The sequence below is a fragment of the Topomyia yanbarensis genome, chromosome 3 (genome assembly GCF_030247195.1).
Source record: "Topomyia yanbarensis strain Yona2022 chromosome 3, ASM3024719v1, whole genome shotgun sequence".
NCBI classification, from domain to species: Eukaryota; Metazoa; Arthropoda; class Insecta; order Diptera; family Culicidae; genus Topomyia; species Topomyia yanbarensis.
The window spans coordinates 127,660,342-127,732,430 of record NC_080672.1 but is presented as its reverse complement, the minus strand read 5'-3'; the positions used below and the strand labels follow the sequence as shown (position 1 = coordinate 127,732,430).

Genomic DNA, 72,089 nt, shown 5'->3' with positions numbered 1-72,089 from the left:
TTTTACGCGGTTCTTTTTTGCGCGGTATTTTTTTACGCGCTTTTTTTTTACGCGGATTTTGAAATTTATGCGGTTTTCATTTACGCGGATTTTGAAATTTACGCGGTTTTCATTTACGCGGTTTTTGAAATTTACGCGGTTTTCATTTACGCGGTTTTTGAAATTTACGCGGTTTTCATTTACGCGGATTTTGGAATTTACGCGGTATCCATCAATGATTACGCGGATTCTTAAATTTAAGTGGTCTTCATTTACGCGGATTTTGAAATTTACGCGGTTTTCATTTACGCGGATTTTGAAATTTACGCGGTTTTCATTTACGCGGATTTTGAAATTTACGCGGTTTTCATTTACGCGGTTTTCAATTACGCGGCTCGTATCCCCCGCGTAAAAAAAAACCTGAGTGTATAGTTATTTTGGTTTACCTCAAGGATCTTGTTTGAGTCCCTTTTTATATAATATTTACACTAGTGATAAAACCAGAACTATACCCAACGGATGCATATTTTATCGATTTGCTGATGATAAGGTACTTTCAGTTGTAGGAAAAGATAGGTCCCTCATTCAACATTTTATGTAGACCGCGTTGAATAGATTAGAGAAATGGTCTCTTGATAATGGATTTACTTTTTTGGTTTCTGAAACTCAATATGTTATTTTTTCCCGCAAACGTACCATTTCAAATTTCCATCTATATCTCTATGTTGAGGAAATCATGCTGGTTTATGAATATAAATTTTTAGGTATTTGGTTTGATAGTAAACTTACCTGGAAAACACATATTGATTACCTTCTTAAAACTTGTAATAAGAGAATTAATTTCATGAGAGGCATCACTCCTTCTGATTTGATAATACTTTATAAATCCACTATTTTATCAGTTTTAGAATATGGTTGTTACACTTTTGGTTCAGCTGCAAACTCACATCTTCTAAAGTTAGAGAGAATTCAAATTCGATGTATAAGAATATGTCTAGGTTTAATGCAATCTACACATATTAAATCACTTGAGGTTATTTCTACTATTCTTCCTCTGAAACTTGGATTTCTTGAACTAAATTGTAGGTTTTAACTCAATGTTTATCTACTGCTCATCCCCTAATTTCTATTCTTAGGGGTAATCCATAAATGACGTAGCATTATATGGGGGAGGGGGGAATTTTGTATTTTGTGATGATGTGTGACGACAGGGGGGTAGGGGGTCATGTCATGCTACGTAGCTTAGAATAGAATTTTTAAAAAAATTTACGGTGACAAGGGGGGGCATGGTTACCGTCAAGCTACGTAATTACCAGGGGAGAGAGGTTTGTGACGAAATGCTACGATGGGGGAGGGGGTGTTAAAAATCACTCAAAAAATGCTACGTCATTTATGGATGATCCCTTAATACCTTATGTGAAATCAATCCTACTAGAAGAATTCGAATGCCTTTCATATCGTGTATCACAGAAGGAATAGTTGAATCTCCATCCTATTTTTATTATTCATTTGACATAAATATTTATTGTACAAAACCAATAATAGACACATCTTTGGTAACACAACTTTACAATATTCCTTCAATTAATCATTCTCAATTTGCTGAAACATTTTTAAATCAGAAAATTAGTAATATAAACGAAAAAATATTTATTTCACAGATTGATCAAAGCTTGATAAAAAATCGGGATTTGGAATTTATAATTCGCATATCAATTATTTTTTTCGTTTACGCTCTCCATGTTCAATTTTTATTGCAGAAATAACAGCTTTATATTTTACATGTTAAGTTATTAAACAATTAGTGCCACAATCTTATTTCATTTGTTCTGATAGTCTTAGTTCTTTATTAGCTCTTTATTCTATAAATTTCAATAACAAAACACATCACTTTATATAAATGATTAGAGATCTTATTAACAAAATGAATTCAAAAGGTTTCGCAATAATATTTATTTAGGTTTATCACATTGTGAAATATATGGGAATGAACCAGCAGATAGGTTGGCTAAAATTGGAGCATCAAGAGGTTTTTTTTATGATCGTAGATTTCACGGTAACGAATACTTTCCTTTAATTCGTCATAAAATTTATATACTTTGGCAACATGCATGGGATACTAGTGAGTTGGGACGTATGTGTCATAATATTTTACCAAAAGTTAAAAGTAAACATTGGTTTTATAGATTAAATATTGGAAGATTATTTATTCAAACATTTTCTCGTATAATATCAAATCACTATTCAAGTAGAAGTAGAATGTTTAGAGTCCTATGAAGATATTGATCATATCATTTTACATTGCCCTCAATTTTCTGAAATAAGAGACTGAATCTTTTGTCTGCCCTTTCTTCTGTAGGAAAACCAATCATTCATTCTGTTAGAGATGTACTAAGTAATAGAGATTTTGTTGTCCTTAAAATCATCTTCGAATTTCTAATCAGATCCAATCTTAAACTTTGGTACTTCAACAATGTAATATATTTTCAGGTATTTGAATACGACAACTCATTTATCAAGACAACAACGCTGACATCCCTTGAACTTTATATACATGTGGATAATGAAGCTTAGCTCTGTTATGGTTTTATTTAACCGAGTGAGCTAAATTAGTTTGAGAATTTATTGTATTTATATATTTTGAAAAGAAAAGTAGGTTTTTATGCCTTTTGAAAAGATATTACAAAAGCAAATTTCACTCAAAGGGTTTTTTCCCTACTACTTAAAAAAATTCCAAGTTATAAATAAATAAATAAACTATCATACATATTCGTGGGGCCACTATTTTGAAACATTAATTTTGAGAACTGAATTATTCTTTGTTCTTTGTAGAAAGGAGATATACCGTGTATCGTTTGTTTGTCATTCTCAAAACAAAAATCGTTAGAATGGAAAAATCATGATCAAAGCAACAAATAAAAGGGAAAAGTGAAGGTAAGTCTTTTGGAAAGCTTGAGGCTTCTATTTTATGGAAAGCTTTTTGTTTGGGTGAAACCACAGATATTTTCGAAACGCTAACCACTTTTATGCGAAATGAGCGTACGGGGCTAATCGGACCCCCTATTCCGTCAACCACCGTTCAACGGCGTGCGACTGCGCACATCATTGCAGACGTCACAGCAAAGAAAATACATGGGTCGCTAATCGACAGCTCTGACATACCAGATTAAGTTTTTGTAAAGCAATTCATTTTTTTTTGCTTCTTAAGGAGTGTCTCTTATATATATTTTATAGGTAAACATAATTCCATTGCAAAAAATTAAAGAAAAATGACGGTATGAACTGCCCCGTAGGGAGGTCCGAATTACCCTTACATTGTAAAAGGATGGAAAAACGTAGACGTTTGCAAATTTTCGCCTAGCGCTGGTATTGAGTGGTGCAAATGAACCTATTTATGGCACCAAAATGTATCTGAGGATTCAAACTAACAATTAGGACATTTGACCGGTAACTTTTTTCACATCTATCTACCTAAAAGGGCGATTTGCTTAAGTAATGCAACTGAAAACGTCAAACGAACAAAGTACCGATTTAGTCAATGCAGATTTTCATTCATCTCCAATTGCAATTGCACGAGGCGAACGTGGAGCAACAAATCAAACGCATCAAAGTAGGCCCTGGAACAATATAAGCGATAATAATTGTTATTTTAGAGGGGACTCGAGGCTATTAAGACCGTGGGGTAATTTGAAATCCATCGATTTCTTAGAAAATCGCGACTTTCTGACTGTCGTACATATTCGTGGAATCGCTATCCTAAAACATTTATTTTGACATGGATCAAATTCTTGGAATTTTTCAGAAAAGAGATACAACATGTTTCCTTTTTTGCCATCCTCAAAATTAAAAATTATACCAAGAAAAAAAGAGAAACAGCGAAGGATTGTCCGACCTCCGAATTTCTAAAGTCCCTCCCAGTCTGGTTTCCGTGTTAATCACAGTGCCGGTACAGCTCTTATGAAAGGACACGAGGATATTGCTAAAACAGCGCTTCTCAACCTTTTTCGTACCACGGACCCCTTAGAAATCAACCTGGGTTGCTGCGGAACCCCACTGATAAACATCGATTTTGTATGCTATCAATGTTTTTTTAACAAGACTTAAAATTTTAATATGCATTTGGAAAATATATTTTTCTTCGTGGACCCCGGCAACGACTTCGTGGCCCCCTTAGGGGTCCGCGGACCCCAGATTGAGAATCACTGTGCTAAAACAATAGATAAAAGAGGAATTGCTATTATTTTATTAAAAGATTTTGCAAAAGCTTGTGACCGAGAGGCTCGCACTTTTGAAAAAAAAAATGGTTTCATCTTTTCAATTTTCCAGTATGGCTGTCAGCCTAATACAATCTTACTAGTCTGAACGTAAACAAGGAGTCTGCTGTAATGGAACCATATCATCCTTTCATCGTTTCGGGTCCGGTGTTCCTCAAGGATCTTACCCTCTATACTAAAACATTGCTCGATTCATTTGTTTGCCGACGTTGTTCAAATTTATGTCCAATCATTGTTATGCACGTTTCTGGGAGTTAGTATAACAATCAAAGCAATCCAAGTGGGTTTTGACTCTTTGGTTTTCACTCCTGGTTTTGGCTCCTCCTGCCCACTCCGGTTTATGATTCTTGTTCTGTCGCCGCTTATGGACCGAATTTAATTTCAAACTTTGCTAACAGGTCTTCAAAATTTGTATGTTTAATTTCTCAATCATCCTAGCAGAAGGTACAGGGTGCGCCAGCTGGATGTATCCTTTTACAACATTGAACAATTCCGCCATTTTTTAGCCGTTTTCATAAGTAAACAAGTTTTTTTAGGATATTTTATGCCATTTATTATAAACCAGGTTTATTATTCAACGTCGATTAAATAACCACCCCCATTTGATACACAAAAGCAGTTCTTTTGCGGGCATTTTGCATGACATTGGACAGCATTTCGGGCTTAATCGCAGCAATTTCAGCTCATATATTAGCTTTGAGTTCGTCAAGGTACTTAAGATTGCTAGAATACAGTTTACTTTTCAAGTAACCCCACAGAAAAAAGTCTGACACCGTATCCGGAGAACGAGGAGGCCATTCCAAATCACCATTTTATGAGACAACGCGTCCTGGGAATTTGCTCTGCAAGAACTTGATTGCGGTGTGGCAAGGTGTCCCGTCCTGTTGAAAATAGAAGTTTTTCAGACCTTTTTTTCTGCATTTGTGGACAGACAAAGTGCGCTAAAATCCAACGGTAACGTGCGTTGTTGATGGTCAGGCCCGTGCGCAGAAAATTCTCAAGGGAGGGGTTTTGATTTTTTTCGATCCTTATATAAGGAAGGTATAGAAACTTTGAAAGGTTTTATCGAGTTCCGGACGGCTGAGTTTTTTGTCGGCTTGGTTCAACAAACTGGTACAATATCTGTTCTTAAGAAGGAATCTGCAAATATAAATTCGTAAATATAATGAAATTCATCGTGCAATGCACAAGTTCATTCGTCGTTTTCTGCAACGAAATAATACGTGCATTGTAAATAATAGGTTTCGTTCATTTCATGAATTGAAGAATGGTCGCTTGGTGAACCAAAGTTTTCGTAAATTTTACATATTTGGTTTACATTACCTCGTTGATAACATTATTTTTCGTGAATGAAACGAAATGATGCGTTTATTTTAATAAACGGTTGTGTATATTACGAACGATTCCGCAAGAATTCATTTTGTTCATCTTAGAGAAGTTTTCGTATTTAATAGCATATTATTTTGACATTGCTCCGGCGGAATATGGAACGAGCTCAGCTTCTTTGTGAATCATCCCGGAAGAGAGAAAAACTTAAACTTATTCATACAAAACCAACGAACAATTCGTGATGGCTCAACTGATCCGTCCGAATCCGTACTGTTACGGGTTCTGGACCAAGTGTAAGCGAAATAAGTTCAGAAAATCTTTCAAAATCCGGCGGACATGAATACGGTGATTAAAAGCCAGTACGAGTCGGTCGTGATGATCAACAATTACTGACATATAGCAACAAGGACCCCATATTCTACCTCTATTAAAGCTCTTTTGACGTTGATGGTTTGACGAATGGCTTTCGAAAATATTATAATGACTTTCGTATATAGCAGCACAAATAAAAGTTTTTCAATAGAACTACGAATGATTCATCATATGTACGAAAATGAATCGTATATTTTATGAAAATTGTCTGTACGAAACTAATTCGTACCGATTTACGAATATATTCTATCACTGTACTGTGGTGGTTTGTAGTAAATCTACAGACTAAATCTAAACCTCTTTTTCATCCCAATCATCACCCTTCCTAAGAAACGTGTCAACAGAAAGACGAACTACAAATATCCCTGGTGGAATTACGAGCTTCGTCGTCTACGCAACATTATCCGAAAACAACGCAAGCTGTACTTTCGTCACAAGACCGACGAAAACAAAGCTGTTCTTCGCCGAACCGAACTTTACTACGAAACAGCCTGGAATAGAGCATTCGGCGAGTATATAAATCCTGTCCAAAGTAATCTTTGAAACAACCCCTCGACGTTCTGGAAGTTTGTGAAAAGCAGCAAACGCGCTGGTGGCATTCCCGTAAATGTTTATCTTGGAGATGCCAATGCGCAATCCACACCCGAGTCCGTAGTCCTTTTTGCAGTACATTTTCGTAGGGTATTCATCAACCCAGCTATCTCTCCGTCACAAGAGTAGGTATATAGTCACATTACCATCATACCGTATCAGTCTCCCTTGCTTGAATATGACTGAAGCAGACGTGTTGAAAGATTTATTCAGTGTCGACTCATCGAAACGACCAGGCCCGGATTGTTTGCCTCCGATATTCATAATTGGATGTGCACGATCACTGTCATTGCCGGTTAGCATTATTTTTAACCGCTCAATCACTGAAAACGTCTTCCCGAGTGCATGGAAACAAGCGGCTATAATTTCGATTCACAAGGCTGGGGACATTCATAATATTGAGAATTACAGAGGAATCTCACTTTTGAACTGTTTTACTAAAGTCCTTGAAAAATTTATTTACAATGAGATGTACGCTGCTGCTTCTCACATTATTAGAACACAGCATTGCTCTTCTGAAACTGCAAAGACTAGGATTTCCTCCGCGGTTAACTGGATGGTTGTAATCATATCTGTCTAGTCTTAGTACTTTCGTTGGAATTGGTTCAACACGTTCTAGCTTGCTCGATGTGCCAACCGGAGTCCCCCAAGGAAGTCACCTGGTGCCGCTAATTTTTATTTTATTCAAAAACGACACTTGCACTCGTATCAAACCTAGTTACCGACGTTAGAGTTCCGCCGCACATTCTTGCAAAGAAAGTTTAGATTCGATATGTTGTGTAATAATATTTACTGCCCAGATATTCTTGCACGGATTAATGTGTTTGTACCTCCTCGCACTATAAGGAACCGTCCTCTTTTGTGGATTCTTAGACATCGTCCTGTTTATGGTCAAAACAATCCTGTGGATAGATGCTGCTACAAATTCAACGAAACTTCACATCTGTTTGATTTTAATGTCACCAAATATAGTTATAAGTTGGCTATTATGAATTTTTAATTAATTTAGATAGTATGTTCTATTTTTTATAATTTGTTCCGAAGATCGGAACAAATGAATATAAAATATAATATCGAAAGTTGTCGAGATGTGAACCGATCCAGCGATGCCGACCAACTTGACTTACATCCTTGCACAGCCACCCTCGCAGGGATTCTTCAAATAATTGTTTCTAGAATGACCGAACCAAAATGGCATTGTGTGTCAAATCGGCTCGCAGTTTAAAATTTTCATTTATGATCATGAAGTTCATAAATTTTCGAAGCTCTCATGGGAGGGGTTTGAACCCCTAAAACCCTCCCCTTGCGCACGGGCCTGTCGATGGTCTCTCCCTCTTTGAAAAAATAAGGACCGATGATTGCTTTGGAGCACACTCCGGCCAAAACAGTTACTTTCTGGCCGTGCAATGGTGTTTGATGTATTGCTTGTGGCACTAAAAGCTGGATTCTAACCGCACTGCGCACTTACTATTCTTCCATTAAATTCTTCTCATAGACTGGTTAATTCAACTGGTCTGTCTATGAAAATACCATCTCTATCACTTGAAATATATGTGTTTTGACAGCTCGCAGTTTTCAGTAGCAGTTCGATCACTCGCACTTTGAAAGTGCGGAGTCCAGGTTGGTGGGAAGTGCGCAATATAACGTGTGGGTTCTGTGTCCCCCAAATTCGACAATTTTGTTTATCTACTCCGCCGGAAAGGGTAAAGTGAGCCTGCCAAATTTTTTTTACGATAAGCACGAACAGTTTTCACTATTGAACGATCGTTTTCAATGTAAAGCGCTACGATTTCAGCGCGTTCTTTTGGTGTAAATCGACTTATAGCTAAAATGGCACTAAATGACCTTCGAGGTCTATCGAAAAGAAGCTTTCGCCATGAACTGTACCAAGGATCTGTTTTGCTTTTGTGCTTGATAAAATGAAAATTGAAAATCTAAATTGAGCTCGGTATTTTAAACTGTATGCTGCAATTATAATCTAGCAACCTGTTTTCACTCTTTGGCGGTTTTCACTCCTCAGGAGCCAAAAAAACCATGAGTGATGAAATCATGGATTTTGATGATTCGTCAAACTATGGTTTTTTCAACGCATGCTGTTTGGAATGATTTTTGAAACACTGCAAATTTCACATCATCTGGACAATTCTAGACCCCCACCCACTTCGCTTGAAATTTTTGAAATTTATGCTATGGGAAAATATAGAAATGAAATATATTAAATGCTATAACTTTTGAAAGAGCAGTCAGAAAATTACAATTCACACATCTTTTTAAAGGAAAGAACCTTAGTATTTGAATAGAGATTTTTCTGTTTCTCGAAAAAGAAAGAGGGGTACTGGGTCATTTTGTCTTCAAAATCTCCCATTTTTTAAATTTTTTTTTGCGCCTTGATGCACATCATACATATGTTGCAGTTTTTCTAATGTGAAAAAATCTCAGAAATCGAACGGACCCTTTTTGATCTTTGTCTGAATACGAGAAGTTGGGGTTATAGGGCCATTTGCATTCATATTAAATTTTATCATTTATCTCTATTATTCTTCAATTGATTTTCATAAAATGTAACTTGTTGAACGTGGAAAATTCTTAGAAATAAAATAAAAATAGATTCGTTTGCAGTAAAATTCAGAAACATTAAATTTTTTGACATTAACTCTACAAATTACATTTTTTTTCATTAGATGTCTTAATACCCATACTTCCCCTGTTGTTCCAGGAATGAAACTTTTCTCATGTTATTCCAAAGCGTATTTTACGCTAAAAGTAGTAAATTAAATAATAATTTTGTTGTTAAATAGAGTTAATATGTGCGATTTAATGATAAAAATGTGAAATCGCGACTACATGACAGATAATTTTATGTTTCTGAATGTTACTGGTAACGAATCTATTTTTATTTTGTTCCTTAGGATTTTACACGTTCAACAAGGTATAGTTTATTAAAATTGAGTGAAGAATAATAGAGATATATGCACGAGAAAATGATAAAATTTAATATGAATGCAAATGGCCCTATAACCCCAACTTCTCGTATTCGGACAAAGACCAAAAAGGGTCCGTTCGATTTCTGAGATTTTTTCACATCGGAAAAACTGCAAAATATGTATGATTTGCATCAAGGAGCAAAAAATTTTAAAAATTGGGATATTTTCTATCAATGTTGCCGTAGTTTTCAACTACCTATTAGTACCTTTAATTCGAACAGTAAGATTCTCAATTCCAAGCTAATTTTTCAAACTGCTTTTACTAGTTGTAGAACTAAGAATTCTATAAATACCAGTTAAAATATTGACAATCAACCGATGTTCATGGTATGTCTCGAATGGAAACCCGACTCGCAGCTTCTTATTTTTTCTCGCCTCCGTAAAAAAAATTTAAAATAAAATGTGGAATTCCAATTTCCATCTTCCTGTAATTGCAACTCGCATCCATTGCTCATCAGAACTGGTATAAATTTCAATCGATTGGTGTAAGAAATTTTGCAGGTCATTGCATTGAATACAAAGCTATTTGTCGATTAAATTTAATTTCTGTATTTCTACAAATTATTGGAATTTATTGTGACTATTTAACATTTCGTACTATCAGAAATTGTAACTGGTATCAATTGTAATCTATTTTTGTATACAAATATATAAGTCGTCCCAATAATCTCAAAGTTTGTTTTCCAATAGACCTTTCTTGTCAAAAAAAATTTTATGCTGAAATGCTTCATTTTTCATTCCCGAATCGATTCTGCATATTGCCACGGTGATTTGAAGTCTCTAACTATTGAAAAAATCGAAAATCATTCGAGCTGCCCATTTCACTCCGTATTCTCAGATCCTACTTTGCCTTGTTTCCCCAAAAATTTACACCATTTGGATGAATTTCGGGTGGGGAATATAAAATATACACTGAGAAACAAAAATATGCAGAGTTAGCATACTTTCTATTCCCGTCTCTTTTCTTCTGTTGTGATTTTTATGTATTTTCTAGCATAAACTTCTAGCATGCATTCAATGAATGGATAGACAGAATTTGTCAAACGCAAAAAAATTACGGCAGAAGAAAAGTATGCTATCGATGATTATATAAAGTTCTCCGTGTACGCATGAATTGTTTACTCAAATCTTTTGCGAAACATTTGTTTTGACTTGAATGAACCTCCTTCGCGAGCAGAGCAAAACAAAATGTCGCTAACTGTCGCACTCTGTAGGTGAGACCATTTGTTTATAAAGTATTACTCCGGCATTGACGGGAAACGGGAACTGTTTCGCAAACAACAAATATGCCCCGGTCAATGCCGCAACGGATGTGCCTCCAGTAGGTAAGAATGAAAATCCCACGAAAAATGATTAGCACGAACGTAGTTGCAGCCATAACGTACGCCAGCCTGCTGTTTCTGATCGTTTTCTTCTATCTGCAAATACGGATGGCCGACATACAAAGAATCGTACACAATGCTCTTTGCACTACAGCTCTCGGCTACGTAGTAGCTGATAGTCTTTACCTACGCTTCACGCATTGATGTTCAACAAATGTTAAATCCATCACATACGGATTTGTGACAGATAGACCGAAACTTGATGCTGGTGTTTACGCAGAATTTGACCACAGGTTCAGACTCCGACATAGATGGTAAGATATATTTTGATGAAATTTGTATAAGTTGATAAGTTTCATTTAGATTTTAGGTGAACACTACTTACAATGTAAATGGGTAGCGGTTTCAAGAAATCTGCCGCTGTCGATGGAAGCAGTTGCTCAACATCTGGTGGGAGCTGCAGGAACCAGAACTGTACCATACAGAAATATTCATGAGACCCATGCACGCTCATTATCTTTATCAACACAATAGTCTGGTGGCAACGACGGATGACATGATCACTGCTGTCGTTTCCATTGCCTGGTTTTGGCAACTGCAAGCATTTAATGTCGTTTTAGCCTGAAGCGGAATTTGTATATATTCTAACCCCAACTGTTGTCAAAATGGTCTCAGTTTTGAGGTCAATCAAAAACGACTTAAATATATATATTTACAGTCCCGTAAACGATGCTTGCATAAAACACTAGCTTATACCCATCGCGCGTTGCTGCGACTTCCAACGAAATAGAAGCAAAACACAATTTGTTCCGAAGCGCCATCTAGCGGGCAGAAAATCCTCTACCAATAGCACACAAACACTCTCCCTAACGAATGTCTACTATGTATAAATTTTTACGGCAATCGGTTGAGTGTATATATATATATATATATATATATATATATATATATATATATATATATATATATATATATATATATATATATATATATATATATATATATATATATATATATATATATATATATATATATATATATATATATATATATATATATATATATATATATATATATATATATATATATATATATATATATATATATATATATATATATATAAAATTAATACGTAATTCTCGAACAGCTTTTAGTCGATCGTATTAGGCTTGTACTTCAAAAAAACTTACCTGTTCAATACACTTGCTTTTAAAAATAGCGCCAGTATTATTTATTGTGGTAAAATAAAATTAGGTGCAAGAGCATATGCATACACTGCTGGATAACGTCATATGCGAGCATTCAAACATGTCCGACGCAAACACCGTGCCGGACAAATGCTCGCATATGACGAATACTAGTGTCCGTTCATGGTACTATTTTTTTTTATTTCAATTATAGAGGTTTTAACCTTAAGGTCATTCGCCTCTTCGGGTTAGAAAAATCTCTTATGAAAAATTTCTAACCCTATGTGCGGGGTCGGGACTCGAACCCAGGTGCGCTGCGTACAAGGCAATCGATTTACCAATACGCTACGCCCACCCCCTTCATGGTACTAAACCGTCATCGCATCGGAAAGGTGTGGATTATGCTTTATACATTCTCCACAGTGGTTATAATGCATGCAGATAAATAAGAATAATTCCACAAGGACTATTGTTTCATTAGTTTGACATTCACCGCTCCGAGACATAGGTATACATGGATAAACCGTGACAAATCACTCGACCAGTAAATTCATGAAGACAGTAGGGATTTGCTCCCTCTAAAGCATATCTTGTGCAGGTTTTAATAGTTGTATGGGACAAAAGCCCAAATCGTGTCACATGAACAATATTGGTTTGTGATTCTGTATGAAGATGAACCAGAAGTGCACGCGACTGTTTTGTTCGCTCGCCTGTACAATTATCAGATTGTAACTGATGAGGTAATTTTGTTCGATCCGCATGATTGAATTATCCACAGGGTAACTAGGGTTGTCTTCTGAGAACTATTGTTCTTTAAGCATTTCATTAAGCTACTTTCGATTGACGGCTGGTGGAGAGGATTGTACAACAATCTGTACTGGTTATTCCTAATCAATTAAGTTCAACTCATTCGGCAAACTCCTCATTCCTCGCTCAAAATATCACGCAAAATTTTTAATATTTGTTGTTTATTATTTTGTTTATTTTCCTCATTCGTATTTGTTCTGATTTGCCACAACTACTAAGGACCACTAGCATACCGTGATATGAACGAGCATTTTTATTTTGCAGTAATAAAATTCAATACTGGAGAAAAATTTCATAATTACGTTTTCGTTTTTTCTTGGTGCTACACCGGTGTAGTGCAAAGAAAGAGATAGACTGATTACACCCAAGTTTGAATGAGTGTAGCACCGACTACACCGGTGTAGTGCACTGTCAAAAACGAAAATGCCATTAGTCAACGCATGGGTTGCATCATCAGCACCCAATGAAGCGGTAAAATGATCCTAGCCAGCCGTGAGTGCACTGCTCAGATGATCCGTCCGTTCAGTTGGCGAATTCTGCGAAGTGTCCTCTAATAGGTTTAGCGTATCAAACGGATACTCCGCCAGATCCGGCTGCACTGCCGCTACCGAAGGGGTCAACCCTGGCTTTTGTTTCGTGGCATCACCGTGGGGAAGATCTGTGATTGGGCGGTAAAATTTATTGAACGTTACAATTCATGGAAATACTATTGTGTGCCCCATATGGTATATACCCAACGTTCATTATACAATATAGAGTACACCCGATAAAACTTACCATTTTGTAAAAAAAATTCTTGCCAATCTGATACTCCATTCGTTTGGCTGTCTCAAGAATATCATATACGACGTTTGGAAACGTTTTCCCTTGTATGCATTACCGGCATAGTACTAACTTTCTTAGCATTTGCGCATTCTTATTTCTGGGCAAGAAAATCAATTGCTGTACATTGTTGTTTGCTGTTATCCACTCACAGATTTATCAAGCTTGGTGAGTATACTGTCCAAAAATCTTGCAGCAAAAAGGTTTCAAGTCTTGATTAGGCAGCATGTACTAGACACAAATCTGTCGATGTGTATTCACTGTAGTTAAAGTTCTACAGATTTGCTAACAATCTCAATAAATCTCCACCAGCTTACTGTCAGCAGCTCACGATCGCGTTTTAAGACATTACCACTCGGAACTATTTTTTCCTTTCCTCGGTTCAATATAATTCTGAACTGGTTAACTTTCGTGTTCCAGTTCTTATCTCCAACAATGCACCGCTGTCCAAAACATCCAGTTCAGGTACAAAAGATTGATGATGTTCGGTAGAATCCGTTGGCGGATTACATTCACATACCTAGTCTGAAAATCAGAGATGCCAGGTACTGTTTTCAAATGTCTGCAGTAATAATTTTAAAAGTCTGGGAAGAACAAAAAATGTGAGGAAAGCTAGTGTAACCAAAAGCCTTTATATTCAAAAATCTGCAAATATCTGCAACCAAACTAAAAAATCTGCAAATATCTGCAACCAAACGGAAAAATCTGCAAATATCTGCGCCATCGAAAAAATCTGCAGCTTAAATTAAAAGTCTGCGAATTTGCAGACTTGTCTGCAAATCTGGCATCTCTGCTGAAAATCTCAGCCCGGGGACAACTTGACAGATAGTGCTTGTTTCATATATGTACCACTAATTTGATGGTGGCGCTAGTATGCCTTCTCCGTATGGGTACCACGAACAACGAAACGAAATAGTTTCAAGAGAAAAGCGTGTTTCGTTACGTGTGTTATGAACGCAGTCAATGCAGCAAGAACAACATTTAGAAAAAGCGTATTCCAAAATGTGGATAAAGAAAACAATTATTAGAGAATAAATTTATCCCTAACTGGAAACTGTCAGCAAGGTACATAAATCTTATTATAAATTTAACTGGAAGTCGTTGTTTTTTGGTATTATTGTTGTGTGAAGTGTGTAATCGGTAAATCATTTGTGCTTTTTGCCCGAGAAATATGAATGAAAATCATTTTGGCCAATGAAAGTAAATCACCAAGCCTAACAATTCGTGAACATATGACATCTTGTTTCAAATTAATTAAGAACGTCAAGAATTCTAGAATGTTGTTTGGGAATATAAACGAAATATGTAGGATTTTCTACACAGTTAGCAAAATTTGTGCGCTTTTACCAGAATTCTGGCAGCAAACTGGTAGTGCTCGGTTTTAGCAAGAATGCTGCCAGGAATATACAATTATGTTCGACTCTTGCCAGAGTTTTGTTCGACTTTTGCAATAATTTTGTCCAAAAGATTTTGCGATGGTTTTGGTACGGATACCTTCAGAATTCATTTCGCATATTACTCAGCTCCAGCCCGACAGAAAACTAATTGAACGGCGTCTACCGGAGGATTTCATGTTGGTTCGATTCTGAAGATTTTCGGAAATTTCAATAGAAGTGGAAGTGGCTCTTGTATTTCTGAAAATCGATTTTTTTTTATCTTGGATTATTTAGATCCAAAATGGAATCAATGTTTCTGTTAAGGTATGGACAGTTTCTAATTTGAACAGCGAAATAAATTTGGTGATAGAAATGCTTAATTTGTTCTTTTTTTACAGATATAGAAAATAATAGATGGGATGCGCCTTTTTTAAATTTTGTTCCATTCGAGCCGCCATGACATCACCAAATCACCACAAAGTTTGCTTATGAGTTCAATATATGGGAGCTGTCAAATTGTCCCCGGGCTGGAAAATCTGAACTCGGCAAAGCTGGTCCAATCTTGAAACAACTTTAAATTTGGCACCGGATTTGACAGCGTAATGTTGATGAAAATTGTTTGTGACAATAAGGTTTTAGGACATCATAGCATAACCTCATAAAACGAGCTGGATGACAATTCTCGGCGGTTTGTTTACATGGGAGCTACGTGAGTTCTAATGCAGAAGATAAACCACCGAGAAATGTCAAACATGAAAGTTCATCATCGTGCCGTCATCTCAATGTTTACGGTCACTCATGAACCTGCACCGATATTGAGTTCTACAAGATGACGACATGAATGAACTCATGATGAATGAAGTTCATGTTTGACAATTCTCGGTGGTTTGTTTACTTCGCCAGTTGCGTGAGTTCGAGTGCAACGGGTGCTCATCTGTTTCATTCGCGCTCACGTAACTCCCATTGTCGCCGACGCAAAATCACAAACAGCTGTTCGCAGCGAGCACAAAAAAAACCGTTCGGCAGAATCAAAACAAACCACCGCAACATAGAACAGTTCGTTCTGACCTAAAGAGGCAGAAGGAAAATCAAATTACATTCAAGTGCGCCCAACGATGAGTCAATGCGCGCTCACGCAAGGGTCATATATGCTTCATCGGCATTTTCGGTGCCACTGCCGGTCACAGCGCATTCGAAGACGATAATTATATCGATATTTGACTTCGCGCGGTGGCTTGGATAATAAAACATTTGTGCAGAGTTGACAACAATATTCATTGTTAACATTCTGTACCAAAACAAATCTAAATGAAATCGATTCAAAAATCGATTATTTGTAAATAGCTAGCTTAGGAAAGTAGGTATATAAACCAAAAAATTGTATAATAAAATCAAGTTGAAATCGAGCAGTCGAAAGTACCACTTCACTCAGTCGAAAATCCTTTACTTCGTGTCCAGACCCTGGAGTTCTTCGTTGGTTTTCCACCTTGTTAAATCCAAAGTCAAATTACTTCCTTGTTTGTAACGCAAGCGGGGAAGCAAATTGTCTTACGACCAGAATTAGTATTGGTTTGTTACGCAGAACGATACTAACTGGACGAGGAATTCCCGGCTTATTAAGCTATAGCGTGTGGTATTTGTAACGCAGGTGCCACAAACTATACTTAGTCTAGAATTAGAAGTGGCTTGTACCGCAGGACGCTTCTAACTAGACCCAGCACCCCCTTCTGCGGCGAAAGATCGTTCGGCGGAACGATATATGGTGGCTCCAGAGAGGATTTATCCTCACAATTCTCGCCACAGAAGGCACGAAGTAAAGAAAAACTACTAAGTCCTACACTGACCAAGCTACGGTAGTGGAAAAAGGCATAAAACATTAAGCGAACACCTACAAACTGTGGTGGAAAAACGCTAGAAACACAGCGTGTCCGTAGCTTATAACGGACAGTAATACGCATTGCAATACGCGTCACTTACAAAATCGCTAATAAGGCGTATCCGTAGCCAATAGCGGATTCGGTGAAAACAAACAGTGCTTGAATAAGATATCACAATATATATCACACCGTGCGATATATCACTAGTGAACCTAAAACAAGCCGAAAGAGAAAGCGGATCTAAAGGATGGCATCTGGAGGATACGCGCACAACCCGAATGGGAATTGCCGCCTGTGCAAGGATAAGGACAGCGCGGACGAATGGATGGTCGAGTGCTCAAAGTGTTGGAACTGGTTCCACATGACCTGCACCAAACTTGAGAAAAGACCCTCCACTAAGGACCTCTGGCACTGCCCAAAGTGCAAAGAGGAAATAATGGAGCTCCAGCAACTAAGAAAGGAGCTGGAGGATCAAAAGAAGAAGACTACCAGGAGTGTGTCCAAGGAACGCGGACCAGCAGACACTGTAGAGTTGCTAAGACGCCAATTTGAGGCACAAATGGAAAGCCAAAAATTGCGTGATGAGGCATTTCAAAAAGCCATGATTGAGATGGCAACCAAAATGCACCAAGTAAAAATGGACCCCGAAGCGGGACAACAAATGGCTCCGACAATCAAATTGCCGGATGAAATTACAAACTTACTGAGGAGGCAAACAGCAACACCCCTCCCAGTTTTCAATGGAAATTACAAGGATTGGCCAAATTTCAAACGGCTTTACGAACAAAGCAAACGAGAAGGTCAATTCAGCGATACCGACAATATAAACAGACTTATGGCAAGTCTAGGCAAGGCAGCAAAGGTACACGTAAGTGCCTTGCTGATGGATCCAGGAAACGAGAAACATGTAGTAGAAACTCTGGATAGTATTTACGGACAACCGTTGGCTATATACAACGAACTATGGAAGGATTTGGCAAAGTTACGGAACCCACGCATGGAATACCCTCAAAGCATGGTGGACTTCGTAGTGACTCTCGGAAATTTGGTGTCCAACATGTCCATGATACAGTGCGAGGATTATTTAACTAATCCGTTGCAGATGGCTGAACTTGTTTGCCGCTTACCACTGAACTTAAGAGAACAATGGGCGGACAAGGAAGCAGAAGCAATGATTCCGCAAGAAGGACGACCACGGCAAAAACTCACACTAAAGGAATTACACGAGTTTTTGAAACCGCAACAGCAAAGGGCAACACTTCTTATTGCACAAAAGGTGTGTCAATCTGAGAAGGAAAACCCGAAAAATGAGCGCCAATCAAGAGTCAATATGCACGCTGAAACAACATCCAGATCCCAAGCCAAATGTTCCTGTTGTAGTCAACAACACTGGATAGTAGCATGCCCGGTCTTTAAAAAGATGAGTGTGGAAAAAAGACGAGAACTGGCACTAGAGAAACGCATGTGCTTTAACTGTTTACGCCAAGGATACTCCTTTAGAAACTGTCAAATGAGGCCAAACTGCAGAACAGAAGGATGTACAGCACATCATCACACATTTCTTCACGTCAGACCAAAAACAAATGATGAAAAAAGAGCCTCCCAAAAGGAGGAAACAAAACAAAAAATCAAGGAACCTTCAGGACATTCAAAAGACAACAAGAAGAACCAAGATAAGAAGGAAGTGAAAGAAATAGATGCGCAAGCTCCAACATCGTCCACCTCGAAGGAACAAGAAGATGAAGCTGTACGCACTAACATACACGCTACCAAAAGAAATAAGGTCTACTACCAAATACTGCCGGTTACACTTTATGCGCAAGGAAGACAATTAGAAACCTTCGCATTTTTGGATCACGGCTCATCGAACAGTCTAATTCTCGACGACTTGGCCAAAGATTTAGGTTTGCAAGGGCCAGTATCACCATTATGCATAAAATGGACAAATGACTCCGTACACGAAGATAACGAAAGCCAAAGCGTATGTTTCAAAATATCAGGCGACAACAAAATTCGATACCAAATGGAAAGTGTACGTACAGTAAAAAAATTATCCTTACCACGACAGACGCTTGACTACAAGGATCTTCATGAAAACTACAACCATCTTAAAAACCTTCCTATTCAAGGATACGAGAATGCTGAGCCGACATTACTTATTGGACTTGATCATCCCCGACTATTAACAGCAACAAAACAGAGAGCAAGCAAAGTCGGTCCAGTTGCCGCTAAAACACCAATAGGATGGGTCATTTACGGAAGGACCAACTCCCGACATCAAGGAGAAATATATTCCTGTGTAGTAGAGGAGCAAGACTCACTACGAGAAGAAATGAGGAAATACTTCTCAACGGAAGAGTTTGGCGTTAAGGTTAGCACCACTAACCAACAGAGCGAGGAGGATAGACGAGCTGAAAAATTGATAAAAGAAACAATGAAGTATGACGGGAGTCAATACGAAATTGGCCTTTTATGGAAACAAGCCAGGCCCATAATGCCAAAATCAGAAAGCTTCAAGGGAGCATTAAAGAGGTTAGAATACACTGAAACTAAGATGAGGAAAAACCCTGAGTTTGCCCAATGGTACACGGATAAAATTAAGGAATACGTTGAAAAGGGATACGCACGAAAATTAACAGCAAACGAGATAACACTAACAACCGATAAAACATACTATTTGCCTCATTTCGCTGTCGTAAATCCTAATAAAACACCTTTAAAACCGCGACTTGTATTTGACGCAGCTGCCAAGGTACAAGGATTATCGCTCAACACTGAATTACTCTCTGGTCCCGATAACTTGACATCGCTCTTTGGAATTTTACTGAGATTCCGAGAAGGAAAGTGCGCAGTAGCAGGAGACATCCAAGAGATGTTCTCACAAATTAAAATACGCAAAGAGGATCAGGAGGCTCAACGATTCTTATGGAGGGACGGTAAGGCTTCAAATACCATGGGACACTACGTAATGCAGGTAATGACGTTTGGAGCAACCTGCTCACCTGCATGTGCCCAAGCAGTAAAGAATGCAAACGCAGAGAACTACCGAGATTGCGATCCGGTGGCAGCGAACGCCATTATAAAACAACACTATGTTGACGATTATCTGGACAGTTTCTCGACAGCGGAGGAAGCCAGTGCAGTCACGTTCGGAGTTATAAAAATTCATGAAGCTGCACACTTCACACTAAGAAACATCATTTCAAACGATGCCGAAATGCTGGACGTTCTACCTGAACGCAACGTCGCGAGACAATCCACCCAAAAGGAATTTATTGAAAAAACTGCAACATCAGAGAAAGTCCTCGGAGTATACTGGGACACGACCCAAGACACAATTGGGTATAGAATAGCAGACTTCAAGTCCAACGCCATACCGACCAAAAGAGAAGTCCTCTCAACAACTGCCAGAATCTTCGACCCTCTTGGATTAATAGCGCATATTACGATTGGAGGTAAATTACTAATGCAACAAGCCTGGAAAGAAGGTATAGACTGGGATGAGAAAATATCTACGAAATTAATGGAAGATTGGACGATTTGGACAAATAGACTATCCACAATATCACATCTGAGAATTTCTAGGTGTTTCTCTCCCAACATACCGGACGCAAAATCATTGGAATTGCATATCTTTGTTGATGCATCAGAATCAGCGTTTGCCGCGGCAGCATATATACGAGCAGAAACCTTACACGGATACGGCGTAAGCCTAATAGCAGCAAAAACGAGAGTTGCACCAAATAAAGCCATGTCAATTCCAAGGCTAGAACTTCAAGCCGCGGTGTTAGGCACACGATTGAAAACAACCGTTTTAAAGGAACTTCGATTGAATATTACAAACGTAACCATGTGGACAGATAGCACCACTGTACTCTCCTGGATACGAAGTGACCATCGCAGGTATAAAACATTTGTAGCCAACCGAGTAAGCGAAATACTCGACGACACAACGATCTCCCAATGGAGGTGGGTACCATCAGGAATGAATCCGGCAGACGAAGCAACACGGAACATCCAACCTACGGAATCTATATGGTATACAGGAGCGACGTACCTAAATACAAAAGTGGAATCATGGCCAAAGGAGAAAGGTGCAGTCATTGAAACTTCAGAAGAAAAAAGGGTTTGCAGCGTTCAAGAAATACAACCTGCGAACATTATTATGCACACAACTTGGTGCTCGGATTGGGGACGACTAAAGAAGGTAGTTTGTTACTGGCTCAAATACATGGAAAAATTGAGGACGAAAGTATCAAACTCCAGATATGATGAGACAATTACTTCTGATCATTATAAGCGAGCAGAAATCCTATTGTTACAACAAGCACAGCAAGAAGCTTTTCCATCCGAGCTAGTGGCTCTGATCAACGGCGAAGGTATTTACCAGAACAGCTCTGTAGCAGATCACGAGCTTGCATTAGATGAAAACCGTCTCATCCGAATCAGCGGACGAATACAAAACATGACTCCAGTACTATTACCAAACAAGGGACATATAACGAATTTGATCATAAAACAATACCACGAGAAATTTCTACACCGTGAAACGGAAGCAGTTATAGCTCAAATACGACAGCATTTCTGGATAATCAAGATTAGGGCGGCAGTAAAAAGAGTGAATGCAAGATGTCAACTCTGCAGAAACAAGAAGGCAAGCCCTCACCCTCCAAAAATGGGCACATTGCCAAGCTGCCGCACCACTCCAAATTTAAAACCATTTACACACACCGGTATAGACTTCTTTGGACCAATGGAAGTTACTGTAGGAAGAAGATGTGAAAAACGCTGGGGTGCACTCTTCACCTGTATGGCTACTCGAGCTATACACCTGGAACTAGCAGACGACTTAAGTACAGACGCGCTTCTCATCTGCATAAAAAACTTACAAAACAGGCGCGGCAAGGTCTGTGAAATGTACAGCGATAACGGCACCAATATGGTTGGCGCAAGTAATCAGATGAAGGAATTATAAATCAGAACAGCGATCGAAGGAATAAAATGGAATTTTATTCCACCATCAGCTCCACACTTTGGAGGAGCATGGGAACGTATGATACAAGAGGTTAAAAAATTACTAAACGAAAAGCTATGGCCAGTATCAAAACCCAAGGAGAGCGTACTTAGGAATGCTCTAATCGAGATAGAGCATCTCCTGAACAGTCGCCCGTTGACACATATACCATTAAGCTCCAACGATGATGAACCTCTGACACCAAATCATTTTTTGATTGGATGCGCAGGAGGAACGTATCCTTCACTCGACGACACGTCGCGAGCCGAGGCAACAAGAGAACACTGGAAAAAGGCTCAAATGGCAACTACTAAATTTTGGGATCGGTGGAGTACAGAATACCTTCCTAAACTGAACAAACGAGAAAAAATGGAAACAGAACACAGAACCACTCCAGCCTGATGATGTCGTTGTTTTTCCAGACGAACAACGGAAAGGGAAGTTTCATAAAGGAATTATAACCGAAGTAAGGAAGGCGCAGGATGGCCAAACAAGGTCTGCGGTCGTTCGCACTGAAACCTCTAAATTAGTTAGGCCAACTGTAAAATTGGCCAAATTAAACGTAAAGGCAGATACGGTATTCACCGGTCACATACAGGAAATATCACCAAAACGAAAAGACGTCTTCCCGCAAAATAGTAGCTCAAATGCAAAGGCAAATATGACAGATTGGGGTAAGCGACAAAAAATCGACATAGAGCTAGTAAAACAACTAGCAGAAAAGCACAAAGCCGCTCATCCAACCAAACCGAAAAAGAAAACTATTCGAGCTAGGCCAAACATGTGGGCAAAAATGCTCGTCACTACAGCAGCAGTACTATCTTTAAATACAACGTCCAGTATGACCATCAAACCCGTACCAAATGCGGGACTTTTATACAATCACGATACTCTGCAATAAGGAATTGAATTTCACCTCATACAACATAGCGGTTGTAAAATTAGATCCTGGTTGTGAAATACGAACCAAGCACAGCGTAACGTACGCTAGCATCGGCGGAACTTCAAAGCAACAAAAAATATACTTCAAACGCCACGATCAAATACCTCAATGGAAAAACGACAATTTCAATGCGTCAGAAGACACTTGGGAAACAACAGAACTTGATCCGATAGCTGCAACCCATTCATCCTATCACAACGATCCTGAAACAAAGGCGATAAATCATCATGTTCCGGTCATAGTAGCAGCGGTATCATCAGTACTTGTTGTGGCCACGATAATCAGCGCCCTTTACTATAAGAAAGGCAGTCGACGTTACACCATTAGAACATCGAGCAGACCAACTCCACTTCCAAGACGACCACCGAGAATAATTCCACGAACAACAGCTGCAAATAGTGTTACACAAATTTAAAGCAAGTGCATTAATAACTTAAACAAATATTAAAAATAACTTAAAAGATAGGAACGTTATCATTTATCAAATATTAAACTAGGCTCCAAAAACATAAATCATTAGTAGGTAACAAAAGTAAATATTATATGAACCTTTATAATCAGATAGGCATCGAAAATCTCGACAAGCAAGATGACCATCGGCGCGTCGGCTAGTTTTTCGTAAGGTCTATGGGATAGACTTACGGGGGGCAATATGTCGCCGACGCAAAATCACAAACAGCTGTTCGCAGCGAGCACAAAAAAAACCGTTCGGCAGAATCAAAACAAACCACCGCAACATAGAACAGTTCGTTCTGACCTAAAGAGGCAGAAGGAAAATCAAATTACATTCAAGTGCGCCCAACGATGAGTCAATGCGCGCTCACGCAAGGGTCATATATGCTTCATCGGCATTTTCGGTGCCACTGCCGGTCACAGCGCATTCGAAGACGATAATTATATCGATATTTGACTTCGCGCGGTGGCTTGGATAATAAAACATTTGTGCAGAGTTGACAACAATATTCATTGTTAACATTCTGTACCAAAACAAATCTAAATGAAATCGATTCAAAAATCGATTATTTGTAAATAGCTAGCTTAGGAAAGTAGGTATATAAACCAAAAAATTGTATAATAAAATCAAGTTGAAATCGAGCAGTCGAAAGTACCACTTCACTCAGTCGAAAATCCTTTACTTCGTGTCCAGACCCTGGAGTTCTTCGTTGGTTTTCCACCTTGTTAAATCCAAAGTCAAATTACTTCCTTGTTTGTAACGCAAGCGGGGAAGCAAATTGTCTTACGACCAGAATTAGTATTGGTTTGTTACGCAGAACGATACTAACTGGACGAGGAATTCCCGGCTTATTAAGCTATAGCGTGTGGTATTTGTAACGCAGGTGCCACAAACTATACTTAGTCTAGAATTAGAAGTGGCTTGTACCGCAGGACGCTTCTAACTAGACCCAGCACCCCCTTCTGCGGCGAAAGATCGTTCGGCGGAACGATACCCATGTAAACAAACCACCGATAATTGTCAAATGAAGTTCATCCGGCTCATTTTTTTGGGTTATGTCGGTTGGTGTAAAACCTAATTAACCACTTCATTAACAGTGTTGTCAAAAATTCAAAAAAAAAATATGAAGAAACAGTGCTGCCGAAACGAATATTTCGACTCTCACCATTCTTGATTGGTGAAAAAAATATTCAACATTCTTGCATTTTGAGAATTTTAAAAAATCGTGGAAAAATCAGGAAGGATCCTAAAATTCTAATTTAAACGGCGATGTTCTTAGAAATGTGAAATATACAGGTTAAAAATATAAAAAATCAGGGTTCGGTCTGACGAGAAAGGTCTATTAAGCAAAATTTCTGTATTTTTACGTAATTTCGTAGTAATTGTTAAGAATATAAAATTATGATAACGTTGTAGCTGGTATCAATCGTAATTGATTTGTTTGTGAAAATATGTTTCACTTTGAATTAAGTTATTTGCTAAACAAGTAAAATTTATGTACTTCTACGAAGTTGCTAATTGTTCAGGAGAATTCGATTCTTCTAGAAATAATAACTTAACAACCTTTTTGTGAGGAAAATGATATGAAAGTTTGAATTTACGTACATGCATAAAGGAATGATTTTATCACGTCAAACTTATAGTATTTTGGTAATACATTTTTCAGTGAAATAAACAAGCATAAGTTTATAAAAATATATTGATAATTGGCGGAATTATGGCTATTTCCCCGGAACTCTTTGTTATTTAATAGGTTTGCGGTGACCACGATTGAAGCCCAATAGATCAATTAAAATCCAAAAATTCAGAAAATTTCATTAGTGTATGAGAATTCCTCGTACCTTAACGATTGATTGATTAAATAATCACTTTTTCCTGCTTTCGGGAACGTTTTTCCTAAAAAAATCGCAGATTTAAGCTCTAAAAATTGTATTAAAAAATTCTCATTTACAATACAAAAAAAAATAAAAATCTTAAACTATAAAAAATGCTTAAATAATCGAATTAATGTCGTCTTATAATCGGAATGATTAAGTAAAGTATCACACATTCTAATTCTTGTGCCCTTATGCACAAGATTGCAAATTATTAAGCGTTACCTCTTTAATTCAAAGCACAATTATAGCAACCACATCGGTTGAATGATTTTGTTATACTCCAGCTCATTGTAGCTTCGGTTCAAAATAAAATAAAAATATCGAGCAAAAATATGAGATTTGCATTGTGTTATAATCTTCCGGTAGGAATTCTCGTCTATGTAGGATTAACTTGAACCAACTTTTCAAAGCTAGTATACTGAGTTACAAAGAAATAAGTTGTTTAGTTTACAGTCTCACCGCGTCAATTGATAATAACCGATATGGAACGAACAAGCTGTATGGCCGCCCGCGAAGCTAATACAAACGAAGCACATTTCGAATGGGCACTCGCCGGTATAAGATCAGTATATCACCGATAGTTGAGGGACAGTGCTGCGTGCTCCTGGCCGAGAATGCGATTATGAATTTGTATCAGTTGATTGCTTTCAGTTTCACGCTCACAACTTCGCTAATAATCGAGAGCAGCCCTAGTTTTAGTGCACACATCCTGCAGCATGTTAGAACCAAAACTGCTTCTGAGGATCAGCAATTAGCTGCCACTGAACTGATCGGTAGAATTATTCCGGAACGAGCGAAGCAGTTTGCTGTATTCGTTGACGGTAGTTTGAGATTAAATTCATTTAAGGTGCGTGTTTATTTGCAAGTGTGTGTGTGTTTATTTTATTTAAAATGTAATTTATAGTTATTAAAAAACGACGAAACAAACGGAATAGTGATCATCACTGGTTCCACCGGAGTGGCTGCCACAAAGGGTTTCTATCACTACCTGAAATATTTCTGTGGATGTCAAATCTCATGGAATGGTGATCAGCTAAATTTGCCACACACCCTTCCAGATGTGGATGTTAACGTAGAAGCTATTAGCAGGTACATGTTTTCAATGAGGTATAAATAAACTGAACTTTGACCATTTGATTTTAGCATAATATATTACCAAAATGTTTGTACATGGTCCTACTCGTTTACCTGGTGGACGTGGACGGAATGGCGTCGGCACATCGACTGGATGGCACTGCAGGGGATTACGCTGAGTTTGGCACCTTTTCAGGAACAAATTTGGGCAGAAGTGTATAGTGAATTCAATCTCACTCAGCAGGAAATCGATAACCATCTCTCCGGCCCGGGATTTTTCGCTTGGCAACGCATGGGTAACATACGAGGTTGGGGTGGCCCGTTAACGGAGCACTTCATGAATTTTTCTTCTGTGCTACAGTCACGGATCGTGCTGCAAATGCGTCGGCTGGGTATGGTTTTAGCACTTCCAGCATTCGCTGGTCATCTGCCAGTTCAGTTTGGGAGCCTCTACCCGAAGGCCAAACTTAGCCCGGTAGAAGTTTGGAACAGATTCCCTCCACAATACGCTAGTCCGTTGTTTTTGGACCCAGTTGACCCACTGTTTCAGGAAATAGGATCCATGTTTCTGGAGAAGACGATTGCTCGCTACGGAACAGATCACATTTATTTCAGCGATCCTTTCAACGAGATTCAACCACGATCTTCCAGTGCCAAGTATTTGGCTGAAGCTGCTGACGGTATCTATCAGGCAATGGTGACAGTTGACCCGTTTGCTGTTTGGCTGCTTCAAGGGTGGATGTTTGTGAAAAATCCATTTTGGAGCGATCGTGCCATTAAGGCGTTCCTGACGGCAGTTCCCATTGGGCGGATGCTGGTGTTGGACTTGCAGTCGGAGCAATTCCCGCAGTACGTAAGGACCAACTCCTATCACGGGCAACCGTTCGTGTGGTGTATGTTGAGCAATTTTGGAGGGACTCTGGGAATGCTCGGATCGGTTGATATTGTGTTCGGAAGGATTCGTGAGACCAGGACTAATGCGAATATGACCATGATTGGAACTGGAATAACACCTGAAGGGATCAACCAGAACTATGGTTTGTATGAATTTGCACTGGAGATGGGATGGAATTCAGACATAAACGATGCGGAACACTGGTTTCGGAAATACGCTGCCTGTCGGTATGGGAGTGACGACGAACATCTGCAGGATGCGTGGAGTGTGTTTAAGTCAACGGTTTACTCTTTCAAAGGATTAGAGCTCATGAGAGGCAAATATACGTTTAATCGACGGCCTAGTTTGAAACTTTATCCATGGGTAAGTATTTTTTAAACTAGTTCATTTGACATGACTTGGTGTGTGACCCTTATTAACCCGTACTCGAACGATTCGCATTAATGAGAGTTTAACCGCGATTTCTTCTATGTATGATAAACGGTGTATGGAAAAGATTCAAAATAATCCCACTTAAGAAACGAGCCAATCAGAGTTACTTTGACAATTTGAGACCTATAAACAAGCGAGAGTATTTGAATGGATTCCGGAACAGCAAATATGTTTTTATTTGCAAGAAGGGAATTTTATTTCGGCTTTTCTGTTCGGATACCGTATTGGTTATAGCACAAAGGGGTGTGACGATATAGGATAATTGATAGAAATCAAAAAGTTTTATTTTATTGGCTATTTCCAAAGCATTGGGGACCATATCATATGTAAATGTAACACTATATCGTAAATTGGACTATCTGCCCATACTCAAAATAGGAATAGAGTAGTATTGAATGGTTTGTATTACATTCGTTACAACCAGAAGAAGACAGATCGTGTCACCCACGTGCAACATACATTAATAGCTTTTTTCCTTTTAAGAATACATCAATGCTAAGTCCTGCATCGAAAAATGCTAAGTCCTGCATCGAAAAACCCGGACAGTCCCTGTCCTCAGTCCTGTAGTTATATGAAAGGGCAGAGGGTTGGCAACATATCTGAAATTTATTAAAATGATTGACGCATTGTCTCTAATTTTAGAAATAAAAATATGTAACGCTGAAAAGCCACCAACTTACCTCAGCTCGAAAAAGTGAATTTAATAAACTTTTCAACGCAGATACTTTGTTTGTCAACAGAAATAGTTTGAGTACTTAGGGTATTCCTTAGTTACGATTAAACCAAGGTGGTTTTGATTTATTGTAATTTGCTCAATATAATATGATGTGGTTTTATAAAGTTGTTTGTAAATATTAACACAATTTGAATTTCATACTAGTAAATTTTATTGCAAGACTTCCATATCTGTTTAAGAATTATTCATCATGCACTCATTTATTAAAGAATGCATTCAGAAGAGTTCTTAAAAATTACGATTCTTAAGGTGTTTGAATGAATGTTTTAAATTCTTGTTTAATTGGTTTATTTACTTAATAGCTATCGCTAAAGCTTCTAAATAGTAAAAGGTTAATTTGAACTTGATCGAGATGCAAATCTCAAAGCATGCTCTACTATGCTCAAGTCGCAGTTACTTGTTGCATCACTCATTCACATGGTTCATACTGCAGCCGCGCTATCATTTTCCATTAATTTTAAATTACATTGATGATATGAATATATATGAAGTAGAGAAGAACTGACTTGGTTTTTCGAGCAAAATTTTCCTGGACATACTTTACATTGTGTCAGTGGCGGCGCTAAGGGGGGGAGGGGCGAAGAGGGCAACCGCCCCGAGCGGCAAAATCAGGGGGCGGCATTTCCTACTCAACAAATTTCTATTTGATTTTTTAGTAATTGTTCAAATTTCATTTATCACGAAAAGTGCGGGTGAAATGCTTGAATTTATATTATTTTTGCGTCTGTTGACGATTAAAAGTTACGGGAATAGCAACGACGGATAAGATCGAACAAAACTATATACATATTGCTCAGTCTCAATGGACTAAAGAGGGATTCCATGAGAAACTGGCCGACCACAAAATATGACCATCGTCGATTCGAACGAAACTTTGAAATTGTGTTCGGTTTATGAATCTCCATTATTTTCTCTGACAGTTGCAATATTTTGATACAAGAGCAATTTTTCAAATAGGGCGTAAACATTTGTACGTGCATTAATTTCAATTTTTTTTGTTTGATTACTGTATTTTATACAGCAAAACTTTCCGGGAACGAGTTTCAGGGAATGAAAATTTATGTGCGAAAAAAATATACACTGAAAAAAAATGTGTCATTTTTCACAAAAACAAAAATTTGTGTTAAAAATTTAAATTGTAAAAATACCCATTTTTTCTAATTTTTTATATTTTAGAAACAAAAACCTAAAGAGAAAAGAAACATTTTGAATGTGATTGTATGATGGAGAACTTATTGGTAAAAAGTTTTTCTAACAATAACTTTATACATGTTTTTAAATTTCATGCTAATTGACCTACAAAACTGTAAATTTATTACAGAATATAATTCTTAGTCTTATTTTAAATCAAAATGTATTTAACAAAAATCTTCCAAAATGCGATAGTTTTCGAGATATTTGGAATTTTGTTCCAACAAAAACAGTTAATTCGTGTGATTATGCCCTTTTTAAAAATTATTCGCGTTACTCCATCGTAAAGTGTCAAAAATCTAATGTTTATCGTTTTAAAGACGTAAAAGAAACTTTTTCAATGTATTTGGATCACGGAAAAGTTTTCAAAAAAAAAAAGGTTTTCCTAACAACAACTTTTGACATATTTTTATAATTCATACTATTTGCAGTCAAAAATACAATTTTCTTTTTGAATATGACTTTAAACGCTATTTTAAATCAAAATGCTAGTAACAAAAAAATTCTGAAATGTTGTAGTTCTCGAGATATTTCATATTTCGTTTTAACAACACAATTCTTTTGGTTTATTACGACCTTTTCAGAAGTTATTCGCGTTTCTCCATCCACAATAATAAGTTTTTCAAAAGGCCCATAACATTTTATGTCAGGGACCATCCATAAATGAGGTAGCATTATATGAGGGAGGGGGAGTTTTGTATTTTGTGATGATGTGTGACGACAGGGAGATAGGGGGTCATGGCATGCTACGTAGCTTTTTTAAAGGGGAATAACTATCATATTTTTCCATTCTTTAAAAAAAATTACGGGGTCAAGGGGGGGGGGGTACCGTCAAGCTACGTAATCACCAGAGGGGGGGGGGCTATTTAGAGGTTTGTGACGAAATGCTACGATGGGGGAGGGGGTGTTAAAAATCTTTCAAAAAATGCTGCGTCATTTATGGATGATCCCTAACTTTGACATCAAGGTGATATTGTAAACCATTTGAAAGCTATGCGAAAACAACCAAAATATGATCGAACTATTTAGTTTAATCATAAGACCCTATGGTTGAATATTATTTTGTTTGTTTTCGTATAGCTTTCAAATGCTTTACAATATCACCTTGATGTTAAAGAGAAAGTTACAGGAAATGCTATTATTGTTGATAGTGAAACGCGAATAACTTCTGAAAAGGTCGTAATAAAACAAAAGAATTATGCTGTTAAAACAAAATTTGAAATATCTCGAGAACTACAACATTTAAAAAAAATGTGTTGCTAGCATTTTGATTTAAAATAGCGTTTAGAATCATTTTTAAAAAGAAAATTGTATTTTTGACTGCAAATAGTAAGAATTATAAAAAATATGTCAAAAGTTGTTGTTAGGAAAAAATATTGAAAGCTTCTCCTTGATCTAAATACACTGAAAAAGTTTCTTTTACGTCTTTAAAACGATAAACATTAGATTTTTGACATTTTGTAATTGGGTGACGCGAATAACTTTTAAAAAGGGCATAATCACACGAATTAACTGTTTTTGCTGGAACAAAATTCCAAATATCTCGAAAACTATCGCATTTTGGAAGATTTTTGTTAAATACATTTTGATTTAAAATGAGAGTTGGAATTATACTCTGTAAAAAAATTACAGTTTTGTATGTCAATTAGCATGAAATTTAAAACATGTATAAAGTTAGAAAAACTTTTTTACCTATAAGTTCTCCATCATACAATCACATTCAAAATGTTTCTTTTCTTTTGAGGTTTTTATTGACAAAATATAAATAATCAGAAAAAATGGCTTTTTTACCATTTAAATTTTTAACGCAAATTTTTGTTTTTGTGAAAAATGGCACAACATTTTTTTCGAGCATTAACATTCATTCTCTCAAACTCGTCCTCAGAAAATTTTGCTGTATGCTATACAGTAATCGAACAAAACAAATTGAAATTAATGTACGCAGAAACGTTTACGCCCTTTTAAAAAACTGCTCTTGAGTCAAAATAATCTTACTGATTGTGGAAAATGTTTAGTCGTCCTAGTCGATGAAAAGTGTAAAGTTTCATAGGAATCCAAGATGGTCGATCAGGATTTTAATTATTTTCGGACGGATCTTCGTGGAATTCCTCTAAACTGAGATGATCTTCCGAACGCACTTGAAGTAGTGGGAGTATGTTGGAATTAAACTAGGGAGCTCTGTCATATACAGAGTGTTTGTTTCATGGTTAAGAATCTCTCGATTCTACACAAAATATCAAATCTCAATTGTTACAAAGTTATTGAACTTTTTCTGTAAACAACTTGATAGTCTTTAAATATCTTTAACTCAAGTCTACTTTGTGTTTTCAATCTTTTAATTCCATTGGAAAGGTGTTTCCAGTTACGTGCTACGGGTACGTTGGTACAGCTTAGTCAATAACACAACTGGTTTAATAAGTGTTCTAAAGAAGGTTGGTTTCGTGCAGTAGCGTACGCTATTTGACCGAATGATTATTTTTGAGTGAGTGGCCCGGCGATTACCAACGAGTAAACAAACCAACATTTTTGTGTTCACTGATTTCTAGACGGAAGATTATCCGAGAGCATAAAAACGACAAGACAGTTGGGAAGGGCGGAATCTCGGGTGAACTTCTGAAAATCTAAGAAGTGATCGGCTGTGAGAAGCAATCCACTGCGTAATCGGGATGATTTGCATGGTAGAAAGAATGCCTTCGGATTGGTTGAATGTCCTATCTTCAAGAAGGACTACAAACTCGAACATAATATCTTTCGAGGCATAACGATCCTCAATGCCGCCTGCAAGGTAATCGTGTGCTTTTCAGGATACTACGCCTGTTGACTGAATGCTTTGTCGGCGAATATCAAAGCGGGTTTCGAGAAGGACGATCAACGACGGACCAAATGTTTACCCAGTGACAAATTCTGGATATATTCCGGGAATACAACTTGATCACTCACCATCTGTTTGTGGATTTCAAGGCGGCATATGATTCAGTAAAATGAAATGAACTGTGCCAGATAATGGTTGAGCATTACATTTTTATCTTTTATAAGAAAATGAGATAAATTAGCCATACCTTATCTTCAAATTTTTCCAAAATTTTGAAATAGTCAAAGTACTTATAACAGCATAGTGTGTGATGGTCTCTATCATCGAAAAATCGGAGGAAATCATGCGAAACAAAATCCGAGGAAAAAATTGGATTTCAAAGCTTGTGGTTGAAATTACTAACCGATTCAAGAATCCATGGCTTACTTCAATTTTGTCTTATTATGATGAATATTTAAAACGTAGAATCATAATTAGCCCAGATATAAGATATTCCCATGGAAATTTCATGAATAACTAAAGAAGAGTATGATATTCTCTGGTTGAAGATTGAACGCTTTTCATTAAGTCCTGCATCACAGTAGTCCGACACATTGAACATTTTTCTGAAAAACCAATTTTTTTTAAATCGCACGAAATTTTTTTGAAAAGTCCACGTGGACATCGTAGGGAGTGGGTAGGGGTACAGGAATTGTCTACGCTTGTCCACGATGGGGGAGGAGGGGCTTCAAACGAAAGGTTTTTTTTGTCCACGTGGTATATGAACGGTCCCTTAAGCTGATTCGTATGACGCTGGATGGGATAAAATCAAGCGATACGAAGATCTGATGTACAAAGGAACGGAACTATCATCACGAGATCTCACATGTTTCTTGGCTTTACGATCAACATCGACATCATTCGCATTGATCACAGAGCAGTGGAAGATGAATTGTTGCCTTTTAAAAGAAAAGATGCAAGAATCGGCTGACTATAAACTCTAACACGATAAAGTACTTGGTAGCTGGTAGAGAATGTGACGGTCGTGTTGGGTTAGCGGTGGAAATCGATGGGGTACGTTATAACAATCTCATATATTTTAGAACGCTAGTGACATATGATAACGATGTTAGCCGCAAAGGAAAAATGCATGTTGCTGCTGCGAATATGGTTTACGTAGTCAGCTGAAGTCTTACAGCCTAAGGATGCACGCAAAACTTACTTTACTCAAATCGCTGATACTCCTTGTTGCTCTGTATGGCCATGAGACATGGATGTTGAAGGAAGCAGGGTATCGAGTGCTCGGTTTGTTTGGGAGAAGATTTCTACGTTCAATACTCGGCAGCACAGCAGAAAATGGAGAATGGCGCAGATGCAGTGAGCTGGGCTTGTAATACGGAATGACGAAAGATAAACCAGTTAAATTTATGATCAGCAGAGAACCTGAAAGAGGCCGTCTACTTCGTGACGAACCCCGCTCTTTCTGGCTGTGCACAATTGAGGAAGATGCGCGTGCGGTGGGCGTCCTTAGAGGTTGGGAACCGGCTGTCTAAGATCGAGTAACCTGTAAATCTAAAACACATTCAATTATGATTCGGGTTATCCGGAAAGTTCGGTCACCAGGTCATTAAGATAATGATGACGATTGTAGTTTGTTTTCACAAATTTGAAATTAAGGCAGATGCATCTTGGCAGCACTTTCACCAAGGGACGTTTGGGAGCATATATATAGGACCCGATTTGTGACACACAATTACTGAGAAAGCTGTGGCACGAGCTAGAAGCTGGCGAATACTGGAAAGTATTCACCATTTGACGAACCTGTTATTAGTATAAAAAATACTACAAATACTATTAAAAAATTCGACGACTCTTATACCACAATGAATAATAACACGGCGCCGCAAAATAAAAAAAAGAATGTACTTTTCAAGTGATCCAGAAAAGGTTGCAGGTGATTCGTTTTCGAGCGCTCGATCGAGGTACAAGTGTTTTGTTTCCAGTCCGTGCGACAAAGAATAGTGCTAATCCGCGTTCCCTTGCGCATTCTCTGCCTCTTAGAGGTTTTGGACTTTTTCGTCACTTGTGCGTGTGTTAACCGTTAGGCCGCATTCATCAGCCTTTTGTTCGCAAAGTGAGGATTGAACAATAACCGGCTATATAAGCTGGACTGGTGCGTCGTGGGAAACAAATATACAAATAAGTGAAATCTACTTTTTTATACATTTACGGCTTTTTCCCGCCTGCGCGGGTGTTTACCCCGTGCGTTGACGGTGTCGATGGCTCCCTACTGGCCAAATGGAGATCGAATCGACTCCTAAGGCTCTTCCCCGACCCAAACAATATCCAGAGCTCTCGACCGCTCCCTTTGTGGTCTTCTTTCCGCCCAAAACAAAGTCGCTGAATCTGTTACAGATTTCGAAAGACCTGACGGAACGATTCTCCGCTGTGACCGAAATAAAAAAGGTCCGCTCAGACAGGCTCAGGGTCGTGTTGACTAACTCAAAGCAGGCAAAAGATATTGCTTGCTGCGAGCACTTTACGAAGGACTATTATGTGTATATTCCAACTGTAAAAGTACAGTCTGAAAGCGTTGTCACCGATGAGAGTTTGATATGCGAGGATCTGCTGCAGTTTGCGTTTGCACTCAGTTCTAGTCGCGGGGGATGGTTCAAAAACATACCCCCAATCAAACTCTTATCGGGTGACCTTCACTGGTACCGCTTTGCCGAACTACATCCTCTTGTACAAGGTTTGTCTACCTGCCCGTCTATTTGTACCGCGGGTCATGAATTGCACTAAGTGTAAACAATTGGGTCATACAGCCACCCATTGTAGTAATAAGACCCGCTGTGGAAAATGCGGTGAGAATCATGTGGATGATTGGTGCAGAATGCTGAGAAGTGTCCTTACTGTGCAGAGAATCTGCATGATATCTCGGCATGTCCCGCGTACAAACTACGCGGGGATAAACTAAAACGTTCCCTTGCGGGACGATCCGAACGTTCTTTCGCAGAAATGCTAGAGAAAGCTACGTCACTATCCTCAACAAACATCTATGCTCACTTGCCTCCTGACGAGGGCGAGGCTGATGACCCACAAAAGGGAACATCTACTAGAGAAGTTATAGGATGAGGAGGAAAATTTCCTCTCCTAAAGTTACTTGTAAAGGCCAGAAGATATCCCTTGATGGGGCTCCGAAAGTGACATCTATTGGAAGTGTTGCAACCAAACCGAAGCAAGTAGCTCCTGGTCTCGGAGGATTAAGCTCAGAGAAGGAGTTCCCAGCACTTCCAGGAACATCAAAAATCCCAAATGTTTCTTTGTTTCAGTTCGAGAATAATCATAGCACTGGAATTATCAAACTCTCGGACATTGTGGACTGGATAATAAAAGTTCTCAATATAACTGATCCTATTAAAAGTCTTTGTTAGCTTTTCTCACTACAGTGACATTTTTGAAGCAGTTGACTGCTAAGTGGCCCCTCCTTTCAGCGATTGTATCCTTCGATGGCTAACTCATCGAACGAGTTCACGGATTTGATCACTGTTCTACAGTGGAATTGCAGAAGTATCATCCCGAAAATCGATTCCTTCAAAATTTTAGTAAATAGTTTGAGTTGCGATGCATTTGCATTATGTGAAACTTGGATAACTTTCGATATAGATCTCAACTTCCACGATTTTGATATTATTCGACAACTTCAATATAGCAATTCTAAAAACGGGCCAAATGACACGGATTCCTCCCCCACCAGTGCGTCCAAGTGCATTTGATTTAACCCTTTGCTCGACCTCGCTACAGTTATATTGTGCGTGGAAGGTAATCCCTGATTCCCACGGTAGCGACCATCTGCCGATCGTAGTCTCAATCACCAACAGCTCAAGACCATTGGAATCAATCAATATTTCGTATGACCTCACACGAAATATCGATTAGAAGAGCTATGCTGCCGCGATATCCGACAACATCGAATCTACTCAAGAAATTCCTCCGGAGGAAGAGTACAGCTTTTTGGCTGGCTTGATTCTCGACAGCGCGAATCAAACTCAGACTAAGCCAGTACCCGACGCGAATGTACAAAAACGTTCTCCCAATCCCTGGTGGGATAAAGAGTGCTCAGACGTGTACACAGGAACGACGGGTAACCGCTAGTTTTCGACAGTACGCGACGTTAGACAAGCGAATGAATGAGTTTGATGAAAGCCATGAAACGCGGTTATTGGCGCCGGTTCGTCGACGGATTAACGAGAGAAACATCGATGAGCACTCTTTGGGGAACAGCCCGACGTATGCGAAACCGAAAGAGTACTAATGAGAGTGTGGAATATTCAAACCGATATCCGATTTCGTTTGTCCGGATTCCGCCCCGTAACAATAAAAATCCAGGGCCAGACAGAATCAAAGAGACGCTTGTTGAATTTATTTAATAAGTTTCTTGAGGAATATTACCCTCATGACTGGGGGCAAGTGAAGGTCATCGCCACTCAAAAACCAGGAAAACCAGCCTCCGACCACAACTCGTATTGACCGATTGCGATGCTGTCCTGTATCCGAGAGTTGTTCGAGAAAATGATCTTGTTTCGCCTCGACAATTGGGTTGAAGCAAATGGCTTACTGTCAGATACACAATTTGGTTTTCGCAAAGACAAAGGGACGAACGATTGTTTTGCGTTGCTCTCAACCGAAATCCAAAGGCCTATGCTAACAAAGAGCAGATGGCATCAGTGTTCCTAGATATTAAGGGCGCTTTTGATTCCGTTTTATCAATATTCTTTCCAAGAAGCTGCATCAGCATGGTCTCTCACCGACTTTAAACAACTTTATGGTAAGCTTTTTGTCTGTAAAAAATATGCATTTTTCGCATGATGATTTATCTACATCACGAATTAGCTACATTCCCCAGGGTTCATATATAAACCCTCTCCTCTACCACTTTCACGAGAATGGTACTGATGAATGTCTTGTCAATCTCTGCACGCTAAGGTTGCTTACAGATGATGGTTTGGTCTCTATTACAAGTTCCAAAGCTGTCGATTTGCAAGGACCATTGCAGAATACCTTGGACAATTTCTCTACCTGGGCTATTAGGCTGGGTATCGTGTTCTCCATGAAAAAAACTGAGCTAGTTGTACTTTCCAGGAAGCGTGAACCAGTACAACTACAGATTCTATTAATGGGTCAACTATCGCTCTGGTCTTCACAGTAAAATATCTAGCGGTCTGGTTTGACTCGAAAGGTACTTGGGGATGCCATATTCGGTATCTGAAACAAAAATGCCAACAAAAGATCAACTTTCGTCGTACAATAACCGGAACATGATGGGGTGCCCACCCAGGAGACCTAATTAGGTTAAACAACGATACTGTCGGTTCTAGAATACGGAAGCTTTTGCTTTCGCTCCGAGGCGAACACACGTTTCATCAGACTCGAAACATTTCAGTATCGTTGGTTGCGTATCGCCTTAGGGCGCATGCACTCGACCCATACGATGAGTCTCGAAGTCCTGCCGGGCGTTCTACTGATGAAAAATCGATTTTGGGAACTCTCATATCGATTGCTCATTCGATGAGATATCTTGATCCCGATGGTGATTGAAAATTTCGAAAGGTTTCTTGAGCTCAATTCTCAGACCTATTTCATGCCCCTGTATTTTGACTACATGGCGCAGAATATCAATCCTTCTTCTTACAATCCCAACCGTGTGCATTTCATAAATACTTCTAAATCTACTGTTTTCTTCGACACATCCATGAAATACGAGATTTGTGGAATTTCGGACCACATACGCCCGCAACTGATTCCAACATCCAAGTTCACTGCTTCCTACTTCCTTCTCTGGGCGTGCACCGAATACAGTTCCGCCAGGTCTCTGCTAATAGATACCCTGCGGGCCCGAGGAAGACCAACCAACATCCCGGTTCGAGATGTACTGGAAAGCCGTGATCTCATCTATATGTCCCTTGTATACGCTTTCTTAAAAACGATTAATAAACAAATTTAACAGCCCCTTTTATTTTTCTTGTCATTCCCAGAAGTGCCCTGTACCATTTACCCACGATGATTTGATGAGACTCCAAGGCGGCACAAAACATCTTTGTCGAATGGGCCAACAAACACGGGACCTAGAGCACGAACATCACACGCGCTACTCGTAGTGTTGCCAATCCACATCTGAGCCGTACTACGAAATCGTCTGCCAGTATCCCAGTACATGATTCTTCCTGATGAAGGCTACCCGAGTCTGTAATCTATGCTGTTGATCTCTCGTTGCCTGAAACTCAAAGTTTATAGTTTTCTCCCCCTGTCATCTTTGACCACCCTCCCTCCCCTGACTCATATACCCAGAAGTATCACTCTTACCCCCCCAAAGTATCTTTCCGAAGTATTTAGCTCTTCCTGTCTCTTGTAGTTTTAACTATTATATAAAATAATTTCGTTGAAAATGCCCAACTCTACTACTACATAAAAATAACTCTAATTATTCTCCCCGAATCTTTACAAAATTCAATCACGCCCTATAGTTTTTCTCACTTTTAAGATAGTTGTAATAATTGTCCCCCTTAGTTACAAATTATTTGATCCAATAATCTCCCTGCTAAAATTGTCAAACCATATTGCCATAAAAACTAAATGACCCCCTAATCTTACGAAAATTATATTACCTCCTTGTGTATAGGTATAAAATCTCCTTAGTTTCATTTAAAAAAATCAATATCAACATAAACTAGTTTTAAGTAATCTAAAAAGTAAAACCAAATAAAATTGGCCGGGGGATACGCGAATCTTAAATGCGGTTGCGCACTGTATGAGCAATTCTTTCTAACTCTTTTATATATTCAAATAACAGTTTTTTAAAAATATCAACAAGCGATGTAAATATATCATTGGGGTATTAGTATATTTTCTACTGTGGTTAAAACAATTCAAACTGCGAACCACGATTGTAATACAACCTCACACATCCAAATCTGTGCACTATTCAAGATTAGGCCTGGATCCAATGAGCCAAGAGTTATCTCTTATTCTCTCAAAAAACAATCAAATGCAGGCAAATGAGCGTTGATTTAACTGTGCCCAGTGTAAACAATTGGTGAATGAATTGTTGCCTTCGTCAGCCTTGGTTTATTCAAAGCTGTTGATATTGGAAAGTGGACTAGTTCCTCTTTCATAAGGAATTTATTTACCGAAAAAATTCTATGCATTATTGCATAGTTTTTCGAAGTAACAAAGATTTTGTACACCTTTTCTTGAAACAACACGCTTTTCGCTGTTTTTTTTCACGGGAAAATCGTACCATGGATGCAGTTCCTATAGTGTGTGCCACATTTATACGTTCACTTATTTTTTGTCAGAAGAACTTTTTTCTGTTCAAACAAACTGCACCATTTTTCAATATTTGTTAAAAGGCTCAATAAACAATGTTTCTCGAAATTTGAAACACTGTTCCCAGGACAAATTTTATTTTTATGATAATCGTGGCATGCGGCACATCAAAAAACATAAACTCGATAAACTATGAAGAATGTTATCATATACGAAGGTATCCGGACACATGTAGACACTTGATGACCAGTTCCGGTAATTCCGGAACATGGTTTCCAGGTCAAATTTTATTTTTATGATAATCATAGCATGCGGCACATCAAAAAACATCAACTCGATGAGCTATGAAGAATGCAATCATATACGAAGGCATCCGTACACATGTGGACCATTGATGACCAGTTCCGGGAATTCCGGAACATGGTTCCCAGGTCAAATTTTATTTTTATGATAATCATAGCATGCGGCACATCAAAAAACATCAACTCGATGATCAATGAAGAATGCAATTATGTATGAAGACATCCGTACACATGCGGACCCATGATGCCCGGTTCCGAGAATTCCGGAATACGGTTCCCAGGACGAATTTTGTTTTTTATGATAATCATGGCATGAGGCACAACAAAAAACGTCAAGTCGAAGATCTATGAAGAATGCAATAATATACGAAGGTATCCTGACACATACGGTCACTTGATGGCCAGTTCTGGAAATTCCGAAATACGGCACATCAAAAAACATCAACTCGATGATCTATGAAGAATACGAAGGCATCGATACAAGAGGACACTTGATGACCGGTTTCAGGAATTCCGGAACACGATTCCCGGGTCGAATTTTGTTTTCCAAGATGAACATGATAATATATGAAGGCACCCGGACACAAGATTCTCAGTTCCGGGAATTCCGGAACACAGTTCATAGGACGACATTTTTATTAGTTTTTTTTTTGTTTGTTTTGAGTTGAGGTATGTGGTTCATCAAAAAACATCTACTCGATGATCTACGAAGAAAGCAGTCATCCAGACACGGACATTTGATGGCCGGTTCCGTGAGTTCCGGAACACGCTTTATTTTCCTTTCTTTAAGGAACGATTGCTAATGAAACCGTAGTACACGAAACAAATACTCTGGAGCAGAAAAGCATTTGTTTTGTTGCTCTTAAGCTGTTCGAATTAGTATAGCCACAGATAACAGACGTTTAGGCTCGATTTCAATCGTGTGTAAATACCCGCTGCTGAAATTCCGAATAAATCAGACATCTGAAACATGTTTGGCAAACGTTTGCAGATGGCGCAGTGATCACTACAATGCAGCTAGAGTGCAGCTGTCAAACACGTGTAGCAAACAGTTGCGCAGATGGCAATAGTGAAACACGGATTTTCAACGTATATCAATTTGAAAGTTTACACAGGTTTTTGAAGAAATTTTGTTCTAGCCTAGACGTCTGTTATCTGTGGTATAGCAAATCGCATGTGAGTATGTCATCGCTCCAAATTTGGGCTTCCATCACAACATGTCCCGTATAAACTGAATGTCACTCCTGAATACCATGTCTACAAACATGTCTAGTATGAATAAGAAAACGGAGACAAACAATAACTTTATTGTGGCGACTTGTGGTTACTTATACTGCGACATTTTACTTATGAGTTTCTCATTTGACTTCCCACAAATTTCAGCATTGATTATGATCGCTGAGAAATATTTTCCTAAAAAGGCAAATCAAATTGGCACTAAAATGGGATAAAGATGAGGTTGAGAAGCTGGTGATGAACGATAATTTTTTTCACCACACCAACGGGGAAAAATTATCGTTTATCACACATATGAAGTTTACCATTGTATGGTATTGGTGATGTTATAGTAGAAGGAGTAGAGGGTAAAGCCAGCGCAAAACAAAATGTCAATAATGTGGGTTAAGAGAGGGGTGTGGTGGTAAAAGAATACTATCCAATTCTATTTTATCTCTTTGTGGTTCGTTGATATTTGCACTCAATCACTGTGTGCGAATTACTGCAAGTACACGAGGATGACTTTTGGACAAGAGAGCGTTAGCTCAAAATCAAAAAATGCGACCGCGCTATTTTGGGTAAAACTTTAAAAAATAAATTACGTAAAGGAGTGTAGTATCAAGGCTTTGCTTTAAATACATTACAGATCTTACAGAAAAATATTTCGGCCAAGGAACCGTGTTCCGGAATCCACGGAACCACAACATCAATAGACCGCATGTGTCCGGATTTCTTCATATATGACTGCTTTCCTCATAAATCATCGAATTGATTTGTTTGGTTATGTTACTCTCCATCAAGTGTCCGTATGTATCCGGATGCCTTCGTATATGATTGAATTCTTCATAGTTCTTCGAGTTGATGTTTTTTGAAGTGCCGCATGCCATGATTATCATAAAAAATACAATTGGTCTTGGGAACCATGTCCCGGAATTCCCGGAACTGGTCATCAAGTGTCGATATGTGTCCGGTTGCCTTCGTATATGATTGCATTCTTCATAGATCAGCGAGTTGATGTTTTTTGATGTGCCGCATGCCACGGTTATCATAAAAATAAAATTCATCCTGGGAACCGTGTTTCGGAATTCCCGGAACTCTCCATCAAGTATCCGTATGTGAGTTGATGTTTTTTGATGTGCATCATTCCATGATTATCATAAAAAATATATTTGTCCTGGGAACCGTGTTCCGGAATTCCCGGAATTCTATTAAGTGTCCATATATATCCAGATGCCTTCGTATATGATTGCATTCTTCATACATCATCGAATTGATATTTTTTGATGTGCCTTATGTCACGATTATCATAAAAATAAAATTCGTTCTGGGAACCGTGTTCCGGAGTTCCCGAAACTCTCCATCAAGTGTCCGTATGTATCCGGATGCCGTCGTATATGATTGCACTTTTCATAGTATATCGAGTTGATGTTTTTTGATGTGCCGCTTGCCATCATTACCATAAAAATAAAATTTGACCCGGGAACCGTGTTCCGGAATTCCCGTAACTGGCCATCAATGATCCACAAGTGTACGGATGCCTTCGTATATGATTGCATTCTTCACAGATCATCGAGTTGATGTTTTTTAATGTGCCGCATGCTATGATTATCATAAAAATAAAATTTGACCTGGGAACCATGTTCTGGAATTACCGGAACTGGTCATCAAGTGTCTACATGTGCCCGGATGCCTTCGAATGTGATTGCATTCTTCATTGATCATCGAGTTGATGTTTTTTGATGTGCCGCATGCCACGATTATCATAAAAATAAAATTTGTCCTGGGAACCGTGTTCCGGAATTCCCGGAACTGGTCATCAATGGTCCACATGTGTACGGATGCCTTCGTATATGTTTGCATTCTTCATAGTTCATCGAGTTGATGTTTTTTGATGTGCCGCATGCTATGATTATCATAAAAATAAAATTTGACCTGGGAACCATGTTCCGGAATTACCGGAACTGGTCATCAAGTGTCTACATGTGTCCGGTAACCTTCGTATATGATTACATTCTTCATATTTTATCGAGTTTATGTTTTTTGATGTGCCGCATGCCACGATTATCATAAAAATAAAATTTGTCCTGGGAACCGTGTTCCGGAATTCCCGGAACTGGTCATAAATTGTCCACATGTGTACCTTCGTATATGATTGCATTCTTCATTGATCATCGAGTTGATGTTTTTTGATGTGCCGCATGCCATGATTATCATAAAAATAAATTTCGTCCTGGGAACCGTGTTCCGGAATTCCCGGAACTGGTCCGAAAGTGGCAAATCTATATTAAACCTTTATTTAATTAATTGCTTGTTATACTAAGTAGACGATCTGATAAGATTTGTTGAAATAAATTAGGGTTTCTGTTATAATAAAACATATGCAATGTAAGCTCATGAATGGCCACTTTTGGGAACCGCTCCCAGGAACTGGCCAATTCGTATTACTCATATATGAAGTGCAATTATTATGTAAGAAGATCATTTCTAACAAATTCTTGGCGAAAAATGTTGAATTCTAGCGTTTTTTTTGAAAATATTTATGAAAAACTGAAAATGGTCAAAAGTTGGTACCCCACTGCAATCTGGATTTACTCCGGGGTCGTAGCTCCGAATACAATTTTTAAAGCATTTTCGAAAATTGGAATAATTTCCGGTTCTTTGGCAAAAAACTGAATCAAAATCGATTAAACAGAAAAAAAGTTATGGCCAATTGAACGTCGATTTTGGTGTATCGAAGAGGGCTTGGTAGTTTGAAGGTTTAATTGATAGTCTGAATAACTGCAATTAATGATGTTATGCATCGGATTGACTGCATAATCAATGCATTGACGTCATTCCCTTTCATGTATGATATGAAACTAATGCACGTTGTCGTTCTTCTTTTTTTCAGATTTGGTACAACGAAACACTGTTCAGCAAAGGTGTTGAACTTTTGCTAGAATCGAACGCTACCAACGCACTGTTTCGCGCCGACGTTGTTGATGTGACTCGCCAATTTCTCCAGAACACAGCCGATCACATCTACCTAATGATAATGGAAGCCTACCAATCGAAAAACTTGACTTCGCTACAGCTTTCCTCAAATCTCTTTCAAGAGCTTCTGGTCGACATAGATCGGTTGCTTAGATCCGATACCCATTTCCTTTTGGGAAGATGGTTGGAATCAGCCAGAGCGATGGGACAAACTAGCCTGGAACGTCAAAAATACGAGTACAACGCGCGAAACCAAATTACACTCTGGGGACCACAGGGACAAATTGTGGACTATGCCAACAAACAGTGGGCCGGTATGGTGCAGGACTTTTTCCTTCCTCGCTGGAAATTATTTTTGCAAGAGTTGGAATGGGCTGTCGCATCGAACAGTTCGATCAACGAAATTAAGGTAAAGAATAAAATCTTTCGAGTGGTAGAGCTACCATTTAATACCGACAACAAACGGTACTCGGTGGAAGCAGAAGGAGATTCGTTGATGATCGCTAGAGAATTGTTTCATTTATGGCGTCAGCGTAGAGGGAAACTTAACGCTTTGCCAAGGGTAAAGACAAATGTGCAAAAGAAAACAACGAAGATGCTAAATGGATAGTATGGAAAATATGTAGGTTCTATAGAGTAAAAGTTCGGTTTTGATAAAAATTTTGGAGGGTCAATAATTTCTGTTTTAAATTATTACTAAAACCAGCACACAACCATCTGGATAAAACTACACATCAAGAAAATAAAACTTGTAGAATCTTGCTACGATATGCATAAATCACAGTAAAAACAAAGAAAAGTCTTTCACCAACACTTTTGCCAAGCTGCCTCCCTTTCGCGGTCCGGTTCCGGTTTCTCCAGTTTGATAATCGCACATCTTTTCATTTGCTTTTGAAGAGTCCAAATTGTGTCCTCGTCTACTTTGAGACAGTCAACGATATGTAGTTCGCTCAAGTTTGGAAACGGGTTTGGGATATCAAGGACAGCTTTGTTAGTAATCTGAAGGTGAAAAGCAAAATTTGAAAATTCACAACAAGAAATGCTAGTAATTCTTACCCATCCACTTCCTCCAATACTCAGTGTTCGCACGTTTGGACATCTTGGAAATCGGAGAAATGCATTTTCCGAAATTGGTACTGACCAACAACGCAGTTCGACGAGGTTGGTTAGACAATTTAGAAATTGGAACCCATCATCCTTCACCTACGCAGAGAAAAGTATGAATCTTGTGTTATTAGAGTTATTGATCGAATATTTCGCATACCTGATAACAGTAATCCAGTGAAAGCGCCCGAAGATTCGGCACTGTTTTGGTGAGTAGGCGTAGGTGAGCATTTTCAAATGTGTGATCATAGATTTTCAATGTTTGCACATTTGGCACGAAATGTGCCAAATGCGCGTAAAAATTGTAAGATGTTGACACTCCATCCAGCACAAAATGCCGTATTTTAGGTAACTGAATATCTTTAAGAAAATTACACTCTCTAATTGATCCTTGGAGCTTCAATGTAGTTAATTTGTCGAGTTTTGTTACGTTGCGAAAAGTTGCCGCTTTCATCGTTTGTACGTTGACACATAAGTGCTCCAGTTGTTTCCACCTGGTGCAAATCAGTTCAAAAGTGCCCTCATTCAGCGTCCCCGTCAAAGAAGCGCTTTGCAGTAAGTTCATTTGTTGGAAACACCCTACGAGGTGCCGGTAGTCACTTGGCTGTGGCCAAAACACATGAATTCTCCGCAAATTTTCCAAACAATCCAAACTGCAAAACTTCTGAAAATGTGAGCATTCTAATAGGACGTGAAGACACTTCAGTTGCTTTCCATAGAAAACAATTAGTTCGAATGCGGCGTCCTCGGCTGCAACCAGATCCAGTGACGTGAGACTAGGAAACAAGCGAGGAATTAATTCACAGACTTCATTCTCAAATCCACGTTGAGTCAACTCTAAAACTCGTATGTTTTTAAATGTCGGAAACAGCATATCACAACCTTCACTGCAGAAGCAACCCTCTATGATCAACTCGTTCAAGTTTGGCGCTTTCAGTAGGAATCTTATCAAAATAAGCGGCGTCACTACGTAGGTTGATAGTTTCAAGGAGTTTAGGTCTGTGCCAAACTTTTCCAACACATCGACGAAATACTGCACCTTCGATGATTCGGTCCATTCCAGTGTCAGATTCCGATAGCATCGCTTGCTCTTGAGCAATACTCTTCTTTGCTTTGGATCCAAATAGTCGGATACATGCAACGAAATATTCTTCATGGGACGATCCGTGAATGCTAACCGGTTCCATAGCCGAGACACACGGGATGCTACTTTTCTATCGCGAAGTTTCAGAAAACTGAAGATCAGGATCAAAATCTAAAACACAGCATAATAATTAGCAAGTGATTAGTTAAATACAGATAAGAAATTGCCTCCTCTGGAAGGTCACGTATTTTTGCCATAGTTGTAATATAAATATTGTTATCTTTTCACTTGGACGGTTGAGATCGCTAACAACTCATCTTGCATAGTACAATATTATTAAATTTTGATATTAAATTTTGACTGCCTGAATGTTGGTATTCAAAACAAAAACAATGTGGTGAAAATCGAACTGATAAACTGCCGCTGCATGCTATAGGGTGACCAACCGAATGTTGTTTCTCAGCACGCTACCCGAGCATTGCTTTATTCACCTCGAACGTTTCCAGCTATGCTTATGCAAGATGTGCTGGCAAGGTAGACGTTTGAGCTTAAGCAGGTCAAACTGGCGGCCTCAAAGTGGTAGGCCTTGTTCTATTGATCTGATTTCCTTTATTTAAAAATGTTTGGAAGTATATACTTTTTTCTGACTTATACCTAACATTTGCATAAAAAGTTATTCTTTATAGTTTTTAAACGAGATTGCAGTAAAATAGAAACCAAATTCACTTTTGCGTCTCTCATGTAGAAAGGTTATGCAATCGGTCGGAATTTCGACTTTTCAACCGTGTCCCGCAGGGCCGAATCTCTTATACCATTCGACTCAGTTCATTGGGATCGGAAAAAGTCTGTATGTGTGTTAGTGTATGTATGTATGTATGTATGTATGTGTGTGTCAAGCAATCTCACCGATTTTTCTCAGAGATGGCTGGACCGATTTGCACAAACTTAGTCTTAAATGAAAGGTACAACCTTCCCTTAGCTCGCTATTGAACTAGTTATTGATCCGACTTCCAGTTCCAAAGTTACGGGTTGAAGAGTACGATCACACAGCAAATTCCCACATAAACTGGTACTACCATGATGTCCAAATGATGCAATACATAATAAAATGTGTGTAACATTACTCGGATTTGCGTATCTAGACCATTAATGATCCATCGAAGTCGCTTTGACCACATTGGCCACCTATGATGGCTTTTGAGGCCCCCGGGGAACTTGCCAAGTCCCTAAGTTAATGTCATAACTATTTCTCAGCAAATTCTTAATTTCTAACTGATCCGAGTTCTGGTTCCGGGATTACAGAGTGATGAGTATGAATACGCAGCATATCCCGATTTCAACATATACGGTGATGAATGTAAAGGCCTATTTACACCCTCGGTGAAAATGAACGTGAACTCGATGCGCACCAATTTGTTTTCTCCAATATCTCACTTATTAGTGCAGGGAAATTGATGAAACTGGATCTAAACGATAGTACATTAATATACTTAGCGAATCCATGCACAATTATTCGATATAATTGCATCTATGCAATAATATTCGTATTCCCCGATCATTTTAAATATTCCACGGTGAAATATGTCCGCAGTGTTCACCGGGAGTGTAAACGAGGCGATGAACGGAATTGATACGGAGTGGTGAATATAAATGTCATCGCTGTTCACGGTGAACGTTCGCCTTCGAATACTAGATTGCATTCTGACAAACTGTAAACTGCCAGGTGAGCGTGAAATCGTTGTTCGCTGATGAAACTGTTCACGACGTCGTCCACCGTGAACAATGGAAGGTATTCAACACATGTTCACGTTCATTTTCACCGAGAGTCTAAATAGTGCTTAAAATGGTGATTTTTTTTCCAAAAATGTCACCGCAACTTCTTAGATTTGTAATTCTATGTCACTAGCAGTCTTTTAAAGTCTCTTTGGCCACATTGGCGACCATCGACGGTTCCGGAAGCCCCAGGGGAAGTTTTCAAACCCAGAATAACAGTTACATCGATTGCTCAGTGATGTCTGGACCGATTTGACCAAACTTAGCTTAAAATGAACGGTGTTGCTCCCTAAAAACTGTTATACAATTTTATTTCGATCCATCTTCCGGTTACAGAGTTACGGGTTGTGGAGTGTGATCACAGGGAAAACTCCTATTTAAACCGATACCACGATGAAAGTATTTTTTTTTTGCTATAATAGGAGCATCTTGCATTTGCAGTTCTATGTTATTGATCTTGCATTTGCAGTTCTATGTTATTGGCGAACCATCGAAATATTTTTGGCCATTTTAACCACCGTAGACGGCTCTGGAAGTTCCCGGAAAAATGGAAAATTCAAAATTAAAAAACTCATATAAGTTTCTCGGAGATGGTTGGGCCGATTTTCACAAACTTAGTTTCAAACGTATATTATTCCTATAGTCTGCTATGAGCTTTCGTACTGATCGGTTGTATGGTTCCGGAAATACAGAATGAATCGTCTGGTTACATAGGAAATTTTTAATTCCAAATGTCCTTAAATTCATGAAACGTCGAGATTTTGCTATCCTCAAAAAAAATTGAGAAAACATACTTTTTGGAACTGTTGATTTCGTACATTTTTGCTATTCTCATAGAGAAAGGTTAAGGAATCGGGCGAGAATTTCAACCTTTTAGCCGAGTCCCGCAGGTTCGAGTCTCTTACACCATTCGATTCAGTTCGTCGAGATCGCAAAGTGTCTGTGTGTATGTTTGTGTCAAATAACGTCACTCAATTTTCTCAGAAATGGCTGAACCGATTTGCGCACACGTAATTTTTAAATGAACGGTTCAACGCTCCTATAAGCTGCTATTGAATTTAGTTGATCCGACTTCCGGCTCCGGAGTAACGGGTTGAAGAGTACGGTCACACAGCAAATTCCCTTATAAACTGGTAACACCATGGTCTTCGAACGATACATATTCTAATAGGTTCAACATTACTTGAATTTGCGAGTCTAGATCACTAATCACCAATCAAAGTAGCTTTGACCACATTGGCCGCCCATGACGGTTCTTCAGGCCCCCAAGAAACTCGCCTAGTTCCTAAGCTAAAGCCACACCTATTTTCCAGCGAACTCTTAACCGATTTTTACAAAGTTAACTTCAAATGAAAGATATAATACTTACATTGACTGCTATTGAATTTCATTCAGTACTGACTTTTGGTTCCGGAGTTACAGGTAGGTTATTACGGACGGCACCGGTGGTTGAGTGGTAAGCGCGACCGCCACTCATTCTAGTTGGCCTGGTTTCAATTTCAGCCGAGGTCGTTGAGATTTTTCTTTGGTGAATACATCTGTGGTCGCGTTTCCCTTCGGAAGGGAAGTAAAGCCGTTGGTCCCCGGTCCATGAGTTTGGTGGATCGATATCTTGTCCAGATAGTGGAGTAACCTCTCTAGCGTCAGTAAAGAAGAAGTAGATACAACTTCTATACTCTTACTAGCAAAAATATCCTCCTCCCGTGATACTTGTAAAGTGCGCAGTAGTACAGCCTCTAGCATAAGCAAGTATCGGACTTACCATTTCTTTCCTTTCCTTTCTAATATGTCATTAACAACTTCACATATTTTTTTTAGCTAGTTGGACTCCTTACATCCTTAAGAGTTAATCAAAAGAAAGAATTTGTATTTATATTTCAATGCTAACTAGAAATCCAATAAAGACTTAGGCAAAGTAAGCGGAACGTATACGTCCAACCGCGTTGCAAACGGTTAAAGACGCAAAAGAAATATTTTTATTGTATTTGGATTATGCAGCAGCTTTCATTAACCCTTTCATGTCCAACTTTTTTCTAGTGCAGGTAGGGATTTCAAAACCTTTTTTTCCTTGAAAACGGTGAGGTCAAGAAACGCCTTTTCATAAGGATAGGTGCTTCCCTCACAGTGTTAGAAGCTGCTCAGCTTTTACCTTCCAATGCTCAATACAATATTCCAAGAATATTTACAATAGTTCACTTTCGTGGAAACCGTAGCAAAAGACAGTCTAAATTGATAAGTTTTATCAGTTTTCAATGATATTGCAACGCATCGAAGATATACGAAAAATTCATGTTCCGTCATCAACGTAAACTGTCCCTGGCAACACTGCTCCATCGGAATCCAATCAGACTAATTACAATTACTTCAGTCCTAGAGCTGATTCTTGCCTTAATCGAAAGCTATAGCTGTTTAAAAACGTTGTTATCCATAAACAACATGGGCATTAATGGGTTAAAAAAGTTTTTCTAACAACAACTTTTGACATATTTTTATAATTAATACTATTTACAGTCAAAAATACAATTTTATTTTTGAAATTGATTCTAACAATTCATAATAAATATTTTCCGAAATATAATAGTTCTCGAAAAGTTTTAAGGTTTGTTTTAACAACACAACGATTTTGTTTTATTATGACCTTTTCATAAGGGACCATTCATAAATTACGTAACGCTTTTAGGGGGAGGGGGTTCGACAAGTTGCTACATATTGTGACATAGGGGGGAGGGGGAGTAAGCTAGATCGTTACGTTACGTTAAAGAAATTTGTGACAATTACACGGGGGGAGGGGGAGTCAATTTTGGACAATTTTTGCGTTACGTAATTTATGAATTGTCCCTAAGTTTTTCGCGATCCATCAACAGCAATAAATTTTTCAAAAGGCCCATACAATTTCCAATAACTTTCACTTTGACATCAAGGCGATATTGTAACCCATTTGTGATCGAATGATCGAATTATTTAGTTCAATCATCAGACGCTATGGTTGAATAGTATTTTGAACGTATAGCTTTCAAATGGTTTACAATATCGCCTTGATGTCAATGGAAAAGTTACAGGAAATTTTATGGACCTTTTGAAAAACTTGTTGTTGATGGAGCAAAGCGAATAGCTTATGAAAGTGTCATAATAAAACAAAATAATTGTGTTGTTGAAACAAAATTGAAAATATTTCGAGAACTATTGCATTTCAGAATATTTTTGTTATAAGCATTTTGATTGAAAGTGACGTTCAGAATCATATTTAAAAATTAAATTGTATTTTTGACTGCAATTAGTATGAATTATAAAAATAAACTCTGTAAAGTTGATAAAATGAAGAATTTTCAATGAAATTAATCTGGGAAAATATTCGACCTCGTTTATCCAAGTGATTCAAGTCTTCTTACAATAATAATTTCGGACTCCGTAAAGTGATAAGTAAAAAAAATGGTATTAAATAATACGTATAATATTTTCATGTTTCATATAGAATCGAATATTTACAAAATTCGGTATAAATTACACTTTCCACAATGCCCTGATATACATATCGTAGACTTATGACGGCGCAAAAGGTTAAATGTTCTCACTAGTGTCACAATTGGTGACATATGCCCCCTTTTCGTCACATTTTGTTTAACTAACAATTTATTTCACGTTAATAAAACTTCTAGAAGTTTGTATTTTGAAATTATGTGTGATGCACATAGCCTTCTACGACGCACCAATTTTACTGTCCTGGCCCACAAAACTTTAATATACCAATATACATTGCGTAAGACGTTTAAGTGTAATTGCAAAATATTCTACGTTTTTCGAATCATTCTGATGTTTAGACTTTGAGGTTTTAAATAAAAAATAATCGTGTTCGATATCCTACATAATTTCAACATACGAACTCAAATAAATGTTTTAGCAGGGGAAAAAATAGTTGTACAAGTTATTTTATGACTGTATGAGACATAGGTTCGTCGCGGTGCGGATGTGGGTGGTAAATGGATAGTCCGCACCGCAACCGCAAAAAAAAAATAATAAAACCGCACCGCTTACCGCAACCGCACTGCATTTACCCCATCGCACCGCGCGGTAAAATTCATGTTCTTTTAAACTGTGTTGAAAAATTATTCATTTATTTTGTATAACCATATATAATAAAATGTTATTCTTATTTACACGAAAATTATTTTTGACGGACTTCTCAAAATGTAACAATTATGAAAAAATTCAAATTTGCAAGTTTTATTATTAAATTCCGTGCATTTTGAGACTTTCGAAACAAGGTAAACATTCTCATTCCTCTAAATATTAGCATAGCACTGAAGTCCTATGAAATGTAGCTGTATTTCATCATTATGCATACAAAAACGTTCTTCCGCAGCAATTAATAGAAACACTTTTAATTTAATTATCCTTCAGTTATTTGAAAAAAGGAATAATAAAGTTGTATATTTTTGCCTTTCTCAATAGAAAGGTATTGCAATTACTATGAATACCGACTTTTTAACGGAGGCCCGGAGGGCCGAGTGACATATACCATTCGATTCAGTTCGTCGAGTTAGGCAAATGTCTGTGCGTGTGTATGTATGTGTGTATTTATGTATGTGTGTATGTGCGTCTGTGTGTATGTGACTAAAAATGTCACTCATTTTTCTCAGAGATGGCTGAACCGATTTTGACAAACTCAGTCTCAAATGAAAGATACAACGTTCCCATAGGCTGCTATTGAATTTCTGATGGATCCAACTTCCGGAATTACAGGTTGGTGACCACGATCACACATAAAATGTCGATTTTAATAAATTCTGCAATGAATGTAGAAAGGTGAGAATTTTTCCAAAATATGACCACAACTACTTCGATTTGTAGTATTAGGTCACTAACATCCATTCAAAGTCTATTTGGCCACATTGGCCACCATCATCGATTCTGGACGCCCCGGCGGAAGTATCCAAATTCAGAATAACAGTCACACCGGTTTCTTGGAGATGGCAAAACCGATTCAACCAAACTTAGTCAATTTGGTTGAATCAGTTTCCCTGAACTGGTTGGGCCGAATTTCACAAACTTAGTCCCAAATGATAGCTATAATATCCCCACAAAAATTTCTTACGGATCGCTTAATGGGTCCGGAAATACAGACTAAACCGTCCGGTCACATATGAAATTCCCATATAAGCCGGAACTCAAATTTTTTCTTCGAAGGGGGACCCGATGAAATTTCAGAAATCGAATTCGTATTTTTGATGCCAAATATCTTTTAAATGCATGAAACGTCGAGATTTTATGTTATCTCGAAACTTTTTTTTATGAAAATCGACCTTTTGGGACTTAACCGATTTCGCTCCTTTTATCAATTCAATATTACCGTGGCTGGTTTTTCTTTTGCAAAATTTTAGAACTCGAATAATGATTTCTTTTCTTGTCATGTATGTCATGTATAATAAAATTGTAATGTATACATTTGAAAGCTTTTAATAAATATAAGCAACTAAAAAATTCTCGTGTTCATCATTGAGAAAGGTACAATTGCACCGCTAGGTGGATTAAAACAGGTTTTTTCTTTCGATTTTTATATTTTCAATGACTTTGCCACATGAAAATGAAACGAACGTTTTTCGCACATACATAGTAAAAACCACTTTTAACTCTTAAAAGAAATTTATAAAAAATTAAGGAAAAACACCAGTACTTCTATATATTATCCCAATACAGTGATATAAAACATGTTGAATTTCATCAATAAGAACATCGCCATATTTGACGATAAAATCAGGAATCCATCCCATCTTAACCGGTACAGCCTTTTTTTTAACAAATTTATGCAAAAAAATTCAGCATCTCTGAAACTTCAGGATATGAAAGAATGGGATTTCCCCTTTCATTTGAAACCAACATCAAAATAATCCGTCGGGGGGTCTAGAGAAACTTTTTTTTTGAAGTTTTTTTTCGTGAAAACATAGATTTTACAATAGAACTAGTTCATATTTCTGTCCCTAGATGGTGCTTTAGACATTCGGACAACACTAAAAGTGAGAACCTGATAGATATTTTAATTGTCTACAACTTTGTTAACAAGTAAAAACCTATTTGAAATTATCCGGAAAAGTTGTTTAATATTGTAAAGAAGTCTAAGTCGAAGTTAGTTTCACAGAAACCCTAGTAGTTTGTAAGTCAATTCACACGCACTTTTTTATTTATTTAGTTGAACAGTGCATTCAGCGGAATTAGAGAGCTTGGAAAGTATCTTCTTTTAGCTGAAAATTATAATTCCAGATTCCACCTAATATAGGGCACCATTAATATTTTTGGGATGAAATATCTTAGATAAGTGTTGACCAAACTAGTATGATATTAATATTCTTTTCCAAGATGGTGAGTGATTCCTCCCGCAGAAACAGCTTTTTCAATGATGTATGCCTTCTTTTTTATTTTTTCGATTGTTCTCGGGGATGACTGATAACTATTCTTGCATGAACCTCATACTTTGTTAGCATCTTCGTATAAAATTCACTTGTCCTGAACTCCAACCTTTATGTTTGAACAAACTCAATGAAACTGTTAACACCATTGCAATATTTCGCGAATTTCATTGCAATGCTTGGTTAAAAACGCTGATTATCTTTTTCAAAATTAACTCAATGTGACAAATGGTGAACAAAAAACTTTGAGTTTTTGGATCAAGATAATTTTTTTTGTGATATATTCGTGGATTTGTATGAATATAAGGTTTTTCTCGTACTAAAATCATATTTAAATTAAATTATGCCCGCATATGGTCCTTTCTAAAACATAAATGTAAGCTAACCCTTGTAACCAAGCAATACCTTCCGACGAATGGTAGTTCCTTCGAACCTATCGGGAAAGATTACAAACTTGAACCAAAAGCACAAATAGTTTTCTGTCTCTGTCAAACATCCTAATTTTCAGAAGGTCAATAGGAACTGTCAACGAAGAAGTTGTAATGAATCCCGTCAAATATTTTCATGTCACTAAACCCGATTATGGTAGTGAAATAAGTGCGAGAAAATATATTTCCAAACCACTAGGCCTCGTGTAAAACTATCTTAGATATATCTTCGTTAAAATCTTAAACAACTTTTCCGGATGATTTCAGATCAATTTTTAATTGTCAACAAACTTGTAGACAATCAGATTCTATCAAATTCTCACATTTAGTGTTTTTTGAATATCTAAAGCACCGTCTAGGGACAGAAATATGAACTAGCTCGAGTAGTAAAACCAATATTGTTACGAAAAAAAACTTAAAAAAAAGTTGCTCTGGACCCCCCGACGGATCATTTTGATCTTAATTTCAAATAAAAGAGGAAAGTCCATTCTTTCATATTCCGAAGTTTCAGAGATGCTGAAATTTTTTGCATAAAGTTGTTCTAATAAATACACCGTGACAGAGTTGTCGAACATTTAAAAAAAACTGCAAAAGATGTATGATTTACAGTATACAGCAACAATGTTATTACAAAATAATAAATTTTAGGAACAAAATACCCCAAAACCCTAGCTTCGTATTTTTCAAGAAACAGATGTATTCTTATTCAAATACTAAGATTGCTCCCTTAAAAATTTATGAGCTGTAATTGTCTAATGGCTAGTTCGAAAGTTCTTGCATTTTATGTTTTTTTTCTGCTATTTTTCCATAACGCCAATGGCAAAAAACTCAATTGAAGTTGGCAGGGGTCAAAAATTGTCCAAACTGTGCAAAATTTGCCATCTGGGCTAACTTAGACACTTGTCACAATATAAAGGGATAATTCGAGAAACATAAAAAAAATCGCAATACCCTACTAACATCGAAAGCTTTACTTTCAAAAAGTTGCAAAACTACTTCCTAACTGAAAAATGTTAATTGTTAATTTGGTAGAAAATATTCCCATTTGGACGAACAATGGACGTGCCCGAAAAAAAAGTTATGTAGAATTCTTTTTGAGAAGGAGTTTTATAAAACGGACTGCAGAAAAATTTATTGCGAATTTACACAGAAATCAAAAAAGGTAGAAATAGGATGTTGATGAACGAATGATAAGGTAATTAGCCTAATTTGGACCCCTCCTTATTTTGAACGCTTTTCATACTTTTATCTCCTTTACTGCCAATTCCTCCAAATTCGTTTGGTTTGATGATGGTAATTACATTCTTTGGGTTGTTTTTGAGTCGCAGTATTATTAGTTTATCTTTAAGTTCTCCAAATTAATCAAAATTCACAGTTGAGAAAATGTCATCAAAAACGATTTATAAGTCTGCAATTACCTAGAGGAATCGGGATAAATGAGACCAGGGATGCCAAAGTTACTGGTAAACTACATTTTTTCATTATATTTACATTTGCACAAGCCGTACACCCCGCTACAGCGACGCATCACTACAGCTCTCGCCAGAACGCTAGCCAAACCGCGTACATTTTCCCGTAGAGCAGTAGAATACATTTTTGTTTTGCTGCTGTACTCCGACTGCTCGGTGAGAGTGTGGCGTAGTAAAGTTTGTTCTCTCGCTTTGTACACTTTTCTCTGCGTAGTCAAAGGGAGAGGCCCGCACACGAATACGTTGATGCCGGTCGTGGCGCAAACGAACCGCATTTATTTTTGTCGTTTGTGATTGAAAATATTAAAAAGTGTAAAATAAGAAAATAGAAGCTGTACCGCTCGCATCTGGTGGCTGTACTGGTGGCAGTATTTGTTTGTCATGTTACTGCTTTGCTTACAGACTGCCGTACAGCGCTGGGCGTCCTGCAATAGCGAACGACAGCAGCGACGAAAGAGAAATGAGAATGTAGGCAGAAAAATGATAACCGCAGAAAAGGTAGGCATTTTGCATCCTTGAATGAGACATTTTTAAGTTGGATTTGACAGTACAATTCAATTGTTTTTCAATGATTGGATTGTGCGTTTTATGCATTTGAAAAGATTCGTTTGTAAATTTTTACTTCGAAGAATAAAATAAATAGTGTTCAAAATTTGTCATAAAAATAATGGTGCCAAATTATATTGGACAAAGCTTATAGATTTTATTTCTTAGTAACAGTAACAAATACAAATACAAATACATAACCAAAATGTAAAAAAATCAAGAAGCGATAGGTCGAATACAGATTATATTCGGATTTCTTTTCAAATCATTGTCAAGTCTATGGAAATTAGAGCAATCAAATGATTATTATGTTTCTCTATTGTAGGGTAATAAGTAAAAGTCGAACGTTCTGACAGAGAGATTTTCCTGATAATGACATTGCTAAGCATTCGTTAAGAAAATAACTCTATTTGTATCCTCCTCAAATAGTAAGAGTCATAGTTTCAATTCACTTTTTAATGCAAACTGTAGATTTTATCAATTATTTTTTGAAGGGCGGTTGCTGTAATACCGCGCGGTAAAAGCTCATCTCCCGCAGCGCATCCGCGGGAAAAAGTGTCTCACCGCACCGCAGTTTTGGCGGTGCAGGTGTGGTAAATACCGCGCGGTTGCGGTAATTACTGCAATCGCGATGAAAACTAATGAGACATGTAAATATAACACGCAGAATTGTTTACTAATCATTCGATGACTTGTCCCCTTACACCGCTTGATTTTTTTATAATCAGAAGACTGGAATCATTTGGATAAACGAGATCGAATATTACTCCTGATAAAATTTTCTCAAATCTTCATTTTAGTGGTTATACAGAGTTCTAGTAGAGAATCCCAAACATTTCATGAAATAAGCCCTAGGAAAAAATGGGTATGAGATGGTTCAATTAACTTATTAAGAAACTCAAAAATTCTCATGCTACAAAAATTGAGAAACTTTCACAATTTTCGTCCGATTTAGACTAACAAAGGCTTATTTTTAATGCTAATTAGCAGAGAGTTCGGACGACCGAAAGTACATGCATTAACCTTTAATTTAACATAATTACATTTTATGTTGATGTGCTATAACCTAAGATATAAGGATTTTACTAAATGTACTTTTTTAAGGTGAAATTCGTTTTTACACTCTAACTCGAAAACTGTTGCACATACTGTAAATTCTTTGGACATAATTTTCGAATTCAGCACATAATTTTACATCGAAAATTGAGATCACATATTGATGTTCAAATTTTTATTTTTATTTTGTTAACTAGTGTTAATTGACAAAATAATGACGAAAATTCTGCATGATTCAATATACAATACATCTTCGGCAAATGAGTCATTTGGTTTGCTTGATTGATATGCTCAATAATCTATTTTTTGCTTCATACTATTCGTCCCTCTTTCAATTCTGCCTGCCATACCCGGATAGAATTTAACAATAGCGTTTACCCTACAAACAATCATAAAACAATAAATATTATAGTTATTACTGTTTCAACATTGTTCGATGCCAAGTTCTCACAGTAGATTTACAATAAAATTTCATGTAACAACAAATTTCACTGTTCATCAAAAAACTGATACAGTGCATTCACATTAAATTTTACTGCTTTCGAGAAAAAAAATGTATAGAGAAAAATTGATTTTTTTAATGTTAAGATACACAACCACCCCCCTTTTTCATTGTAAAAGTCTATTTTACATTGAAATTTACTGTAAAAACGTTAGAGTTTATTGTTTTTGTATTGTAGCATAACACTAAAACTTACTGTAAATTATTGTAAAATTACTGTACTGTCACAGTGAAATTCATGGTTTTCTTACTGTACATTTCTATTCGGGTATACACTGAGAAACTAATGTGGTTTTTGTTTGAGGCGAAACTGAGTCAGTTCCTAACCCCAACTGCTGTCAAAATGTATGAACTGACAGCGGTTGGGGTTAGAACCTGACTCAGTTTCAGGTTCAAGCGAAATCGCCATAAAATATTCACAGTTTGCATATTTTTGTTTCAGTCTTTTTAATTCTGCTGTGATTTCAAGGCATTTTCTAGCATGTTATTTGAGCGCAGCGAAAGAAATATGAGGTGTATAGAAAAATCTGTTTTCGATACCTAAATAAAGATCTCCGTCTAATCGCGAATATAAGTAATATGAAACGAATTCTAGCAGCACTGCCCTTGCTGAGTCAGCTGTTCTCGATGCGCTTGCTAGATGAAATAGACCATATCACTACCATTAGTCATCCATCGTGTGTGTGAGTGCTATGTAAGTTTTTCTACCTGATTATTGACAAATAATACAAAAGACGCAGTTTGCAAACCAGTTCAGCATTGAATATCGCGAAAGCACATTTTTTCGAGAAAAGTTACTATTTCATCAAAAACTAGAACAATGAAGTTTGTCTATAAAGAGGAGCATCCCTTCGAGAAGCGGAAGCAGGAAGGTGATAAAATACGTCGCAAGTATCCGGACCGTGTACCCGTCATCGTCGAAAAGGCCCCCAAGGCACGGATCGGCGATTTGGACAAGAAGAAGTATCTGGTTCCATCGGATCTGACGGTGGGACAGTTCTACTTCCTGATTCGCAAGCGAATCCACCTGAGACCGGAGGATGCTTTATTCTTCTTTGTCAATAATGTCATTCCACCCACGTCTGCCACCATGGGATCGCTGTATCAGGAGCACCACGAAGAGGACTTTTTCTTATATGTCGCATATTCGGACGAGAATGTTTATGGAAGTCAGTAAAAATGTAGTGAAACTATAGTTTAGAATGTGAGTTCTGCTAGTTCATTTCTGGAATTAATTTTCAATAACCAATACCAGACGTGTTTGGTATTGGCACAAAAATGGCGTAGTATCTAAATGTGTTGTATCAGATTGCAGTGTTAGTCATTTTTTATGCCAATAAGTGACGAAAAACTTAGCAGGACATGTTTTCCAGCTTGTTTATTATGAATATTAGTTTAAGTGCTATCAATACAATTTATGGTTGCAGATAATAAAATATCGCTTGTATTGGGTTAAAAACTATAAATAAAAATTATTTTGAAAATGTCAAAATATAATCTATTGCTATATACACCCCACATCTAAATAATGCTAAAACACAATTGACGAATAAAAAAAAACTTAAAATAAAAATAAAGTAAATGCTAAAACACATTCGCTACAGACAATACAAGTCAAAAGTAAATTTACAATCACACCACGAATTTAAAATAAATCAGTACCACTGGAAGGGCAATTCCTGCTTCAGAACTCCGTTCGGATATTCGGCATTCCGGTAGTAAATTTGTGTCTCTGCGACTAAGGTTAATGGCAGTTCGTCTCCGCGATACAGTTCCAACACGTGACAGCTTGGAAGTTTTTTTCGAAGCTCAATAACACCCTGCGGACTAATTCGATAGCAGTCGTACAGGACAAGCTGTTTCAGCTGTGGCAAACGGAGAGCAATAGCATCCAAGGTGCAGTCTTCGATCTGAAAGAAAGGATTGAGATTATTTATTGTGGTAATGGAATTTAAAGCTTCCAAACTTACAAAATCGTTAAAGTAAAAAATTATCTTTCGTAACCGCGGACAGGTTATTCGTTCTTCAATATTCTTGGAAACCTGTATACCCCACAGACGCAGTTCTACAAGGTTTTCCATGTCGGTCAAGTGCTTAAATCCTTTGTCGCTCAGTTTGCTACAGAATGCCAGCTCTAGTCGTTCAACGGTGGGTGCATTCAGAGTAACTTTAATAAGTTGTTCGTTCTTAAGCTTGGTGTCGTGAATTTCCAACGATCGCAAACTATTCAAATCTTTGAGAAAATTTGTGAAATCCGTTCCAACATTATCTAAATGCAGCTGTCGAAGTTTAGTGAACGTTACATGTCTCCAGCTATATTTATGGATGCCTCGTATTTGCAGTTCTTCCAGAGCTTCCAATCGTGCTAACATGTTAAATTTTTTACATTCCACTAATCCAGAAGACAGGAGGCTTAACTTTTGAAGTTGTGTTGATGTGCTACAAATTGCTGCTATAACATCATCGTTGATACTTGCCTCTAGCTTCAACACTCGCAATTGTTTCATTTGTTTGAACAGCTGAACCCACACGTAACCGGACACCTTAAGTTCCAATATTGTCAGATGACAAAAACTCATTTCAGAAAATTCCGCTTGATTGTAGCATCGATTGGTGGAGAATCTCAATGATTTTAGTTGCTGACTAAAGTATCGAGTCGTAGCGACGTCACGGAGATCAACGCATCCATGAATAGTTCTTATATTCAAGCTCTCCAGAATTGGCGCGTTGAAAGTAAAGTCCCTATATAGCCGACAGTCATCACCGATATCCAGTGTCAGTTTTTGAAGGTTTTTAAGCTCCGGAATTTTAAAATCCTCACTCAAATCGTCATAGTAAATTCCTCCTGAGACAACAAGCTCCTTCAAATCACCAAGCAGCTCCAAAATCTGCCACAATTCACTGCGTTTCAAACCGTGACAGTTGGTGAAACGTAGACACTCGATGGAATCGCAACACAGCTGCACCATAAAGAATAGGAACTCCCTTACCACCGGTCGCTCGAAATTAACATGGAAGAATTCCACATTGATATAATTCCGCTTACTTCTCATCATCACGTCGAACATGCGATCGACTAGTTCCTCAGTTTCTAGCTGCTCCAGACAGTTGACTTTCGTAGATATGCGCAAGTTGACATCTCGTAGTGACTTGGTCGTGTTGAACAGCATCCAGTTCCAAGATTTGCACACCAGCGACGCATTCTTCCGATCACGTAGCTCTTCCAGTTTATCCAGCACATTCCACATCAACTCCGGTGGAAGATTGTCGAGGTTCATCTTGTTTGAAAGTACTGATTGGCACTATTGTGGTTTTGCTTTTAAACATACATTTTATTACAAAATAGGTATTTTCCTACATAAATGCCGGTTTTTCGTTGGAGGCATAATGTGACACGATTAATTACCGAGGGACGCCTGACAGTTGGCTTCTTATGTATTGGTGAAATAGGTAAGATATTTCGACGAGAACATTTCAAATGGGCCGATAAACAAAACGTAAACAATTCCGGTTAATACTTACTTCAAATGGACACTAACAAAGCTTTATACATACCTTAAATAAGACGATTCTCAAACCTGGCTGTTGGGGAAATAATGGATTATCGAAAAGGCACATAAGCAAAATAACTTGTTTTGCTTATGTTCCCTTTCACTTCCCCTCAAAAATTAACGGCTCATAAACACCAAACAACAAAACGGAAAAAATTGTTTATGGGCCCTTTTCTTAATGAAAAAGACTATACTTGAAAAGGGAACAAAAACATCGCAACACCAAGAAAGGGATCAAAATAAACGTCACATAATCATTTGCTGTAAACAAAAGGGCTCACCCGCACGCACTATAAGCAAACGTCTCGCCGAAAAGGGATTATGGGAGAGGGCACAAAACCAGTGCGATGTTTCAAAAGGGACCAAAACATTTATCTACAAAAAACGTTCAAAATACAATTGTTTTAATAAATCTGTTATATTATTCGGAAAAAATGGTTAATATAACACGGCATTGAGTTGTTTGGTACTTAAATCAAGCTCCTGTTCATAAATGGGAATATAAAGTACGAGGTAATTTTTCAGACGCCATTTTCTCAACATGAGCATATTGTATATAATGCCTTATGAAATGTTGACGTCGGATTCTGAAACCTGGCTGTTGGGGAAATAATGGATTATCGAAAAGGCACATAAGCAAAATAACTTGTTTTGCTTATGTTCCCTTTCACTTCCCCTCAAAAATTAACGGCTCATAAACACCAAACAACAAAACGGAAAAAATTGTTTATGGGCCCTTTTCTTAATGAAAAAGACTATACTTGAAAAGGGAACAAAAACATCGCAACACCAAGAAAGGGATCAAAATAAACGTCACATAATCATTTGCTGTAAACAAAAGGGCTCACCCGCACGCACTATAAGCAAACGTCTCGCCGAAAAGGGAGTATGGGAGAGGGCACAAAACCAGTGCGATGTTTCAAAAGGGACCAAAACATTTATCTACAAAAAACGTTCAAAATACAATTGTTTTAATAAATCTGTTATATTATTCGGAAAAAATGGTTAATTTAACACGGCATTGAGTTGTTTGGTACTTAAATCAAGCTCCTGTTCATAAATGGGAATATAAAGTACGAGGTAATTTTTCAGACGCCATTTTCTCAACACGAGCATATTGTATATAATGCCTTATGAAATGTTGACGTCGATTTGATGATTTTAGTGCGTGTGATTTCTGCAGGCCAGAAAGATGTAACTGTTTTGCTGGCATGTTTTGCGCTACCTATAGTTAATTTCTTTAGATGTCAACGTTGTCCCCAGCTGCCGGTAACACGTTTTCATTTGCCCGAAAATGAAATCAAAATAAATTCGACGTCAACATTTCATAAGGCATTATATACAATATGCTCATGTTGAGAAAATGGCGTCTGAAAAATTACCTCGTACTTTATATTCCCATTTATGAACAGGAGCTTGATTTAAGTACCAAACAACTCAATGCCGTGTTAAATTAACCATTTTTTCCGAATAATATAACAGATTTATTAAAACAATTGTATTTTGAACGTTTTTTGTAGATAAATGTTTTGGTCCCTTTTGAAACATCGCACTGGTTTTGTGCCCTCTCCCATAATCCCTTTTCGGCGAGACGTTTGCTTATAGTGCGTGCGGGTGAGCCCTTTTGTTTACAGCAAATGATTATGTGACGTTTATTTTGATCCCTTTCTTGGTGTTGCGATGTTTTTGTTCCCTTTTCAAGTATAGTCTTTTTCATTAAGAAAAGGGCCCATAAACAATTTTTTCCGTTTTGTTGTTTGGTGTTTATGAGCCGTTAATTTTTGAGGGGAAGTGAAAGGGAACATAAGCAAAACAAGTTATTTTGCTTATGTGCCTTTTCGATAATCCATTATTTCCCCAACAGCCAGGTTTGAGAATCGTCTTATTTAAGGTATGTATAAAGCTTTGTTAGTGTCCATTTGAAGTAAGTATTAACCGGAATTGTTTACGTTTTGTTTATCGGCCCATTTGAAATGTTCTCGTCGAATTCTGTATTATCGCTTTCGACAGATTCATTTATCTACGGTCAACACAAACAAATCATGCTTCACGCATACCGTCGATCACTAGAATCAAATAACTGTTGCAAAAAATATCTCACCATAGACTTTTCTACGGCTCATGTACGTACACGCCACATGACACAAATACTACATCACAACCTGGTGGAAAATAATAAACAAAGACGGCAAAAGTAAATGGGATTGTTTTCAACCAGGAAACTTCATTAGTGTTCGTGAGACCGGTCGCAAAGAACTCAATACTTCTTTCCTCATTCTTATAGGAACCAGTCCACCTAAAATAAGCGTGCACTTTCACTAGCTTCCATCTAGTTTTGGGTAAAAAGTAAACCAAGATAAATATAATGCAGAGTGTATGTCTCGAGTTGCTCATGGATTCAAAATTCTTAGCATATAGGGTAAGATTCTTAATTTGGGCCCTTAGATATTTTGGACCCTTTTATGTATTTGTCTCTTTAATTAATAATTGTTCCAGATTCGTTCCGTTTTATGAAGGTATTTTCATTCCTGGTGCTGTTTTTTAATTTTGACATCATTAGCTCATTTATAATTGCATCAATTAATCAAAAATAATAGTTGAAAAAATGTCATAATTCTACGGTTGCCCAGAGGAATTGGCAGTACTAACGGGTTTTCAAATTGGATTTAAATGTGCAATTTAATAGATCTGCAATGATCTAATAATTTTGCTGTCTTTCGATTATGCATTTCACGTATTTGTAACGGTTTCTCTGTCAAGTTTTACATCGAAACACGGAAAAAGTTTTCTAAATATGTGTAAAAAATGGGTACCAATTTATTTTGTACACCGCTGTATTTTTTCTTGATAGTAGTTTTTCATCAAGTTAGAGTAACCTTAAGAGGGTCTTCTACTCGCGAGGCTTAAAACTTTATAAATTGTAAGGGCATGTTCAGGAGCGTTTTATTTTGTATAGAAGTTTCATAGTAGAACTGGAACTGAAACATTCACATCCCCAGCAGAGCGTTTTGTTTTATAATTTCGAACAGTTTTGTTTCAAAATTTAAAACTGTTATACGACTCCGTTCTATTTGTTGCTGATTTTAAAACACGTTTAGAGCTGTGTTTTAAATACATGCAAAGTTTCCAGCACAGACACTTAGACCCGATAGACTGGGGAAAAATAAATTTGAATGCAGTAACGCTGAAGGAATGGTGAGACATGAATTTTAAACTGAATAGAACATCCGCTAAAACTGCTGCTGGGGACAGCAAGTTCTAGTTTTAAAATTTTCAGTTTTATATAATAGAACTGTCAAAATTATGAATCTAGAACTGAAACATTCCTGAACATGCTCTAAAGCATCTACTCAATGGATTTTGAATCTTTTTTTGGAATATACATATTTTGACTTTTCAACTTTACTTTTGATGATGAAAAGAAAAATCTTTAGCGACCTTATATATATTCTGATATTAGCGACCTTGAAATTTAATTGATGACATTGATGTTGAAACTGCATGGGTCCTGCTTAAGTAATGTTGAGGCAAATTAGGTAATCTGTGTTAAAAAAAACTCATATTTTTTATAATCATAGTCACGCTGGCTGTGTTTTCACGGGAGGGATTTTTTTTATTTTATGATTTGTAAAAGTAATGTAACGATTTGTAAAAATTTTCAATATTTACGTTATTTTTTGGCCTATTAGGGGCTATAAAAATGAAACATATTGACATCTTACAAATCCCTCTGTGGAAAACAAAACGGTATGTTTTCTGAACAATTGGAGAAAAAATTATTGAAATCGGACGAGTACTTCTATGAAAAGTCTTATTTCACTGCTTCAAAAACACTACTTTCGGAAACACGCTTTTAAAGATAAAGTACGGTGTATAACTCGATTGTAATACTTTACTAGTTATTCTGCTATACAGGTGCCGTAGAGCACACCTTTCTCATCGCGAAAATGTTCTTGGTTGTCCACATTTTGCTTCCATTGCACGGAAAAAATGCTCCCAAAATCGTGAATAAAGTGCCATGAATTCTGGAACAATCACGTTTTAAATTTCATAGAAAAGAAATGTATAGAATTCGCTGTGTTATTAAAAACATCGCGAAGCATCAAGTTCTAAATGTTATCAATTGATATAATATCCGAAGAGAGTGATAAGAGTTATAAGAAATGTCTCATCACACTATTAGGTGGATTGAAAGCGTTTTTACGTTATGAAAACAAAGCCATGAAGAAAAATTATGTGTTTAATAATAATGTTCAATTTACCTTCAGTGACGCCCGCATAATGCTTTTACTAGTGAGAATATTTGTTTTTGTTTTGTGAACTTCAGTCACGGTTTCCGTTTAGTTTATTTCTAATTCGATTTTCAGTACGCGAACTAGTTCACAACCTTATGAACATTATTCATAAAACCAAAGGTTGACTCATGATGTTTTTCATAGATATAGGAACTTTAGTTAACAAAATCAAAATATCCTGTTTATGTTCTCGTGAATTATTTCACAAAATTCGGAATTTTATTTATGAATCCATTCAATCCTCGTGAACTAATTCATGATTTCTAACATTTTATCTACGATCCAATATCCATATTCGCGAAATAGTTCACAAAATCATCAAATATTATTCATATATTCGAGAACTGGTTCATGACTCCTAATATATTTGTTACGATCCAATATCCGCGCTTGTGCAATAGTTCAGGAAATAATGAATATTATTCATGTATTCGTGAATTGGTTCATGGTACCTAGTATAATAGTTGCAACTTATGTTACTATGTTTTAATTGCCGCAAAATTCTACTGTATCGTGCCGGCGTCGGCGGTAAAACATGATGATGAGTTATGTTCTATCAATAACCATGCGGTACACTTGGGCGCAACGCCCAACTCCTACTTAGCAGAAGTCAAAGGGTTCTTCACATTTCCTTTCGATCATGTCCATATGAGCCTGCCTAGTCCTAGTTTTCTGTTCTAAGTTTATAACTGATTCACTCTAGAATACCTATCCGTTTTTCAATTTCATTTGTTTTCGTTTCTCTTAGTCTTAAATTTGCCGAGAATAGCCAACAAAATCGATATAGTCACAACTTACCATTCGTTTTCGTGAAAAAGTTCACGAAATCAAAATATAATTCATGTTTTCTTGAACTGGTTCATGATCCCTAATACATGGTTTACAATCTATTTTCTGTGCTGGTGATATTTCGAAAATATCCATTTACATTTACAATTTCATGCAACATGGTAATGAATCTTTCACGTGAACTCTTTCACAAAATTTGGAGTGCGTGATATAGTTCACGGAACGAGATATCGCGAATCAGTCACATTTTTATGATTCAGTTTATATTGTCACGTTATTCCGAGTAAAAAAAACCGATACTAACCAAAAAATAATAGATCATGATAAGGCGAAGAGAACTTACGAATACCATGATAAAACTGCTGATATCATGAACATTAGTTACATTACTCTTTGAAAGTAAGCTCTAAAATAAAATATCAAGTCAATTATTTTAATTTTTAATATTTTAATCACGATAACATGAACAGAAATTACGAACATCGTGAATAAGATCCTGAAATCATGAACACAAATCACACAACTAGTGACATAAATGTCTGAAATCGTGACTAAGATCATGAAATCATGGCCATGAATTGCTTTATTCTTGACTAAAATATCACGAAATCATGATATTAAGGTACAAAAATCGTCACTCATGAAATCATGAACACAAATTACGCAAAACTCATGAATAAAATAGCACGATAACGTGATGATAATTCACAAGAATCGCGAACAAGCTCTTGAAATCATGAATAACGTTCGACTGTCGACTATTTATTCTCAAATCATGCACAAGAATCAGTGGCGGATCCAGGGGGAGGGTCTTGGGGTTTCGGACCCCCCCCCGAAATTTTTTAACTTCTTGAGAAATTTTAAAATAGTTTCTATTTTAAATTCGTTCTAAACTCAAATTCTTTCCGAACCAGATTCGACCACCAAAACTGATTTTAATTAAATGAGGTTATTACATATCACGTGTTGTACAATGAACATATCAAAATCGGAATTTCGGACCCCCTCCGAAATATTTTTCTGGATCCGCTCCTGACAAGAATCACAACAAAAACTAAACTATCAGGGAATAACAGTAACCCAACCAAACATTTTAATGTAACGCCATGTGTATATTCGGGGCGAACTGGTTTTTAGAAAACACAAATAAGTTCATGAATACGAGGTTTATTATTCATAATTTCAGGAACTTAACCACGGTTTTCGTAAATCGTTCAGTTCACGAGATCGTGATTTTTTGTTCATGAATTTATGAACGGATTTTTTTTCCGTGTGCTTCAAAAAGTCACAAAATGCTCTTAACCGAAAAATATGAGGACTAGGGGTTACATACCTTTTTGGGGCGAAAAATGTCAAGAAAGTTTGAATTTACGTAAAGGCATAAAGCAATGATTTTAGTACATCAAACTTATAGTAATTTTTCATTTTTCAGTGAAAGAAACGAGCACAAGTTTATACAAATATATTGAAATCATGGCTTTTTTCCAAAACCTTTTTTTATTTAAGTGGTTTACGGTGATCATGATTGAAGACCAATAGATCAACTGAAATCCCAAAACTCAAAAAAAAAATCCATTAGTGTATATGTATTCCTCGTACTTTCGATTAGTTGAATAAATAATATTTTTTTCCTACATCTGGGAACGCTTTTCCTTAAAAAAAATCGCTGCTTTAAGCTCTTAACCCTTTCATGCCCAACTTTTTTCTAGTTCAGGTGGGGTTTCAAAACTATTTTTCCTTGAAAACGGTGGGATCAAAAAACACGAAAAGCCTTTTTTCATAAAGATAGGTGCTTCCCTCGCAGTGTTAGAAGCTGCTCAATTTTTACCTTCCACTGCTCAATGCAATTCTCCAAGAATACTTACAGTAGTCTAATTGCGTGGAAAACGTAGCGGAAGACAGTCTAAATTGATAAGATTTATCAGTTTTCAATAATATTGCAACATAACGAAGATATATGAAAACTTCATTTTCCGTCATCAAAGTAAACTGTCCCTGGCAGCACTGCTCTGTCGGCATTCAATCAGACTAATTGCAATAACTTCAGTTCTAGAGCTGATCCTTGTAACTGTTAATACTCAAATGAAAGGCAATAGTCACAATTGTTAGCGTTACTTGTTTCTGTAAGCAAAGCTTGCCTCAATCAAAAGTTATAGCTGTTTAAAAACGTTGTTGTCCACAAACAACATAGGCATGAATGGGTTAAAATTGTTTTAAAAAAGTTCTCATCTACAAAACAAAAATTTATGCATAAAAGAGAATCGTTAAGATACTAGAAAAATTAATTACGATTGATACAAATTAGCATATCGGTTGAGTGGTTTTTCGACAATCGTGATCACGGAAAAACCATTTTTGAAAAAACGACATTTCGAGAAAATCGAGTTCAAAGTTTTAAGTTACCACTGCTCTTTGTAGACGAAGCGCGCTTGGAAGCGCTGTAACTTTCGATCGATTTGTCGGATCTTTATAAAATTTTGGGAAAATATTCTAAGAGTTTTTCTTTCAGATAAATTAATAAAAAAAATCGATTTGTTGAAAAATAAAAAGGTATGAAACCCCTTAATGAGGTAGAAAATTTTCGCAAATTTCAACGGAAGTACGCGAAAAAATGTTATGTAGCACACTTTTTGAGAAAGAGCCTTATAAAACTTATAGCAGAAAAAATCACAATGAATTTCCAAAAATCAAAACAGATACAAATAGGGTAAAGTGCCTATTTTTACCATACAAAGGAGGGTGCCTCACTAATTCATTAATTACTCAGCCTACAATCAATGGAATGCGTACAAATTGGCATCAACAGCTTTGCTTCGCCGTTAAGAACTGTGATAAAAACAAATGCGCTGAAAACGGCGAACTTCTCGTGCTTGAGTGCTACGAAACACTCAAATCGAGTGCCCCTCTTCTTGTGCTACCATTTGACTAGAACAAAGATGGAAGACACTGTTCAAGCCAACAGTTTCAAATGGGTAGGGTGATAATAGAAACATGACCCTACTATGTTGAAGAATGAATGATAGGATATTCAGCCTAATTCGGACCCCTCCTTATTTTGGACGCTTGTCATACCTTCGTCTGCCAATTCCTCCAAATCCGTTTGGTTTGATGAAGTTACTTACATTCTTTGGATTGTTGTTAAGTCTCAGCATTCATGGCTATGCTAGTTCATCTCTAATTGCTTCAAATTAATTAAAATTCACAGTTGAAAAATTGACATCTAAAACGATTCATAATTCCACGATTGCTAAGAGGAATTGGGAGTTAAGTGATTGATATTTAAATTGGATTTGGGAGCAGCGAAACATTTTAAAATTCAATTTAATTGTTTTTCAATGATCTAATACAGTGAAGATCCGATTTTATTAGCACCTGATTTTATCAGTTTTAGACCCGTCTTTATCAGCTTTATATGAAAATTGTTAGTTGGTAGTTTGATGGACTCTAGCAGACGAACCAAGTTGAAGTCGAGTAAATCCTTTTTTGAGCATATTTTTCTTATCTTAGAGATCCGAAATATGCAAAAAAAAATTTTTATTTTGCACTTAAGGGAAGTTTAAACTAAGTAATTAGGAAAGGTTATGAGGTTGTATCTAGGGCCCAAGAAGAATATTTTAAGCGCTTCGGTTTCTTAAAAAGAAAGAAAAATATATGTCCCGATTTCATCAGCCTAAAATTCACCAAGCGGCTGATAAAAACGGGTGTTCACTGAAATTGTGGTTATGCATTTTTTCTATTTGAAATGGTTCGATTGTAAAGTTTTACTTAGAAGTATAAAATCAATAGTGTACAAAACATGTCGTAAAAAGAATAGGGCCAAATGATTTTGGACACAGCTAGACTATCTTTAGCAGTCTGTTTATCGATTTAGAATTACCAAAATGTTAGAAATCAAGTAGCGATGGGTCGAATGTATATTCAGATTTCTTCTCAAATCATTAGCAAGTTAAATGAAATTATGGCAATTCAATGTTAGTTATGTTTCTCTCGAACATAAAAAACATTGAATTGCCATAATTTTCTCGAGTGCTCTGATAGAGGCATTTTCCTAACAGTGCCATTGCTAAGCATTTGCTAAGGAAATATATCTATTTGTATATTTCTCAAATGGTAAAAATCCTAGTTTTAATCCACTTTTTAAAACAGACCTCATCACGTTATCAATTATTTCTTGCGGTAATATCGCGCGGTAAAATGTCACTTCCCGCATCTCAACTGCGGGAAAAAGTGTCTCACCACACCGCAGATTTTGCGGTGCGGGTGCGGTACATACCGTGCAGTTGCGGATATTTTGGCATCAATGGTTCTAGCCGAGGTTCTAGTGCCATAAACACTTGTAACTATAGCTACTTAGGCATTAGAGCGTCAAAACTGTCTCAATCACTTCGATTGATTACGAAAAATATGCCTCACTTCGGAATTGATAAGAATCGAAGATAGTGTAGCATACTCAGATTGAAAAATGATCATGCGGAATGAATGAATGGAAGGAATGCAAACAAGCGAACTTAATTACGTTATTAATCGATTTAGATTTGTTTGCAACTTGAAAATAGGTTACTATGGAAGGTTTTCTTCTGTATACATGTTCCTGCATCGAAACCATGGATTACTATAAGGTTTGATTTGGTGATATTCAGGTAACTGACGTCCCTATCTCTACATACAGAGTTTGACAATATGCAACATCGATTTTCCACCACGTATATTGAGCATTGCATGAAAATGTATAACCTCACTTTTCTGACAGCTCAGAGAACTTGTTTACATGGACTTAGAAAATTTTTGGTTTAACCCAGTACAAGAAACTCGGTTCGAATTCTAACACCATGCTCGCTGAACTGTCATTTTTTCGAGCATTTTTACCAGCCCCCTGCTAGGCAGCCATTTTGTCCTAGCCAACATCTGCCTTTGTTCAAATCAAAACAACCCAATGCTATTGCACAGG

At 37.4% G+C, this 72,089-nt stretch overlaps 5 protein-coding genes across 5 annotated transcripts; 3 read left to right on the top strand and 2 right to left on the bottom strand.

Moving 5' to 3' along the window:
- The first annotated feature begins 17,167 nt into the window (after positions 1-17,167).
- LOC131687202 (uncharacterized) lies at positions 17,168-22,336 on the top strand. The gene is made up of 2 exons (XM_058971253.1): positions 17,168-21,872; positions 21,945-22,336. Exons 1-2 carry the CDS (start codon positions 17,168-17,170, stop codon positions 22,334-22,336), a joined length of 5,097 nt encoding a protein of 1,698 aa, XP_058827236.1.
- Positions 22,337-25,785: 3,449 nt separating this feature from the next.
- Positions 25,786-44,760, top strand: LOC131689609 (alpha-N-acetylglucosaminidase-like). Its single transcript, XM_058974819.1, has 4 exons — positions 25,786-26,055; positions 26,113-26,297; positions 26,352-27,540; positions 44,061-44,760. The coding sequence occupies exons 1-4, from the start codon at positions 25,831-25,833 to the stop codon at positions 44,751-44,753; spliced, it is 2,292 nt and encodes a 763-aa protein (XP_058830802.1). The 5' UTR covers positions 25,786-25,830; the 3' UTR covers positions 44,754-44,760.
- A 10-nt stretch (positions 44,761-44,770) lies between these two features.
- Positions 44,771-46,788, bottom strand: LOC131689610 (uncharacterized). Its single transcript, XM_058974820.1, has 4 exons — positions 46,559-46,788; positions 45,408-46,502; positions 45,200-45,346; positions 44,771-45,142 (listed from the first exon to the last, which is right to left on the bottom strand). The coding sequence occupies exons 1-4, from the start codon at positions 46,586-46,588 to the stop codon at positions 44,948-44,950; spliced, it is 1,467 nt and encodes a 488-aa protein (XP_058830803.1). The 5' UTR covers positions 46,589-46,788; the 3' UTR covers positions 44,771-44,947.
- A 12,378-nt stretch (positions 46,789-59,166) lies between these two features.
- On the top strand, positions 59,167-59,965 carry LOC131689750 (gamma-aminobutyric acid receptor-associated protein). The gene has a single exon (XM_058975045.1). The coding sequence runs from the start codon at positions 59,327-59,329 to the stop codon at positions 59,681-59,683; it is 357 nt and encodes a 118-aa protein (XP_058831028.1). The 5' UTR covers positions 59,167-59,326; the 3' UTR covers positions 59,684-59,965.
- Positions 59,725-61,956, bottom strand: LOC131689749 (uncharacterized). Its single transcript, XM_058975044.1, has 2 exons — positions 60,477-61,956; positions 59,725-60,416 (listed from the first exon to the last, which is right to left on the bottom strand). Exons 1-2 carry the CDS (start codon positions 61,782-61,784, stop codon positions 60,162-60,164), a joined length of 1,563 nt encoding a protein of 520 aa, XP_058831027.1. The 5' UTR covers positions 61,785-61,956; the 3' UTR covers positions 59,725-60,161.
- Between the last annotated feature and the right edge of the window lie 10,133 nt (positions 61,957-72,089).

What these genes read in the sequence shown, in the direction of transcription:
- LOC131687202 (XM_058971253.1), top strand. Translation starts at nt 17,168, where the DNA reads ATGGCATCTGGAGGATACGCGCACAACCCGAATGGGAATTGCCGCCTG. An exon ending in CACCAATATGGTTGGCGCAA is followed by an intron (nt 21,873 to 21,944) that starts GTAATCAGATGA and finishes TTCCACCATCAG; the next exon opens with CTCCACACTTTGGAGGAGCA.
- LOC131689749 (XM_058975044.1), bottom strand. Translation starts at nt 61,784, where the DNA reads ATGAACCTCGACAATCTTCCACCGGAGTTGATGTGGAATGTGCTGGAT. An exon ending in TTTTTTACTTTAACGATTTT is followed by an intron (nt 60,417 to 60,476) that starts GTAAGTTTGGAA and finishes CCTTTCTTTCAG; the next exon opens with ATCGAAGACTGCACCTTGGA.
- LOC131689610 (XM_058974820.1), bottom strand. Translation starts at nt 46,588, where the DNA reads ATGGCAAAAATACGTGACCTTCCAGAGGAG. An exon ending in TACGTGACCTTCCAGAGGAG is followed by an intron (nt 46,503 to 46,558) that starts GCAATTTCTTAT and finishes GCTGTGTTTTAG; the next exon opens with ATTTTGATCCTGATCTTCAG. An exon ending in CACTGGATTACTGTTATCAG is followed by an intron (nt 45,347 to 45,407) that starts GTATGCGAAATA and finishes TTCTCTGCGTAG; the next exon opens with GTGAAGGATGATGGGTTCCA.
- LOC131689609 (XM_058974819.1), top strand. Translation starts at nt 25,831, where the DNA reads ATGAATTTGTATCAGTTGATTGCTTTCAGTTTCACGCTCACAACTTCG. An exon ending in TGAGATTAAATTCATTTAAG is followed by an intron (nt 26,056 to 26,112) that starts GTGCGTGTTTAT and finishes TGTAATTTATAG; the next exon opens with TTATTAAAAAACGACGAAAC. An exon ending in AACGTAGAAGCTATTAGCAG is followed by an intron (nt 26,298 to 26,351) that starts GTACATGTTTTC and finishes ATTTGATTTTAG; the next exon opens with CATAATATATTACCAAAATG.
- LOC131689750 (XM_058975045.1), top strand. Translation starts at nt 59,327, where the DNA reads ATGAAGTTTGTCTATAAAGAGGAGCATCCCTTCGAGAAGCGGAAGCAG.